Here is a 72,089-nt window from a genome sequence, read left to right as displayed (position 1 = left end):
GCAGCATCTGAGGAGCAGTAAAATCAATGTTTCGGGCAAAAGCCCTTCATCAGGAATACAGCAGAGAGCCTGAAGGGTGGAGAGATAAGTGAGGGGAGGGTGCGGGTGAGGAGAAAGTAGCATAGAGTACAATAGGTGAGCGGGGGAGGGGATGAAGGTGATAGGTCAGGGGGAGAGGGTGGAGTGGATGGATAGGTGGAAAAGGAGATAGGCAGGTAGGACAAGTCATGGGGACGGTGCTGAGCTGGAAGTTTGGAACTGGGGTGAGGTGGGGGAAGGAGAAATGAGGAAACTGTTGAAGTCCACATTGATGCCCTGGGGTTGAAGTGTTCCGAGGCGGAAGATGAGGCGTTCTTCCTCCAGGCATCGGGTGGTGAGGGAGTGGCAGTGAAGGAGGCCCAGGACCTCCATGTCCTCGGCAGAGTGGGAGGGGGAGTTGAAATGTTGGGCCACAGGGCAGTGTGGTTGATTGGTGCGGGTGTCCCAGAGATGTTCCCCAGAGATGTGCCCAGTCTCCCCAATGTAGAGGAGACCGCATCGGGAGCAACAGATACAATAAAGTATATTGGTAAATGACAATTTAGAAACCACAACACTGTGATGGCCGGGAATCGAACCCGGGTCAACTGCTTGGAAGGCAGCTATGCTCACCACAGATATATAACTGCAGGGCAAGAGCTGGGGAAAGGCAATTATGATGCAATTAGGTAAGATTTAGGACGCATAGGATGTGAAAGGAAACAGCAGGGGATGGGTCCTTGATAAGTATGTTCCTGTCAGGTAGGCAGGAAGTGGTTGAGCGAGGGAACCGTGGTTTACTAAAGAAGTTGAAGCTCTTGTCAAGAGGAAGGAGGAGGCTTATGAAAGATGAGAGGTGAAGCTCAGTTCGGATGCCTGGGTCTTATAAGTTAGCCATGAAGGACCTTGAGAGAGAGCTAAGAAGAGCCAGGAGGGGACATGAGAAATCTTTGGCAGATAGGCTCAAGGAAAACCCTAAACCTTTCTTATGCCATGTTGGAATAAAAGAATGACTAGAGTAAGATTAGGGCCTGTCAGGGACAATAGTGGGAAATTGCACATGGAGTTTGAAGAGATAAGATAGATGCTAAATGAAAATTTGTCAGCGTTGACACAGTAAAAAGACAATGTTGTTGAGGAGAATATTGAGATACAGACTATTAGACTAGACAGGATTGAGGTTCATAAGGAGGTGGTCAAAATAATTCTGGAAAGTGTGAAAATATGTAATTCCCTGGGCTGGTTGGGATTTATCCTAGGATTCTCTGGGAAGCTAGGAAGGAGATTGCAGAGTCTTTGGATTTCATCTTTATGTTGTTATTGTCTGTAGGAATAGTGCCAGAAGACTGGAGGATAGCAAATGTTGTCCCCTTGTTCAAGAAGTGGAGTAGAGACAACCCTGGCAATTACAGACCAGTGACTCTTACTTCAGTTGTGGGTGAAGTATTGGAAAGGATTATAAAATATAGGATTTATAATAATCTTGAAAGCAATATTTTTAATTAGGGATAGTCAACACGGTTTTGTAAATGATAGGTTGTGCCTCACAAATCTTATTGTGTTCTTTGAGGAAGTGACCAAACAGGTGGACGAGGGTAAAGCAGTTGATGTGGTGCATATGGATTTTAGTAAAGTGTTTGATAAGATTCCCCATGGTAGGCTATTGCAGAAGATATGGAGGCATGGGATTGAAGGCAATTTAACGGCTTGGATCAGAAATTGACTAGCTTAAAGATGACAGAGTAGTGGCTGATGGGAAATGTTCATCCTGGAATTCAGTTACCAGTGGTGTATTGCAAGGATCTGTTTTGTGGCCACTACTGTTTGTCATTCGTATAAATGACCTGATGAGTGCGTCGAAGGATGGGTTAGTAAATTTGCAGATGATACCTAGGTCAGTAGAGTTGTGGATAGTGGCAGAGGATGTTGCAGGTTACAGAGGGACATACATAAGCTGCAGAGCTGGGCTGAGAGGTGGAAAATGGAGTTTAATGTGGAAAAGTGTAAGGTGATTCACTTTGGAAGGGGTAACAGGAATGCAGAGTACTGGGCTAATGATAAAATTCTTGGAAGTGTGGATGAGCAGAGAAATCTTGTTATCTATGTGCATAGATCCTTGAAAGTTGCCACCCAGATTGTTAGGGCTGTTAAGAAGGCATAGTGTGTTAGCTTTTATTGGTAGAGGGATTGAATTTCAAAACCATGAGGTCATGTTACAGCTGTAGAAAACTCTGACACAGCTGCACTTAGGGTGTTGCGAACAATTGTGGTCACTGCATTGTCAGAAGAATGTGGAAGCACGTGCATAGGAGATTTACCAGGATGGTACCCGGTATGGAGGGAAGGTTTTAAGAGGAAAGGCTGAGGGACTTGAGGCTGCTTTTGTTAGAGAGAAGGAGGTTAAGAGGTGACAAAACGATCAGAGGATTAGGTAGGGTGGGCAGAGAGAGCTTTTTCCCTTGGATGGTGATGGCTAGCACGAGGGGACATTGCTTTAAACTGAGGGGTGATAGATACAGGACAGATGTCAGAGGTAGTTATGTTACTCAGAGTAGTAGGGGCGTGGAATACCCAGTCTGCAACAGCAGTAGTCTCCCAACGTTAAGGGCATTTAAATTGTCATTGGATAAATACATGGATGATAATGGAATAGTGTAGGTTAGATGGGCTTCAGATTGGTTTCACAGGTCAGCGCAACATAAAGGGCTGAAGAGCTTGTACTGCGCTGTATTGTTCTATGCAGCATCGATATCCATTTACGACTAAGCTAGACTCGCTGGTGCCTAAAAGTGTCCTATGATTCACTCCAATGTTCTTAAAACTTCACCACAGTATTTGGCTCTGAAAGAGATGGCAATTTTAAGGCTTCTTAAACAAAATATCCCAAACAGATGAATCATCAGATCAGACCAATTATCTGTTATTTTTTAAAAAAATACTTCAAAGGGAAACTTAATCGCCTAAGTGATCAGTGAAATAACTCCACAAAGGCCAGTATCCTGTCACCAAGTCATCCTTTATTTACATCTGCACAGCACATGACACTGATCAGCCAGCTCCTGTAGTGAGCAGAAACCAGACATTCCTGTTTAGTTCTGGATTAGTGGTGCTGGAAGAGCACAGCAGTTCAGGCAGCATCCGAGTACTCGGATGCTGCCTGAACTGCTGTGCTCTTCCAGCACCACTAATCCAGAATCTGGTTTCCAGCATCTGCAGTCATTGTTTTTACCTTGTTGATTTTATTCCTGTTTATTTCTGTCAGCCAGGACTCTGATTGGACCAGGTTAACAGCCCCACTCAGGGAACCCATATTGAGGTGCGCCTGGTTTACCTTCTTTCAATCACTACAATTAGAGTACAGTGAGAAAATTTAAGTATTTCAGCACACCATCTTAATAAAATAATTTGTGATATACCAGACATGGCTGCTATGGGTGTCGGGGGACAAGATATAAGACGAATGAAATGTATTATTGACTGCATTAACCCAGTTAGCATGGATGCAAACAATACGTCCATAAAATTATCATTTTATTTTTAAGTTTGTGTTATTGTGGAGATGGTGCAAGAATTTGGGAGATAAAACTGCAGTCTAAAGTTAGACAATGTTTTGCATAAGTTGTTTCATTTCTGATATCTCAGTGCTGTTTTAAGAACACTTATTTAAGACCGAGGGAAGAAATAAATTCAGTATGAAAATACAGTTAAATGGTGTTAAAGCCGGGAGGGAGGAGACTGCAAAAGGTTGAGAGGAAATTCTAGAGGGTGTAGATGAAGCAGCTGAAGGAATAATCACTAGTGCTAGAGCAGGAAATGAGTACATTGATGCCAGAGAATTGGAAAATACATGCAAAGGTATGTAAGCACAAGGAAGAGATCAAGAGGCCAGGGAGGAATCTGAACACACAGAGTTTATCTGACAGAGTGCAATAAGTCAGGAGCTTAAGGAAAGGCAAGCTTTGGTGCAGAGAAGGACATCAGGCCACATCATCGTGATTCAGGTGTGACCTATTGAAACAGAAGGACTGATGATGACAGTAGTTGAGAAATCAGACTTTGACGTCATGAATGAAAAACACCATAGAAGCAGGAACAATAATAACAAAATAACAGAGTTGGAGCAGAGTTGTTTTGGTGAGGTAATGGATGTGGGAAAGAAACTCAGTCTCAAATAGAGAACAGTGAATATCAAATGAAATGCTATGCTTTTATTTCTTTGGCCTAAGCTGGAATAACAGTGAGCAATGTTAATGGACTCTCAACATACTGACATGGAGCTGCAAGAATGGTTTTAATTTATCAACATTAAAGTGAAGGATATTCTGTTTACCTAAGTCTTAACATTCAACAGGAAGTTGGAGATGCAATCAGGATGGAGGTGGGAAAGCTGCCAAATATGAATGCAGTTGACACAATGTAATTTGATCTCAACTGCCTCATTAGGAGATTCTATTGTCATTTAAGACAATAAAAAAGTATTTTTTTTTTGTCTACCCATTTCAAGCTGCTTCCATTTGAATGGTGTCAACTGTGACTCAGCAGACAAAACCCTTACTGTTGAGTCAGAAAGTTGGTGGTTCAAGTCCCATTTAAGAACTCGAGAACAAAACTCACAGGTGACTCTGCAGAGCAGCTGCATTGGTGAAAGTGTTGTCTTTCATGTGGAAATGTTAAGCGCTCTCAGGTGGATGCAAAAGTTCCCTTGGCACTGAGGACCAGGCCAAAATTGACCCCTCAATCATTTATCAAGACAGGTTATCTGCTCATTATTATTTTACTACACTTCAGAGCTAGCTATGTGCAAATTTGCTAGAGTTTTTTTTTACAAACTGCAAAAGCACTAGACAGGCTGTAAAATACCTCGGCATGTCTTACAATTGAGAGATGCACCGATATTGTGTATGTTTCCTAAACAAATGTGCAATTTCAAATTAAGTTCCAACAGTATCCCAATAAGGTTTGGGAACCTATCTCTACAATGTTAAAGACACAGCATTGTTTAAGCATCCAGCACTTTGTACCACTACAGAGACTGACACCGTAGAAGTTCTCCCATCCTAAAATGGTGTGAAGAAATTTGTTATTGAACATGAGTGGTCACTAGAAAGTTAAATGCTCTTGTAAATTATTGATAGGGAATTTATGAAGCTTGGCATAATCCCTAAAGTTTTGTTTCATCAAATGGAAGCAGTTTCCAATTTCTTGAAATTGGTGGACAAAATAATATTACATTTGTTTTAAATGACTCCAACCCCTCAGAATGAGTCTAATGCAGGGAGGGAGTTTTACTCCACCTACCACAAGGTTCTGTTTCTCTTCTGGTTGTTTTCCTTGTAACAGAGAAGGCTGGGAGGTGGAGGGGTGTGTAAAGACAAGGAAATCCTGATTGAGGTGTACAAAATTATAAGGGGCACAAGATTGATAGGAATAAATGTCCCCCTCTTGGAAATGTGTCAATTACCAGCAGAGATAAATTTAAGGCAAGAGGTTTTGATAGGATTTAATAAGTTATTTTTTACCCAGAGGGAGGTATCAGGAACATTCTAAGACTGCTAAAGGCAGGAACCATCAGTACACTTAAGAACTATTTAGATAATACTCGATATAGCATAACATACAAGGCTATGGGTCAAATGCTGGGAAGTGGAGTCAGAATAAACAGACATTTGATACAAACATGGATATAATAGTCAAAGGTTCACTTTCCTTACTGTAACCTCTCCCACTCTTACCACCTAAAGATTTACAGATTAATTATTAACCTGTAGAAAGAAATCAGTTAACATTTCGGATCCAGTGACCCTTCTTCAGAACTCAACACTCTTGATTTCTCACCACAGATGCCACCAGACCTGCTGAGATATTCCAGCAATTTATTTTTATTTCAGATTCCAGCATCCATGGGTCTTTCAGTTTTTTGATAATCTGTTTACTCACCTCATGACACACCTTTCATAGCCACCACGTCCTGAGGTAGGACTTGAAGCTAAAGATTCTGGTCCAGATGTAGAAATGCTACCATCATCCAACAAGATAACCTCAGAGTCATAGACATGCACAGCACAGAAACAGACCCTTCGGTCCAACTCTTAAAATGTATTATACTGTTAGGTGTATAGGAGTTACATATTAGGTTAAGAAAATGCCTCCCTTTATTTGTTCAATTATCACAGCTCTCAAATTTGTATTCAGTTACCAAACAGCAAACGCATTGACCCTTCAACACTGGATGAATGCACTTACACAGCACAGTGAGATTCTCATGTTGTACCATACAAAGGACCACATCATTATACAGCTTGGGGTCTCCTAAAGGCACAAAGCAAACAGCCAAAACATTGTTTATTACAATGTGTCTGCATTGCTACTGGGCAAGCAGCCTTTCTCACATGAATGTGTGTCTGCCAGCAAATTATGTTCAACATTTGCTAATCTCTAAGAGATCGATCTCAGTGTTTAAGACTTGAGAGATGTAGGCTTCCATAAAATTTGTAGTCATAGTGCAACAATTTTAATTCTTATACACAAACAAAATTTAAATAATTTCGTTCAGCTGTTTCAATCATGTAGAATTTAGTAAAAGGCAAAAAGCACACATTACTGAGCAGTGTATCACTGCGCACAAAATGTGACAAAGAAAATTAATCATACGCCAAGACTTTGCAATCGACTCAAAGAAAATGTTTCTTTCAATAAACGTGTGTGTTTCCGGAGGTAGAAGGACTAGCAATTAGAATAGACAGATTTTAAGGTGCAAGTGAACATGAGTTCTTTATATGTACACATTGAGTTGTTGTGATATGGAATGCACTGGATGAAAGGATATTAAATGCAGATTCAATCCTACATTCAAAAGAAAACTGAATAAATATTTCAAGGGGAGAACACTCTGTCACATGGGATGCTTCAGGTTCAAGAAAAGCAGCTCCAGCCCCATTAAGGGGAAGCAAATGGTTGCCTTGCCAATATCTAGTGAATTAATGAAAAATAAATGCTGCTGCTTGTGGAAGGAACAAAGGAGTGGGATTGATTGAATAGCTTTACAAAAGAACCAGTATTGGTACAATATACTGAAGACCCAGCCAAAGAAAGAGAATTATAACTGGCTATGCCTAAGAGAAGACTTGGCACAGAAATCTACAGTGTACCAGGACCAAAGAAGATTACAGACTGGAGTGGACATGCCCAAGGCTGTTGAATGATTTGAAAATAAAGATCAATTTTAAATCAAGGTACTGTTTGTTCAGGAGTCAAAGTAAATCAGTGCACACAGGAGAAGTTGACAAGCAGGACGAATAATCAGATAGAGTCAAGAGATACACAGACAGTTTTAAATAATCCAACATTTGTAGAGGGTAGCATATGGAAGACTAATCAAGAGTTTATTGGAGTAACTATAGGAGATAGCAAAAGCAACCTATAACCAGCCTTCCTGAAAAAGTAACATTTATATAGCTGCCTCATGAGTATCTGACATCCCAAAATGCTTTACAGCTGAAGTACTTTTAGAAGTGTTGTAACTTAAGAAATGTAGCAGACAATTGTCACATTGCTCTGGATATAGGTTTGTTCGCTTAGTTGGAAGGTTCAATTTCAGATGTGTCGCCACCATACTAGGTAACAAAGGCTTCGTCCAGGACATGGGGGATAAAAACCTTGTTCTTCAAAATAGTTTTCTATATCTATGAGGGGTCAGATAAAACCTCAGCCCGTGATGTCTTCCAAAAGATAGACCTCTGACGAACTCTGTTCTTAGCAATGTACTGGAAAGACTGCATAGAGTGCTGTGCTCATCAATACTTTCAAGAACCAGACAAACAGTTTCACCACTTCATGCAGTATTATGTTAAAAGAACTGTGAAAATAACTACATGTTTAACTTGTAAATCCATTAGATTCCTCTGTGGGTGGTAATTAATTAGATGAAATGTAGAAACAAAAAAAAGCAACATGAAGTCAAGATATAGTCAGCAATTAAATAAAGCCATAATCTTGGAAACTGGATAAAATAAATTCAGCCTTTGGGCAAGAATGAAATAAAATGGGATCAGCAACACAACACCGAAATCTATGGGCTTCTGGCAGAAGTGTTCTAGAAAATATTCAGTTGGAGTTGGATGTACAATTCATTCAATGCAGACTTTTGACAATTAAAGCAGTCTTAAGAAACTTTAAATGTGAAGATGGGAAAAACAAAATCAGTCAAGCCTGCAAAATTTTTAATACAATGAATGAAGTGTAAGGATATGCTTCCGCATGAATAACCAGCTTTTATTCAATGTCAGACAAAATGAAAATGAAATACCTTGTGATACCTTATCAAATAACTTCTGAAAATCCAAATAGAGTCACGGGCTCCCTTATTACTCTCCCAGTTATTCTTTGAGCAAGTGACTAGTGCAAGGAAAATGTTGAATGACATAGTTGGATCAATAAAGACATCATACTAAAAGTAGCCACTTGCACATGTACATTGCCTTTCATGGCCAATGGATGTATCAAAATGTTTTACATCAAATAAAGTACTTTAAAGTAATAGTTATTCAGGAAATACAGCAGCCAATTTGCATGCAAATTCTTTCAAAAACCAATGTAGTGATAGATAGAGAGATAAGTATCACCCAGGACACAAAAGCAAACTTCCCTGCTGTTCTTCAAAACAATGCAGTGACAGCTCTTACACTCACCTAAGCAGGCAGATGGGGCTTTAGTTTTACCTCTCATGCAAAATATGCTACTTTGACAGTGATATACTCGGCACTGTACTGGAATGTTTACCTTGATTTTTGTGCTGAAACCACAGAGACTGACTCAGAAGACAGTTCTACCAATTGAGCCACAACATGCATGGAAAAGGTTCTCGAGTCCTTAAGACTGTGGAGGAACACTAAGGAATCTGATCCTTAGTTTCACAGAATAAAATGTAGACACTTCAAATATCGTGGGCCTGATGGATTCCATAAGTTCGGAGTGTTAAGAATTTGCATGCTACAGGACAAAACTTAAGAGGAGCATCATTTGCACAGGAATGTTCTGCTCAGATAAAAGAAGCCTCTACTGGAGATGTTCAAGATATATTAAAGAACAATGCACTAAGGACAGTATTAAAAATGAATGGTAAATTTAGCCACCTTTTAAACTTTACTTGGTTCTCTATTCATTCTTTGTGAATGGATTTGGCCAGAATATTGCCATGGACATTCACAAGTTCAATACAAAAAGACATACCTGAACAGTTATTTCTTACAAGTTTGATACTTTCTCAACCCCTCAAGATCCCTCCACATTTAAATTCTTTTAAAATAAGCTCAATTTTAATTACTTCATGGGCGTTTCTTCAAATCAAGAACTGAGTGGATAAGCATTCTTTAAAGCTGAAAATGTCAGCAAGTCGTGTTAGGAAATTGCTGTTTTTGATAATGCTGACATTTTTAGCCCAGGATCCCTTATTATTTTCAATCATTCTCTCAACCTGCCATACCACTTTCAATGATTTGAGCCCATATACTCCCAAGGTCTTTCTGCTCCTACAACTCCTTTAGTATCTGTCCTTTATTTTATATATTGCCTTATGTTGGGGTTCCTCCCAAAAGGTACTTTTCACTTTTCTCTGCCACATATGCCTATTTCACTAGCTTGTCTATGTCTTAGATCTATCATCGTCATCAACAGTTTGAAGTTGATGTCATCTGCAAATTTTGAAACTGTGCTCAAAACATCCAAGTCGAGCTCAAGAAAAACAATGGTTCTTGTACTGTCCCCAAGGAAATGTCAAAATATATCCCACTGCAGGGCAAAAATAAAAAAAACTTAATTGACTGTGAAGCATTTGAAATGTCCCATGGAGGCCACTACAAAAATGCAATCTTTCCTTGTCCTTTCAAATTTCTTGATATCTATAACCAATAAAAATCTATCAACCTCAGTATGGAAAGGTACTCAAAGGCAGTCCATGACAGCTCACTACATTCCTGCAGTGACATCAGCATAAGCAGATTAGTCTGGGGTGGCATGTGTGCCCATTCCTTGCAATTACCATCAAAATACATATCCATGGGGAATGGTGCAGGTGGGCATGAGACTTTCTGGAGCCAAGAGGCCATAAGCAGGGTTGCTGCTGCACTGGTTTCCTCCATCACTCACTCTAATGTGGGATTAGAGTGATTTAGGTCTTGAAGTCTTGAACTCCATTAATCACAATTTCATCAACAGCATTTCCTTCCATCATTCCATGGCATCAGATCATGAGTGTGCTCTTTCTCCCACCTAGAGTTGGCTTTGCATCAGACACAGCTATCAACAAATTAACAGCATTGAATGACAAGAAGTTTTCACATTTGACTGCTTTAGTTATTTGCATTACCTGAAACCAAGACCAGAAAACACACATGGTAAAGATCAAACCACAAGTGCTGGAAATCAAAATATTGAGAATGAAAACGCACTGTTTAAATGTCTACTAACTTTCACCTAGCATTTGTTCTGCTATAATATGACAGTTGCGTTCCTCTGCAACCTCGCTATAGAAAATTGTGCTGCAGAGGATTGCGAATAGAAAATGACTATACCCGTTCAGTAGAAAGCTTGTGTTATCCAAACAATGCCCACAATTCAATCAAGTTATAGCTTATTTGTGCTGACGAAACATGCATTATAGTAGAACCTATATTCTTTCTAGTACTAAAACTTTTAACAAGAAACAGGCAAAATGCTCAGTTTCAGCATTCTGCCACAACCTTAAATTTTTGATCACTCTCTGTTGTTTTAATATTATCTGTCCGTATTCAAATAATAGATTTGCAGACATACTGAAATGAGTGTCTGTTACCTACCTTAGCTATACACAGAGTGGTTCATGTGTGGAATGAACTGCCAGAGAAAGTGGTGGACGCAGATACAGTTGCAACATTTAAAAGCCATTTTGGTAAGTACATGAATAGGAATGCTTTAGCAGGATATGGGCCATAACCAGGCAAGTAGGACTAGTTAGTTTGGCAAGATGGGTGGCACGGACTAGCTGGACTGAAGGGTCTATGCACATGACAAAATTTGATTCAATAAAAATCTGGAATAACGTTAGCTTAATAATGACCACTGCAAATTGTTGTAAAAACTTAGCTGGTACACTAATACCCTTTTGGGAATGAAATTTACCATCCTTGTCTGGTCTACGTCTGATTCCCGACATGCTAAAATTCAAAAACAGAAACTTCCAGAAAAATTCAGGAGTGAAGAAGGGTCACTGGACCCAAAACACTGACTCTGCTTTCTCTCCACAGATGCTGCCAGATCTGAATTTCTCCAACAATTTCAGATTTCCAACATCTGCAGTTCTTTGTTGCACTAATGTGGTTGATTCTTAATTGCTCTCTGGGCAATTAGGATCAGCATTAAATGTTGACCTACAACACCTTCATCTCATAAATAATTGTTTCACAAAATTCAAACACATACCAGTCGAATTAAACATCCAGTCTCCCACAGTCACAGTTAAGACAACACGAAAACATGGGCAAGAACACAACACCAGTTAAAACATTAATGTTCAGCCTCTGTGGAGACAAATCCATTTTTTAAAAAAACTATACCCAGTGCAAACATCCACTAAATGCTGTAGATATTCAAGTTTAGGGGAGTTGTAAAAATATAAACATATCTGAATGTGACAGGAGTGCAATAAGACAGGAAACATGCAGTTATCATATTGTTTTTGTAATATTATCAAAATTCCTGCAAGTCATAGAGCTGTTTGATTAGGATAGCAATGCAGAGTATTACCATACAGCATTGGAAGGGCTAATGTAATTGTGCTGTAAGACTGAAATTTGAACCACATTAAAAGAGTGTACATCCCAAGTCACACGCATTACTGTGCGGAGACATTCTGGCACTGGAAAGACTGCCTGCATAATTTAAATAAGCTTTTATTTCTCTATACTTCATTATCCTCCAATGTACACAGAAGTGCTCTTCAATGTACATTTAAAATGTATTAAGGCAAAAAATGTACATATTCTGTCAGCTTATATCCTATTTAATGTTATAATGTAGCACTGGAAAAGCACAACAGGTCAGGTGGCATCCGAGAAGCAGGAAAATCGACGTTTCCGGCATAAGCCCTTCATCAGGAATCTTATGTCCGAAACATTGATTGTCCTGCTCCTAGAATGCTGCCTGACCTGCTGTGCTTTTCCAGCACCACACTCTCGACTCTGATCTCCAGCATCTGCTGTCCCCACTTTTTCCTCTTTAATATTATAATGAGCCACAAAAGATCAGAATCTGAAGTTTTATTCCATCATTTTCCACATGGTGCAGTGCAGGCACTATTTGCACAAATGCTCTGGTCCTGGGGGGTCAATGGTGTTTACGTTGCCACTATCACCCCCCAACCATGTCGGAAAATGCATATATGCAGACCAGGTGAACGAACCACTGGGCTTAGCTGCAGAACCCAATCTGCCAAAACTCAATGTCTAGTTTTATATAAGTATGACCACCTGAGCCAGGTAGCTACAACTTTCAGCACTTATGGAATGGAAGCACACTTGTTTCTTCAAGATCTAGGAAGATGATTGATAAAATGCTGACTGATTGTAAGTAGAATTAAAAGTATGCACTTTCACTCAAATGAGAACTTAAGAAAACAATAAGCGGCCCTTTTCTATAATCTCAAGATTTTTTTAAAAATCAGGAAATTTTTATTTTTATGATAAATACCAAGGCAAGAAACAATTGGAAGCCATCAGCCACTGAGAAATCTGTCTTTCCATCCACCCTACAATAAAAATCTCTTATATACTGGTAGGTTTGTATGCTAACAGTAATTACAGAACAATCCATTAAACTCCCACAATGCCCACAACTTAAGTTTGCAAATTGAATTCACATTTCCTCAAATTGTTCTTCTTGACTCATCTGAAAAAAATTGAAATCAAAAACTGAAAACTGTACACTTTTACTGCACGTAACCCAAGAATTGCCATGACATTATTGAACCAGACCTGAATCATTTTCATTTATCCTAACATTCACACGCATATATGCTAGAAACATGGATTATACAAAATTAAACATTGGCATTTCAATCAATTAAAAAAGTTGACAAAAATTTTAAAAATGACCAATTCAATGGCTTACAGTAAAAATCAGATCACATGCTGTCTAACCTGTTCATTAATGCATAGGAGTAGTGGACACCTGTAAAACAATTAGTCATTGTTTACTAGCTGGTGATTTTAAAGAACATTTCAACAGTTCTTCTGAGCAGGCACTTCCCAATTCTGAAATAGTTAATACTCTCCGGGTAACATCCAACGAGACCCTGGCGTTGCCAAAAAAGGAAGAAAAAAAGGTGCCTGGGTAAAAAAATAGGACTTATTTTTTAAAAAGTTGATTCTGCAAAAAAATTGTAATCAAAATCCTGTTTTGTTTAAAAAAAAGTCTGTGGAATGCAATGCTAGAGGGAACCAGAATAGCTCTCGATCCATGTTGGCCGGTTGAGGGAGTTACTCTACCTTTGGTAGATACACACAGACATATACTCACACACACACACACGTGAGAAAAGGATGGTTAATGCAAGAGTCTTTTTTTTTGCTGCTAAGAGAAATATCTCCGTCCTTTGCCAGAGCTGGGGGTCTGCAGGTTGCTGTACTGCTGGTGAATGTCAGAGACAAGGACTGGCTCCAGGTCAGCCCAGGGGTCCTGCAGCATAGAGGCTTTGTAGTACTGTTCCACCGGCGCCGGGGACCTGCCCCCGCCGCCGCTGAACGGGGTGGACGTCCTGGGCGAAGCCTGGTATTTGCGATGGTGCGGGCTGGGGGAGTGTGTCTGAGGCCCCGGAGACAGTGTGTGCTGCTGCGGATGGTGAAGGTAAGGGGGAGAGGAGTATCGGCCCCGGTGCCTGGGGCTGCTGCTTCCGCCGCTGAAACCCTGCTGCTGCTGCTGTCCGGGAGACGGGCTCTGGTAACGGTGTTGGAAAGACCCCGAGCCCGGGCCTTGCTGCTGCTGCTGCTGCGGCGATTTGTTATAAACCCCACGAGGGGGCTGCCAGCCACCGTAGGGCGGGGTGGCCGAGCTGCCCCAGGAGTACATGCTGCTGCCTCCGCCGCCTCCTCCGGACTGTCCCGTCCCGGGGAACGGGCCCACACCCGAGCCCGGGCCTGGGCCTGGGCCTGGCGGCGGGCTGCGGAACCCGGCCCGGGACGGTCGGAAATTCGGCCTGAACATTTCCCTCGGAGGGAGGGGAAGACTGCCGTCCCGCGTGTGTGTGTGTTTTTGTTTTTCTTTCCCTCCCGCGGCGCCTCCCCTGCAGGTACGGCTTCACTCCACGCCCGAGGCTGAGGCCTACTCCGCCTGGAACCTTCTCGAATCGTGCGCCACCGGCCGATCCCCCGCCGTCACTTCCGGCCGCTCCGAGGGAACGGGCGGCTTCGCGTGTCGTCACGTCCGGTCCGCGTCACAGCGGCTGGCCGCACAGTGGCTGCCATGGTAACCACTCTCATCCAGCTCCTTCATGGTCTCTTCAATCCTCTCTCTCTGTAACCCACGCTCACCCCCCCTCACCCCCCCAGGCTTGAGGGAGAGCACACAATGAGCTCGCTGCCAGCCTCAGCACAACCTCTTGTTTGCGAATCAATGATCATTCATCACTTGAAGCATGTGGGTGGAACAATACATGAACTGAACAGGCAAGTCAGGCTCACTGTTAGTGTGGTGGGGCATGGAGTTAACAGGGCTCTTACCCTTCCTTATCACGTCGATTACAATCCCTCCCCCCCAACAGTTCTCAAGAAGGGGGTCAACTTTGACTTCCCTCCCACAGGTACTGTCAGACCCACTGAGTTTCTCCAGCAACTTATGCTTTTGGCCCACAAGGTTCTGTCAGGTTGTAACACTTTTACTCAGTCATAGTCCCTGACATCATCTGTCTTCCCTGGCTCATTATCAGCAAAAAGGTAAAAACAAAATAATGCGGGGTGGCCGAGCTGCCCCAGGAGTACATGCTGGCTCCTTCTCCTCCTGACTGTCCTGTCCCGGGGAATAGACCCAGGCCCGTTCATAGGATTATAGAATCCCAACAGTGTGGAAACAGGCCCTTTGGCCTAACAAGTCCACACACACCCTCCGAAGAGTAACTAACCCAGACCCATTCCCCTACCCTATTATCCTATATTTACGCCTGACTAATGGACGTAACCTACACATCCCTGAACACCATAGCCAATTTAGTGTGGCCAATTCACCCAACCTGCACATCTTTGGATTGTGGGAGGAAAGGAGAAAGTGAGGACTGCAGATGCTGGAGATCAGAGTCGAAGAGTGTGGAGCTGGAAAAGCACAGCTGGTCAGGCAGCATCCGAGGTGCAGGAGAATTGACGTTTCAAGCGTAAGCCATTCATCCGGAATGAGGCTTGTGGCCCAAGGGGGCTGAGAGATAAATGGGAGAGGGTGAGACTGAGGAAAAGGTAGCTAGGAATGCAATAGGTAGATGAAGGTAGGGGTGAAGGTGATATGTCGGAGAGGAGGGTGGAGTGAATAGGTGGGAAGGAAAAGGGACAGGTTGGACAGTGTGAGTTGGAAGGTTGGATCTAGGATATGGTGGGGGAGATGGGAACTGAGGAAACTGGTGAAATCTACATTGATCCCATGTGGTTGGAGGATCACAAGGCAGAAGATGAGGCATTCTTCCTCCAGAGTTTGGCGGTGGAGGAGGCTGACAACTTGTATGTACTTAGCAGAGTGGGAGGGGGAGTTAAAGTATTCAACCACAGGACGGTAGGGTTGGTTAGTGCACGTGTCCCAAAGATGTTCTCTGAAACGTTCCACAAGTTGGTGTTCTGTCTCCCCAATGTAGAGGAGACCACTTAGCAACGGACACAGTAGATGATGTGTATGGAAGTACAGGTAAATCTCTGTTGGATGTGGAAGGATCCTTTGGGGTCTTGGACGGAGGTAAGGCAGGAGTTTTGGGCGTAGGTTTTGCACTTCTTGTGGTGGCAGTGGAAGGTGCTGCAAATGGAGGTTGGGTTGGTGGAGGGCATGGACCTAACAAAGGAGTCATGGAGGAAGCCCACGCAGATACAAGGAGAATATGCAAACTTCATATAGACAATCGCCCAAGGCTGGAATCGCACCCAGGTCCCTGGCGCTGTGAGGCAGTAGTGTTCACTACTGAGCCACTTTAATAGGGCTATTGTGTAAAACATGTGAATAAAGGTTGGTGTTGGCATTTAGCATAAGTTAATGAGTGGTTGAAAGTAAAGCAGAAATCACAAAGTGGTGGATTATGCCTTTGTGTAATAGAATGAATGTAGGAACAAAATTCAGGAGGGATTCAAACAGAGCTACCAGCTGATTGGATGGCATCTTCCATTATGGAGTCTAAGTATGGCAACAGTCGCGTTAAAGATCATCACTTCCCCTTGGGGTCAACATGAGCTTTCTTGCAAAATCACAGAATGTTGATGGCGAATCCTACCGGATGGGTGGGACACTACTTTGAATGTGGAAAGGTGTTCCAACGGTCATCTGGCAACCCTCAACTCAGTACAAGCCCCTGGAATGTCTCAGACTGAATAGAAACTGTCCTCAAAGTTCAGTGTTGCCTCATTACAGGGCCTTCTTCAAGCCTTCCTGGCAAGAGGTGTGATCCTTTTCCCAGGATTGGTTCTGCCATTATACCTGGGTGGCCTGTACTTATCCGAACACCCAGATGGGCTGCGGGCTCGTGTTCCAGCAGGTTCTGGGCAGGTGCAACAGCTTGAGTCTTACCAGATCATGGGGCTATTCTCAAAAGAGACAGATGACTGCTTTACTCTTTTCAGCAAACATTCCACCATACTTTCCTTGCATCCTTAATTTTCCTTGAACTAAGAGCCTTCCTAAAATCAAACACATTTCTGTTGTTCTGGAATCCTAAAGGGTGTTAATGAACCAGGTAGCTTTTATTACATCAATGGTTTCAATTCCAGAACTTATTCATTGAATTTAAATCCCAAAAATTGAAGTGTGGGATGTGAACTCATTAGGTTAGTTACGTGCATCTTGTAAATGATACATACTGCTGTCACTGTGCATTGGTGATGAAAGGCATAAATGTTGAAAATAGGGTATATATCAAGTAGGCTACTTTGTCCTGGATGGTGTCAAGCTTCTTGTGTGTTGGTGGAGCTGTATCCATTAAGGCGTGTGGAGTTATTACATTGTATTCCTGACACGTGCCTTGTAAGTGGTGGTCAAGCATTGAAGGGACAGCAGATGAGCTACTCGCTGCAGAATTCCTAGCCTCAGACATGCTGTTGTAGCCATGGTATTTAAAGCACTGATCGAGTTCAGTTTCTGCTCAGTCATAACCCCCAGGTTGATACTTGGGACAATTCAATAATGGTAATGCCATTAAAAGTCATGAGGAGATGACCTGCTCAAATTACACTGCCCTTTCAAGCTCCTTCCTCATCTCTAAATTTCTTCTCAGTTTAGTATCGATCTTCCTTTAAAACTCCTTGTTAGATCTCTCTAATCAGATATTGTCTCAACAAATGGCCATACTCCATATCACTGGTGATGATGCCTGTATCTGTATTTGTGATGTAGCATCCTTCCTCTGTCTGCTCCTTTAACATGGTCCACTATACCTTCAATGACTTATATCCACTTACCTTAATGTGATTGGTAGAATAACTTAACTGATGGTTCAGGAAGCCAGTAGACACAATAGACAGTTATTTTTAATTGTTCTCTTATTTCCATCCTCTTTCTTGCTCATATGTAGAGAGAACTAGATAGATCTTGATCTTTAGGATCATAGTAACAGGAGTAGGCCATTCAGCTTGTCAATCATGGCTGATCAATCACTGCTATGCCTTTAACCCACTCCATTCTCAAAATCCTACACAATTATTGGTAGTCAGAAACCTGTCAGTTTCACAGCTTGCTGTGGGGAGAACTCCAGAAGTGCACATTCCTCTGAGTAAAGATGTCTCCTCTCATCTCAGATCTAAGAGTCATCCCCTTAATTTTAAATTGTGCCCCCAGTTCTAGATTACTCAATTAGAAGAAACATCTTACCTGCATGTACCCTGTTTCACACTTTTAAATATTTTGTAGACTTAATGGGATCACCTCTCATTCTTCAAAACTCTAGAGAAACAGATCCAGTTTGCTTAATCTTTCTTCATTGGACAGTCTTGCCATCTCAGCAACGAGTATGGTGAATCTTTGTTGCAGTCCCTCAATGGCAATAACATTTTTCCTCAGAAAAGGACACCAAAACAATACATAATTTCAGGTACAGGTTAATGAAGTTCCTGTACAATTGAAGCAAGACTTCACTACTCCTGTACTTAAATTCTCTTGCAATAAAGTCTAGATTAGAGTGGTGCTGGAAAAGCACAGCAGGTCAGGCAGCATCCGAGGAGCAGGAAAATCGACGTTTTGGGCAAAAGTCCTTCATTAGGCCTGACCTGCTGTGCTTTTCCAGCACCACTCTAATCTAGACTCTGATCTCCAGCATCTGCGGTCCTCACTTTCGCCTCTTGCAATAAAGTCTCACATTCCATTAGCCTTCCGAACAACTTGCTGCACCTCCATGTTAGTCTCAATGACTTATCAACAAGGACACCTAGGTTCCTTTTTATGCCGATACTGTCCAACATCTTTACATTTAAGAAATATTCAGCATACATTCTTCTTACCAAAATGGATAATGTCACTTCTTTTCTCATCCAGTAATTGTTATACAAATCTATCAACAGATATGCTGTGGCAGTACCAATGCTAAGTCAAATGATATATTGTTATATCTAGACAACGTGATATAGGATGTCATGCATAATGTATTATTTGGCCAGGCAGAACTTACAAAGAGTATATTTGTATCTATTTGGTTTTGAAACCATATTGCCTCTTTGATGGATATGGGACAACTTTGTGGTTTACATCATACTATTCTATATGATTGCAACTCAAAGGTTTGCCACTTTTTGAGAAGGCATCTTCTTTTAAACGGAACAAACAATATCAATTATATGTGAAATAATGTCATTAAATAGTAAGTACAATGTCTTATTTAATATTTAATGATTTTGCTTTAACTTGAATGAAGTAAGACGATTAACTGCATGCTTCACTTCATTTGGCAGGTAAATAACCTGACAGAAACCTTACTTGGAAAATGGAATCTCAGGATGAAGACATGATCGAGTGTGAAAAAATAACATTTTCCGATGCTCTCCATAGAGACAATAAAGTGGCAAGTCCTACCCATTTTATGCATTCCTGGGAGTCTGAAAGGAAACTCATAGATGTTCTCATCAGACTTAGTGAGGAAACTTATGATGACGACCAAAAGCAAATGGATCAGACCATTGTTAGCAATGGATGGGATGATGCAGTAAGTGGTTAAACCTTTTATTTCAGCATTTTCTGTTAAATTTGTTTAGGTAGATTATATTTTCACTGTGAAAGTGCTAACATTAGTCTTGATTTCCTTTGATATACCATTTTTAATTTTTATGGGACATTGTACATGAATATGAGATCGAGTAGGTTGGGCCTATATATTTCAGAGTTTTAGAGCATGGTGCAATGTACACTTATATACTGCACTTATTTTGTATTCCTGAATTTTGAACAAATGGCACGTGAATTTTCAGTGTGCATGAAAGGGTTTTTGTGATTATTTTAGAAATTTCTTTAGCTATGATGATTTCTTTTAAAATAGGAGTCTGAGGGAGATTGTCATGGAAGGCTATTGGTAATTTGTTCATATTAGGAGAGTTTACTGATGAACAAAGGTAACAGTGTAGTATATTAAACTTTCAGATCAAAAATTCTGCAATTTTCTTTGGAGATAGGGGAAACACCCATAGCTCAGTTTTCAAAACAAAAATTCTTTAGTTTCAGTTTGGGGCAATTTGCTCACATCTTGGCTGAAGCTGGATGTGTAAAACAGTCACTTTTGAAAAAGGGAGGGACTTTCAGAACTGTTAAGAAAGACTTTACTCAGTATAAGGAGTTAATTTTGAATGTTATAGACCAGAGGTTTTTGTTTAAAACCCTGAGAGGCAATTTGAAGCTGAGGAAGTCTAATTCAGTTATATGGAGGCTCCAGGAAAAAGCTATTAGATTTTTAAGATGGGGAATTAAAGCCACCTTTAGATATGAAAGAGGGGGAAATTCTTCCTGAAATTAAAAACAAAGTGCTGGAGTAACTCAGCAGGTCTGGCAGTATCTGTGGAGAGAGAAACCCAGTTAACGTTCTGGGTCCTAAGACTCTTTTTCAGAACTCTAGTGCAGGTACAGTAAAAGAGTGTGTTTGGGATTAACAGGATGGTATTTCATCATGTGTTTGGAAATCTTTAAATTTGTGTTATGTGTAACTGGTTTGGTTTATTCAGTTTTATTTATTCTTGCATAATAAAATTCTTTTGTTTTTAAAGGCAAACCTGTGAAATTGCAAACCTGTGTTTCAGTGAATGACCATCTCATTAAAACCAAACAATCTGTCAATTCAGATTTCAGTCTGGGATCTGAATGGTCCAGTAGTAACATCTGCTGGAATCAAAATGGAAAGATAGTATGCAATTTCATTCAGAAATGTTAAATTCTTTTGATAAGATAGATGCAAAGTAACAATTTCGCCTGACTGGAACTTCTAGCATTTTGTCAAGATAAGGGGCCAATCATGTAGGACTGAGACAAGGAAAAATTGTGAATGTTTGGGATACTTTATCAGAGGAGTTGGTGGATACTCAGTCCATCTGTATATCCGAGGATAGGATCAATCAATTCTTGGGTATTGAAGGGAAAATGGAAATTGATGTGGAGGTTCAACCATATTGATCATATTGAATAGCATATAACCTCAATGGACCACATTGCCTACTGTTAGGTCTCATTACTTATTATTTTCTACTTACTTTATTAACTGATCTTGGACTGCTCTTCCACAGGCACTGGAAGTCTTTGGTCCCTTTAACTTTCAGTCCTTCAAACAATCAAATATAAATTATGGCTGGAAAAGACCAGATAATCATCAGTTGGATGCTGCCTGAACTGCTGTGCTCTTCCAGCACCACTAATCCAGTATTTGGTTTTCAGCATCTGCAATCATTGTTTTTACCCGGATAATCATCAGGCCTGTTGTAAATCAATCATTGTGTTGTAATAAGCTGTATAATGTAAACTGTAGTACATTTGAATTTCAATTAACTTTTGATAAACTCTGCTAGGTAAACATTGAAACATTGGCCACGTTGGTGGCAGAGATTAAACTTTATTCAGCCTAAGTAAAATTTGATAATTGCAGAATTCAGGTAGCTCCTGTTACAGATAAGTTATCAAATTCATTTCAAGCTCCCCATTCTCAGTATTACTAACTCAAAAGAAGGGGTAGGACATTTAAGACCACAGTGGAGAGGAATATCTTCACTCAGAGAAGCTGAATTAGTGGAACTCTACTCCAGAGGCTCAATCTTTGCATAGTTTCAAGTCTGAGATCGACAGATTTCAACCTATTAAAAACAAAGGGATACGGGGGATAGTACAAGCAAATGGCTTTGAAGTGGACGATCAACCACAATCTCATTAAATGATGGCGAGGGCTCAAAGGGTTAAATGGCTTACTCTTGCCTGTTTCTTACGTTCGTACATTCCAGTGCTGCTCAGTGAAAGCAAATCTATTTGGATTTCTGAAAAGCATTCGGAATAAGCATAAGACTATTTATAAGGATTGGAGGTAGTATATCAGCAAATAGATGACTGGTTAACGAAACAGAAGAAAGAGTTTGGGATCATGGTGTTAGGTTCTTTTCCCGAGGTTTCACACACGAGATGCAATTCTCACACGCCAACTTCTGCAAACAGTTAAAGTTTAATAAAGCTTGTACAAGCTAGGTGACCCCTCTGATACTCTTCGAGTTAGAAGACAGACCCCAAACAAAGAAAATACATCCCCTTTATACAGGTCAGTTGGAATGCTTACAGATCCTCTGGCCACTCTCCCATAGTCACATGCCACTCAAGACAAACCCCAGCCATTCCCTCACAGTCACGTTACCCCAGGTACAATGGTAGGATGAGATCATCCTCAGAGATGATGCAAATGTAAATGCCCTAATCCTGGGGAATCATTATGCAGATGATCTTCTGACTCAGTGATTCCCTGAGACAATGTAGGTTTGATGTACCTTGCTTCAGGGGATGGCTAGAAAGTATTTCTGAATGGAAGAGATTAAATGATAGTTATTTTGATAATAGTAGGGGGAGTACTAGCAAATGACTGTCTAAATGGAGTGGGAATCATTCGCATTCCTGCATAACTGTTGTCCCCACCCACTTCCAGAACAGTCAGTCAGTGCAGTTTAACTCTTTAATATTACATTAATATCCAGAGAGATGGTCCCATTTAATCTTTTAACATTACAATGGGAGCATTTTCAGAATAGCAATTTGTAATAGTAGAGTGCCACAGGAATCAGTTGTAAGGCCACAATCATTTAGAATATATATTAGTGAGTTGAATGATGGAAGTGAATACATAATTGTCAAGTTGCAGATTACACAAATACAGGTGGGAAGACAAATAGTGTGAATGACACAAGGGGGTAGGGCGGAGTCTGAAACTAGAGGGCATAGGTTTAAGGTCGAGGGGAAACATTGAAAAGGGACCTAACGGGTGACCTTTTAACAAAGAGGGTGGTGCGTGTATGGGATGAGCTGCCGGAAGAAATGGTGTAGGCTGGTACAATTACAACATTTAAAAGGCATCTGGATGGATATAAGAATACAAAGGGTTTAGAGGAATATTGGCCAAGTACTGGCAAATGAGACGAGACTAATTTATTTATGTGGTTGGCGCGGACGAATTGGACCAAAGAGTCTGTTTCCGTGCTGTGCAGCTTCATGACTCTATGACAGGTTACATGAATGGGCAAAAACGTGGCACGTGGAAAGACAAAGGATAGTGGGAAAGGGTTGATTTTTGGACTGGAGGCCTGTGACCAGCAGTGTGCCACAAGGATTGGTGCTGGGTCTACTGCTTTTAGTCATTTATATAAATGTTTTGAATGTGAATATAGGAGGCATGATTAGTAAGTTTGTAGACGACACTAAAATAGATGGTGCAGTGGATAGTGAAGAAGAGTACAATGGGACCAAATGGGCCAGTGGGCAGATGGAATTTAATTCAGATAAATGTGAGGTGTTGCTTTTTGATAAGGCAAACCCAGGCAGGACTTATATGGTTAGTAGTAGGGCTCTGGGACATGTTGCAGAACAAAGACAGGGTACAGGTGCATTGTTCCTTAAAAGTGGAGTCGCAAGTAGACAGGGTGGCGAATGGCTCCCTTCATTGGTCAGAACATTGAGTATAGGAATTGAGGCTGAATAGTCAGATATTCTTCCCTGGAGCGTCAAAGGCTGATGGATGACATTATAAAGGTTTAGAAGTTCATGAGGGACAATGGATAGGGTGAACAGCTAATGTTTTTTTACCTAGGATGGGGGCATCCAAATCTGGGCTTAAGGTGAGGGAGGAAAGATTTTAAAAGGGTCTGAAGGCTAATGTTTACATGCAGAGGGAGGTTCATGCATGGAATGAGGTGCCAGAGGAAGTGGTTGAGGTAGATACAGTTACAACATTCAAAAGGCGTTTGGATGGGTACATGAATAGGAAGAGTTCAGAAGGATATGGGCCAAATGCTGGCAAACGACACTAGGCCAGATTGGGATGCCTGGTCTGTGCAGACGAATTGGACTGAAGAGTCTGTTTCCATGCTTTGTGACTGTGACTCTACATTCAGCACAGCATCAGAGGAGCAGGAGAATTGCTGTTTCAGGCATCAACCTTTCTATATACAAAGAAGTTGTTTGCCTTTGTTGAAAAATTTAGGACCAGAGGCATAATCTCAGAGTAAGGGGCTGCCCATTTAAAATAAAGATGGATGATTATCTTTCTCTCAGACAATAGTTAACTGACAGAATTATTTACTGTTGGAGCCTGTTGGGTCATTGAGTACACTTAAGGATGAGAAGGATAGATGTTTCATCAGTAAGGGAATCAATTTATGGGTAAAAGGCAGGAAAGTAGAGTTGCTGATTTTCAGATCAGCCATGATCTCATTGAATGGCGGAGCACACTTGATGGTCCCAAATGATGGGTTTCTGCTGCTATGGCTTATTGTCCTCAATACTCCAGATGATGTCTAACCAAGGCACTGTCCAACAGAAGTACAATGTCCTTACTTTAGTGTTATTATTTCCATGTACCTGATTGTAAAGGTGCACCAGCTTTTAATGTATTACTGAAAGAAAGACATGCTGTTGAAGCTTTTCATCTTGAACTCATTAGGGTAGGTGCAAGAACACCAAATTTCAAAGCAAACAACAACTGACAGCATATTTTTCTCATGCCATGTAAATTATTCCCTTTGAAATTTTACATCTTACATTTGTCCTGACGAAAAGCTTCAAAAGCATTTTAATTTTTGCAGTGATATTCAAGTTCTGAATTTTCACTGTGATCTGTGAACATGAGCCAAAGCCACAATGGGAACACATCAAGATGGGAGGAATTAAAAGTGGTGTCTGTCAAAGTATTGACTTAAGTGCTTTGTAGTCACAAAGTGTAATAACTGAAGCAAATGGAGCTGGAGTCACTCAGCGTAATGAACAGATGATCAGGGAATTGTGAAAAATATGCCACTTTTTTAAAGGTATGGTTTAGCAGCAACAGCATTTTAAGTTCATTTTTCATACATAGTGTAATATTGGCACACATATACAGAAGTAGATTTTTAAGTATTACTCTCAGATCCCTCATGATGTTGCTCACAGCAAGTCAGATGTTATGCAAGATGTGCATGACACATTTACTGCAAAATGTATTATTGGGTACAAATGTTGATGTGCTTTCACTGTAAGCTGTTCACGTCATCAGGTGTAACAGCCAGACAAAAAAGAAACTCCAGTTGGCTGTTCAGGTCTAACCTGTTCCAAGCTAATGGAACAAAGAGCATTTTAAAAAGCTTGCTACTGTAAGTTGTAAAATTTGTCCATTTTTAACATACAACATTCTGGTGGAGGGGCCAGAGGGCTCAAGTTCACATGTAGCCTGTGTGGGAACATTATACATATTTTTGAAAACCTGGTTACAGTACAGAGGGGCAACCATTCAGCTCCCCATCAATGGAGTGTTCCTGCAAGAGAAACTCTGTTAGTCCCACTTCACTGTCCTTTACCCATTGCCCAGCAAAGTCTTTTCCTCTTCATTTGCTTATCCAATTCCCCATAATTGCAACATGTCCACAGCAAGAGTATAAACTGATACTTAATAAATTGCCTATGCTGCACTTAGCCAGTCAAGAGAGTCAGTCAGAAAAGGAACATAAATTTTACTGCAGTGACTGTCTCTCCAATTTCTCATAGTCATTCAACTGATGACAAAGCAGGACATAGGAACATGAACAGGCCTTTCAGCCCATTAAGCCTGTTTTGCCATTCAGTAAAATCACAGCTGCATAACCTTTTCTACGCTTGCTCAGTAAATGTCTACCAAAAAAAAATGTACTTCTGAATTTTTGTGAAACATTATGTTACATGATATGTATAAGAACAAAATCATGACATTTAATGTTGTCAAACAAATTTATATCATCTTATGAATATACAACATGGTTTTGACAGAGTAAGAGGGATTAGTTAGGAGCAAAGTGCAAGAGTACTTAGGATGAAAGCACAGTTTCAGTTCCATACTATAGCGTTAATGTTTCAAATGCAGTCAGTCTTAGGCAAGGTTTCTCTTGTAATGGCTACTGTGTGGCAGTACCATTCTACAATGCCACTTCACCATCAGCTTTGAAATGATTCATGTAAAAATGATATTACAAAAAAAATGTTCTGACTCCCAAGCGTTGTAAAATAGTGTGCAATGTGATCAACATCACAAGGCAGTGTTTTAACTTCACAGACAGTGCAATGGTAACTCAAAACTCAAGCTTTAATAAAAATGAAATAGCTCTCGTGATATTAAAATGCATATGTAAGTAGAATTCCTTTTGTTGCTCAACAGAATGTAATGCATGGGTCTACCACAGGCATACTTGTGATGCATATTTTGTAGAGATTTGGCTTAAGAACATAATTTTTAAACTTTATTCCCTCATTGAATTTGGGTGGTGTTGGATGGGCAAGCATGTGTTGCTCATCCCTCATTTCCTGTGAACTAAGCTTGTTGGTCATGTCAGAGAACAGTTATGAATCAGTTACTTTATAATGGATCTGGGATCACACAAAGGCAGTATGAACTAGATGGAATTTTGACACCAGGTGATAATTTGTGGTGGTTTTGTAGGTGATGAGGTTTGAACCCATATACCAAGAACAGAAGCCTGGTCCTCCAAATTACAAGCCCAGTGATATTCTCACTATGTGATAGTATTCACCTGTATTATAAATATTCCATTTATTAAAAAAAACCTCTATTTAACAAATATTGCAGAAAATATGTTGTTGTGGTCAGAGAAACTAGAGTCATAGAGATGCACAGCATGGAAACAGATCCTTTGGTCCAACTCGCCCATACTGACCGAATATCCTAAATTAATCTCATCCCATTACGAGCACTTGGCCTTCTAACCCTTCCTATTCATATACCCAACCAGATACCTTTTAAATGTTGTAACTATATCAGCCTCCACCACTTCCTCTGGCAGCTCATTCCACACACACACACCACTCTCTGCATGAATAAGTTGCCTCAGAGGTTCCTTTTAAAACCTTCCCCTCTCACCCTAAATCTATGCCCTCTAGCTCTGTACTCCTCCCATCCCAGGGAAAAGACCTTGTCTACTTACCTTATCCATGCAGCTCATTATTTTACAAACCTATGTAAGGTCACCACTTAGCTCCAGGGAAAACAGCCCCAGCCTATTCAGCCTCTCCGTATAGTTCAAACCCTCCAACCGCGGCAACATCCTAAATATTTTCTGAACAATTTCAAAGTTTCACAACATCCTTCCTGTCAGGAAGAGACCAGAATTGCACACAATATTCCAAAATTGGCCTAACCAATGTCCTGTACAGCCACAACATGACCTCCCAACTCCTAGACTCAATGCTCTAGCCAATAAAGTCCATATAGATCACATCTACCGCTCTACCCTCATCAATGCTCTTTGTTGTTACTTCAAAAAACTCAATCAGGTTTGTGAGACATGATTTCCCATGCACAAAGCCATGTTGACTATCCCTAATCAGTCCTTTCTTTTCCAAATACATGTACATCCTGTCCCTCAGGATTCCCTGCAACAACTTGCCCACCACTGAGGTCAGGCTCACCGGTCTATAGTTCCCTGGCTTGTCCTTACCACCTTTCTTAAACAGTGGCACCACATTTGCCAACCTCCAGTCTTCCAGCATCTCACCTATGACTATTGATGATACAAATATCTCAGTAAGAGGCCCAGCAAACACTTCTCTAGCTTCCCACAGAGTTCGAGGGTACACCTGATCAGGTCCTGGGGATTTATCCACTTTTACCCATTTCAAGACATCAAACACTTCCTCCTCTGTAATATGTACATTTTTCAAGATGTCACCATCTATTTCCCCACGTTCTAACTTCCATGTCCTTTTCCACAGTAAATAATGATGCAAAATACTCGTTTAGTATCTCCCCCATCTCCTGCGGCTCCACACAAAGGCCGCCTTGCTGATCTTTGAGGGGGCCCTATTCTCTCCCTAGTTACCCTTTTGTCCTTAATGTATTTGTAAAAACCCTTTGGATTCTCCTTAATTCTATTTGCCAAAGCTATTTCATGTCCTCTTTTTGCCCTCCTGATTTCTCTCAAGTGTACTCCTATTGCCTTTATACTCGAAGAGTTCACCCGATGTCTTCTGTCCAGATCTGACATCTGCTTCCTCTTCTTCTTGACAGAAACCTCATTTTCTCTAGCCATCCAGCATTCCGTACACCTATCAGCCTTGTCTTTTACCCTAACAGGAACATTGTTTCTGGCCTCTCATTATCTCATTTTTAAAGACTTCCCATTTTCCAGTTCCCTTGACCTGCAAACATCTGCCCTCCTCAAACAACATTTGAAAGTTCGTACTAATACCGTCCAATTTAGAACTTCAACTCTTAGATCCGGTCTATCCTTTTCCATTACTATTTTAAAACAAACAAAATTATGATTGCTGGCCCCAAAGTGCTCGCCCACTGACACCTCAGTCACTAGCCCTGCCTTATTTCCCAACAGTAGGTCAAGCTTTGCACCTTCTCTGGTAGGTACATCCACATACTGAATCTGAAAATTTTCTTGTACATGCTTAAATTCCTCTCCATCTAATCCCTTAACACTATGGCAGTCCCAATCTATGTTTGGAAATTAAAATCATTGGACCAGCCTCAGACTAATCTCTTTCCTCATTATCTCCTTGGGTCCCACTTCCCACCTTATGAGTTAAATCCTCCCGAGCAGCTCCAGAAAATCTCCCTGCCAGTATAGGCGCAATCCAACCTTATACCGGTCACTTCTACCACAGAAAAGATTTCAATAATCCAAAAATGTGAACCCTTCTCCCCTGCATCAGCTCCTCAGTCACACATTCATCTGCTCTATCCTCCTATTCCAACCTCACTACGTCGTAGGATGGGGAGTAATCCAGATATTACTACCCTCCAGGACATCCTTTTTAAATTCCTTCCTATATTCTCCCTTCAAAATCTCTTCCCTTCCTATGTCATTAGTTCCAACGTGTACAACCACCTCCTGCTGGTCCCTGTCCCCTTTGAGAATATTCTACACTCTGTCCAAGATATCCTCGATCCTGGCACCAGGGAGGTAAGACACCATTCTGATTTCTAGACTAATCCTATTTACCTGCACTTGATCCATAATTTACAGTGCATTTGCATTTTAAGGGTTCACTGCCATTGGTACAAAGAAAGTCAGAAATATTGGCATTTATAGCTTGTGTCAAATATTTCAATTTTACATAAAAACAGAAAATTGGAGCAGGAATAGGCCATTCAGTTCCCCAAGTGTGCTTCACCATCTTTTTTAAAATTCACTCGGGGATGTAGGCAACTGTGGCCATGCCTGCAGTTTTTGTCCATCCCTAATTGCCCAGGGTACAGTCAAGAGTTAACCACATTGCTGTGGGACTCACATGTGGACCACTTAAACCTATGCCACCAAGGACCTTTTCACATCTGGCAGATTTTCCTGCACATCCAAACACCTCACCTTCTGTGTTCATTTCTCTCAATGTGTTCTCCTCTACAGTGGGGAGGCAGGATGCCAACTCGCAGAATGTTTCAGGGAACATCTCTAGGACACATGCGCCAAACAACCCCACTGCCCTGTGACCGACCACTTCAACACTCCCTCCCACTCTGCCAAGGACAAACAAGTTCTGAGACTCCTCCACTGCCAAATCCTAGCTACCTGACGACTGGAGGAAGAACATCTCTTCTGGCTTAGCACCCCACTCTTGAACTGTCCAATCTGTCCATCTTCCTTCCCACCTATCCACTCTATCCTCCCCTCCGATCTATCACCATCACCCCAATCTGCATCCAGCTATCACCTTCCCAACTACCTTCTCTTCACCCTCACCCTCCTATTTAACTCTCAGCCCCCTTTCCCCATTCATGATGAAGGCCTTATGCCCAAAATGTCAATTCTCCTGCTCCTCGGATGCTATCTGACCTTCTGTGTTTTTCCAGCACCAGAGTTTTCAAGTTAAACCTATGCCCTCTAGGCTTTGCTTTTCACCTATGCTCTTCATTATTTTATAGACTTGACCTCTCGGCCTCTGACACTCCAGGGAAAAAAGTCCTTCCCTGTCCTCTTAACTCAAACCCTCCATACTCAACAACATCCTTGTAAGTTTTTTTCTGTGGAGGAGAAAGTGAGGACTGCAGATGCTGGAGATCAGAGCTGAAAATGTGTTGCTGGAAAAGCGCAGCAGGTCAGGCAGCATCCAAGGAACAGGGGAATCGACGTTTCGGGCATCAGCCCTTCTTCAGGAAGGGCTGACACCCGAAACGTCGATTCTCCTGCTCCTTGGATGCTGCCTGACCTGCTGCGCTTTTCCAGCAAGTTTTTTTCCGTACCCTGTGTAAATTAACAACATCCTTCCTACAGTAGGATGATTCCCGATTTATAATTCTAGTCAAGAGTCTTTTGATGACTATGATACCATTGCTGATTGTCAGAATTCTGCCTCATTAATATCCTTCATCCTTACCTGGTCTGGCCTTCATGTGACTCCAAACTTAAAGCAATGTGGGTAAGGATGACAATTTCCTTCCCTAAAAGGACATTAGCAAACTGGATGGGTTTTTTGAACAGTCAGCAATAGTCATCATTAGTGCCTTAATTCCAGATTCTTTATTGAATTCATATTCCACCCTGGCAGGATTTGAACCCAGCTCCTTAGAACATTAGTTGAGTTTCTGGATTAATTATCTAGTGATAATACCACTAGGGCATTGCTTCCTCTCCGATCACAGAAGATCATCGAAATGTCCTTTTCTTTCCTCCAAATCCTTTGATCCCTTTAACCCTAAAAACTATTTCCTTCTATGCAATGTTTTGACTTCAACTGCTTTTTGTGGGAGAAACTTCCATAGGCTTCTCTGGATGAAGACATTTTTCCTCATCTCACTCCTAAATAGCCTACCCATGTTCTTGGATCATGAGACCTGGTTCTACACTCCTCAATCATCAGCAACATTCTTCTGCATTTACCGTCTCGTCCTGTTCGAAGTTTATAAGTTCCTAGGAGATACCCCCTTCCCTCATTTTTCTAAACTTCAGTGAGTATAGTCCTAACAGATAGAGTCTCTCTTCAAAATGCAAGTGCATCTTTAGCTGTAATGGCACAGTGAGTGTAAAATGTTTATATAATTTATTCCTTTTATTATTTTTTGATAATTACACAGGGTTGTTCATTTTTCTACAATTATTGGCTAAGAACTTGTATATCTGAATTACACGATAAATTAGGATTAATTTTAAAAATGCCCATTTTTACAGATAGCGGTCTGAGTAATTGTTTTAATGTCTTAAGGCTATTTTTCAAATGGACTTTTTATTGAAGCTTTATCCCATTAAACTTGCATTTTGCTTCTGCTGCATTTAAAGTTATTGGCAAAAGAACCAGGAGGAGAGATTAGCTTTTTCCCCACTTATGGTCTGAAATTAGCTATGTGAAGAGGAGGGAATGGCTTGGTGGTATTGTCACTAGATTATAAGTACAGAAACTCGGCTTATGTTCTGGGTTCGAATACTGCCATGGCAGATAGTAGAATTCATCATCGAGTCACAGTCTTACAGAACAATAACAGATGAGTCGAACTCGTCCATGCTGATCAGGTATCCGAAATGTAACTAGTCCCTTTTGTCTGCATTTGGCCCATATCCTCTAAACCTTTCCTTTCGTGTATCTGTCAAAATGTCTCTTAAAATGTTGTGATTGTACCTGCATCTACCACTTCCACTGACAGCTTATTCCATACACGCACCACCTCTGAAAAAGTTGCCTTTCAGGTCCCTTTTAAATCTTTCTCCTGAACTTAAACCTATGCCAGAAGTTTTGGACTCTCCCACCCTAGGAAAAAGACCTCAGCTACTTACCACATCTATCCCTTTCACAATTTTATAAACTTCTATAAAGGCCACTCCTCAGCCTCTGACCCTCCAATGGAAAAAAATCCTAGTTCAAAATCGATCAGTTTTGTTTTCACTCAATGCATTTTCCTGTTTATAAAGTCTAGCTGGCTCAGGCTAAGGATCAAGGCTAATGCCCTGGTATGTGACATTATTCTGTTAATTAGTTGTCCTTATTGGTAAGTACATGAATAGGAATGGTTTGGAGTACATGAGCCAGAAGCAGGTATGTGGGACTAGTTTAGTTTGGGATTATGTTCGGCACTGACAGGTTGGACCAAAGGGTGTGTTTCCATGCTGTATGGTAAACAGCATGGAATGTTGTATGACATTAAACACTTGATTAGATTAAAGTGGAAAAAAAATTAAGTTCTGTGGTTTAATCAGAATTTCGTTTCAGAAGTAAGTTGGTAAGTTTGACATCAATTTCATTACATAGCTGCTTGGAATAACGGTTAGACAACCAGACATTCTTGTCTATGATATGAAATGAAATGAAATATGAAGAATAATATTTTTCTGAAGGCCAGTCATTTATCACTTCAGTGTAATTTTAAAAAAGGTTTCCTTGTTTTATAGGTGCATGGCTGGAGAAGGGATAACACCTACTTCCTTCATAAGAAGTCAAAGAAATCAAGAAAGGACGACAGGAATGGAAGCCACTGTGTGTTCTGTGCAGAAATGGTGCCCATCCCAGAAAGGAAAGCCTTTCAAAATATTGAGCATTTTAGCCTTTCGTCCAAATCACCAAGCAGTACAATAGTGTCCAATTTCACAGAGAGAAATACCAACTCCTCTACAGAACGAACATCTCCTGTTTCACAAACCAAGTTGCAGCTGTACGGCTCCACAGTTTCAGAAAGTCAAACTACTAAACGGACTCCAGAACTTCAAGTCCAAGACACCAAGAAAGAGACTGAAGTTAACTCACCTCAGGAAATAGAGTGTGAAATTATCAATACAGAACCTGACCAGACACCAGCAACAAAGCATTTCAGTGTGCTGCCGCCTGTAAAAATGGCCAGTGGTGATGAAACGTTTGTCTCAGGTTTCAAAACAGGGAGAACATTTTGTTTGGGCGTACAAAATGGCAACCGAGCTCTACAAACTGTGAGTGTAGTGTCGAAGCACAATAACTATAAAGACAGTTTGTGCATTAGGGCCCATGCTTATAATATGGCAATGTTACAGGTCAGCAAAATCCCAAAGGCTGAAAATTCTGCTCCTGTGCGATTTACAAGGATTCCCTTCCTGAGCACCATGAATCATTGGTGCTGGCAGTATTCTTTGATGCAAGGCCACCAGAACCTGGCCATCAACGGTGTTCCAGCCTCCAAAATAATGGAGTGCCACAGCATTAGAGTACAACCCTCCAAAATAACAAAACACCACACAAAGAACTATAAGCAAGTCAACTTCAGTAAATCTACTTATAGTCACGGTACTCCAATTAATATACATCCAAACAGAATAAAACAAAGGAATGTTGCAGAAAGAGATATTCTCCCAGTGATTCCACAGCCAGGACCACCACCGTTATCTGGAACTACCATACCAATCTCCATACTATCACATAAATTTTTATAGTCTTATCAAGATTTCTCCTCTTTGCCTTCCCCAATACTAGGGCTAGTGGTTTTCAGGATTGATCAGAGTGCCTCTCCTGCTACCTTGGCTGAGATAAACTACCTCGGTACAGACCATTCTGCAGATGCCACACCCAGATTGGAAGGTTTATTGTGATGTCACAGGGAACGGAAGTAGCGATCTAGAACTAACAATGTTATAATAATTCATTATGGTGATTAGAAAACAAAGATGTATTTGGGATAGCTATATTCACTTAGTGATAAATGCTTCTATAACTTAAGTAAAACGAATCTAGTATGGCAGAACCTTACATAATGTTATACAAGTGCACCTACAGGTCTCAAATTATAATATCCAAAATGCATTGTTTCGTGTCACATGATTTAATTTTTGCTTCGGATGAGAACTGTAATAGCAAACAAAATACTTCAACTAACTACTTACCTGGTATAAGATTCAATAACCAAAATAATTTCCCTTTCACTAAGGGAATTGACCACCTTGGATAGAAGTTACACCACTTCTCCAAAGTTCCTGCTAAATTACAGCATGAAAGTTTATTTGTCCTCTGAAATGAAACCGCTCATCTTTCACTTCCCCTACAACATGCTGAATCATCCCTGGATAATTTAATTAAGCCTTCTGTACCTAAGATCACCCAGCTCCATCGTGTGTGTGTGAAGTGAGTATCCATCATATTAGTGCACAATCCTGTTCTCACCGTATACACTTCAAATAAATCACTGAATAGCAAGTCAAGAACAGAGACCCAGGATAATTATTTCATTTGGAGGCCAGGCCCTAGCCTATTCCATTACAGTTGACCTACATTGTTGTCTTATGGAGATGGGTGTCTGATGAGAACATGCACAACTAGTTTGGCTAAAATGATAAAAATCACTGTAGGCATTTTTGACTCCTGTATAAACTTATTGAGAAAGGAGATTTGTTTTAAAACAACACAATAGGCAAATTTTAAAAGGTATTAACCGAACATTGGAGCCCAACAGAACAGAGGAGTGACTGTTTTATTCATTCCTGGCCATGGCCAGCATTTATTGCCCATCTAATTACCCACAGGGTAGTTAAAAACCAACATGTTGCTATAGGCCTGGAGTAACATGTAGACTAGATAAGTACAGATTTCCTTCCCCATGTTGCATGAACCAGAAGGGTTTATAACAATCGACAACAGCTTAATGGTTATCTTTGAACCCCGGTTCCCAGAACATTACCTGGGTGTCTCGATATATAGTCTAGCAATACCACCACTCAGCAGGTGCCTCTTCTGGCTTGCAATGTGAGGCTGGCTGACTTGTAACTTGAGAATTTCTATCCTCTTTTTAGAACTACTGTTGAGTTATCTGAAGTCAACACATACCAGCAGATTTTTTGCATACAACACATCTAAAACATACGAAGAAAATAATCAAGTCCTGTAGCAGTACATTGTCACAGCTGTTGATATAAACAATAACCACACTTGTTCTCTTCTAGAAAGATCATTCACCTTTGGATAAAAAACATGGAACACAGAACCATGGAATATTCAACATGAAACATTGGACTAAATTGAAAGAGTCAAAAGCAAGAAACTTACCCCTGGATGTTTTCTACGAGTCTTATTTTTCATAGTTATAAAATAATTATTTATTGTTCAATTTCTATTTCACTAACAGCCACTCATCAGCCCTTGTACATAAATTCGTTGCAAAATAAGAAACTATAGGGACTCCCTCTTGTATGGATAGGCATCTCTTTGTACTAATAAAAGAGTTTAAGACGACATACAACATCGCAACTCACAACTGGCACCCTACCATGTTGGATTGAGTCAGAGCAACATTTTATTTTTGAAGATTCCTTTCTTGAAGCTTGTTGTGAGAATTTGAAAGTTGAAGCAACACTTGCGCTTCGGCGGGGCGGTGTGGACTTGTTGGGCCGAAGGGCCTGTTACCACACTGAAAGTAATCTAATCTAAAAGTTGAAAGGATGAAATGGGCAGTGTATATGGGGATGGGGTGGAGTGAGAAAGTATAGTCCAAGTCAGGCACTCCTGGAAGATGTGGTTTTACATTAAAAGTTATGCACTTGGTTAATTAAGCATTTATAAAAAGTGTCAACTTATTTCAGAGAAAACCTCTCATTTGCCTCTAAGTTTTACCAGCAGTCACAATCCCATATACAATTCTCTGACAAGCATTTCAGGACCTCCAGACCCCACACTGCACCCTATTCAAAGATACATTATATTGATCCCACTCTTCCTCTGTTAGCTGACGTTCTAACTTGAGGGATCCAGAATACACAGGGGAGTGGTGAATTGTTATGAAAGCTTTGGCAAGATTCCATTTGATACAGTGTATTTAGTTCTGGACACTACATCAGGAGGGATATATCAGCCTTGAAGGTTGAAAATCCAGCTATTCTTGAGCTAAGTGGGTTTTAATTTGAGGGTAAGTTGAATAAACCAGGCTTGTATCCCCATTCTAGATGCAGATGAAGGGGTGTTTTAAAAGAGTTGTGTATAAGGATTGACAGGGTAGACAGCAAAACTGTTTTCTCAAGTAGGAGGGTCCAGAACAAAATAATTTGTTATCCTCAAAAAAAGAGTACACTACTAATGAGAAACTCCTGCCTGATACAGAAGATATTAGATGAAAAGAGAATTTTTCCAAGAATGATAAGCCTGTAGACTGGGCAAGTTTTAGTACTGGCCAGAAACTATGTTGAGGTAAAAAAAAAAAAAACAATCTCTAGTGTGGAAACAGGCCATTCGCCCCATTGAGTCCACACTGACCCTGCAAAGAACCATCCCACCCAGACCCATCCCTGTAACCCTGCATTCCCCAACGCTAATTCAATAGCCTCCACATACCTGGACACTGGGGTTCCAAATTAGGGATTGGAAGTCCTTATCTCTGAAGGAGGGAGGAATTGCATTCATGTAATACTTTGCATGATCAAACATCTTGATGCACTTTACATGCAATGAAGTTTCTTAAAAATTAGTGATATGAAATATTGGTGTCAAGGCCATCATACATTGCCAACTGCCCTATGTGCAATCAACAAGATGCCTGTGAATCTGGAGTAATATGTAAGCCAGGCTAGCATGGTAGCTTCCTTCCCCCATAGGTTTTTCCTGACAATCAAAACTAATTCATGGTCACCATTAGACTTTTAATTCCTGATTTTAAATCGAATTCAAATTTCACTATGTGGTACTGTCCCCAAAACAGTACCTGGGTCTCTGAAGTAATAAGAAGGTAAAGTCACTGCTGTCCTGGAGGACCATGGGGCTCTCTCCTTAGAAAGACACTGAAGGTCACAGTGTCTCAGGTGAGGGTCAAGGTTAAGAAAGTGTGCCCTTCACATTGAACGGACATCCTGCGCTATCGGAATCAGTTTGCATTACAAAACAGCTGTCCATCGAAAGCTAACTAACCGCCAGTTAATAGTTGAGTGATAATATCACTTTTCAAATTAAAACAAAGGTAAAGTTGCCATACTCTTTACCAAACTATACGGCTGCTGTCACGTTACAGAGAGATGGCTCGTGATGGTTTAACCAGAGACTCTTCACGCCTAAGGCGAGGGGAAGGGTCGAGGTTGAGAAACTGCTGAGGTTGAGAAACTGCTGAGGTAATGGACCCGAAGGGAGTAGTCATTGTTACAATGCAGAAAGCTTGGCAGGTGATTTGCACATAGCAAGCTCCTGCAAACAGCAGTATGATAATAACCAATTGATTTGTGATGTTGATTGAGGAATAAAGTAGTTCGAAAATTAAAAGATTTTGAAAATTTATAGTTACATTTCTTTAAACATATTTGCCTATCCATGCAATTAGATTTCCAAAGCCATTTCAAATAAAAAAAATTCTAATTTTTCAACACATTGTGGAAAAACTCAGGTGCCTCAAATTATTTGCAATTGACCTTGTTAAAAATCACACCAGATTATAGCCCAACAGGTTTATTTGGAAGCACTAGCTTTTGAGGTGCTGCGTGCTTATCAGGTGGTTGTCAACTACTTAGATCTCAAAAGCTAGTGTTTCCAAATAAACCTGTTGGATTATGACCCTGGTGTTGTGTGATTTTTAATTTTGTCCACGCCAGTCCAACTCAAGCACCTCCACAAGCATTTGACCTTGTGTGACATATACACAAAACCACAGTCCAATGTAACCGAAAAAGGGCAGGTTTACTTTTATTGTTTATTTGCATTTTAGAAAATCAAAGATTATCTTCATAACTGAATTCTAACAACAGTAACAACTGTGCAGTCGGTTGGATATCATTTTTATAATTTAAGTCTGCATTTTAAAAAAAATATGCTACTCATGTCAGAGAAAAAACAAGTCTTTATTTTGTATAATGCTGCATAATTTGACCGGCATCCATGTGCTTTTCACAGAACATCCACTAACATGATATATTGGGAAAATAACTTAATGTGCAAAATTCCAGTGAAGTGGAGTACAACAAAATACATCTGAAGTTAAGCATCAGCTTAAAAGAAACGGTCACTCACGACAAAATGCATATTTAACACAAAGAAAAAAAATCACTTTTGGCACAATATAGTTTACATGGATTGAAATGACAGATATTTACACAGTAAAATGGGACAAAATTTGATATGTAATGCCGAAGGAATAAAGTTACCATTAAAATGTATGCAAATAAACTTATCTAGTTAAATGGAGCAGCTACTTGTCCACTAAACATTTTAGTCACAAAATTTTTGTGAAGCAGCAAAAAGTCATGAATCTTGCAATTTTAGATGCAAATGTCCAACTACTGAAACAAAAAATAAATTACAACTCAAATTTTTCTAAAATCATCTCAGTAATCAAAAGCAAAAACTCATCAACCCATATACTACAGGGTAAGTTGCTTTTTGCTGGTGCCCTCCAAAGGGCACCAACTCCCACTCAAAAATATCAGAAACTTCCAGAGGTTTTGACCACGTTGCTATCCCTCCTATAACAGCTTAGGTATTTAATGTCTGAGCCTGCTTCACTCCTCAGGCCATTCCAAATCGACTGAGCAAGAAACGGGAATGTGAACAGTGGTTGATTTGCCCCCTTCCTGAGCCAGGAATACCAAAAACAGTGGTGTTACTTTTAGACTGAAAACTAAATCCAAAACAACTAATCTGAGACACAAGGCGGGAAAAAGGTACTGAGACACAACACAAAGGCACGTAAGGAAGTGAAACTCAAATTGAAGGAAAATTAAGAAATATAGTTTACCAGCTGACCAAAAATAAAAGTAACACTGCTACTTATTCTACCTCAAAAACTTAACCACTTTAGCATTTTCAGCCAAACAAACTGATTTCCTGAAGCAAACAATCTTAATGTACTCTACCCAAGAATATAGACAGTATTAAATGTATTGCATGTGCATACACTTTTTAAAAAAGTAATGAACTGCAAAAGGAGATTACCCACAAAAAAACTGTAGTTTATTTAACTAAAATAAAGTTTACTCCAATAAAAGACCAGTACAGAAAGCATGAAATATGAAGTACATCACCCAGGACAAGCTACACGTGACACATTACCTGACTTAGAAATAAAGCATTTTAAAAATGTGTCCACAAGGTCCACTGACACAGCAGGTTATGTCTACAACACTTTGGTTAAAGCAGGCAGAATACTCCTCTGTTAGAGTCCTGTAAGCCTACAGTGCAGTAATTAATCCAAATGGTCACTGTGTGCAGAAATGCTCATTTGCTATGAAAAGGATAATAACTTTGATCAATGGGAAAAACCTTTTGAATGTATTATTCATAAGTATGAAAATAAGATTAATTCAGTGTTAATGATTTCAAAGTGATTTCAAAATGCTAATGCATCTGTACACTATTTGCTACACTAAGATTTCAATCAGTCATTGGTCACTGCTATCAGTTGACCTGGGGGTGGGGTAAATAGTTTGTCTGGGGACAGCATTTTAAACTTTGTCATGCAAACATGAAATACCTATGGTTTCAGTTTAATCACAAACTGCTAGTGATGAAACCAACTTGAGCAATAAAGTACTGCCAAAAAGGCAGTTTGGTGCAGCATTAAAATCACACTGATTGGAGTATTATTTAGCCTTAATAAATTTACCACCAAATACTAAGTTTAGCTATCAATGTTAAGCATAGCGATATTAAACAGTTCATTCCAGAAGCCACAGATATTACAGTTTATTTATTTTTGAAACTACCAACAGCAAATGGCACATCTCATTCAATGCATGGAAGAATTAAAGTGGTATTATGAAAGTATTGCAACACATCAATTGCAAACCAATTTGTGAAACAACATTTGGTCGGAATTTTAAAAACAAATTGACACTAAGTTACTAACAGACAAATCTAGACATAGCATTGAAAAATAGCAGCATGAACACAAATACAGACAATATCATGAAAATGTAGTTGAGCTTTTGGTCTAATACTGTAGGAGTTACATATATTAAATGAATGAAATGTATATCCAAATACAGCTCTGGGAAGGTCTCAAGATATAGGAAACCAAAACTCTTTATAAAGATATATAACAAGTCAGTATTTTGTGTAATACAAAATTGTTCTATCACCACATCTCAAGGATGAAAGTGTATTAAAAACAGTTTCAGGTGATAAGCTACTGCTCCAAACTGAGACATGCATGTTGAAACAGAGTAATCAAAGACACTGCCCCGATTGGTTTTCACGATTCTTCTAACTGGGGAAATCAGGAGCACAAGTCCAACAGAGCCATTCGGTGTGAATGGGCTTTTTAATATTTTGGATCGTCTGGCAGACAGAAGACAGATAAAGTTATGCACTAAATGTAGCCTTAAAAAAGGAATTGTCCTTCTTTAATAGGTGCCTCATGGTTCCAAAGCACTACTGGAGACTGCAATCATGTTGTTATAAATAATTTTTGAACTTTTCTTTGCAAAAATTTCAGATGGGAAAATTCAATGGATGTAAATTTGTGCAAAGCTTCAATAAACAGGAGTTTGCACTTGCAAATTGGATCTTGATATCGAGGTGCTTACTAATTTGCATCTCTCCTCATTTGACAGAACCAATTCAGCATGTCCCTAGTACGTAATATAAATCAGTCCTATGGAATTAAAAAAAATGATTTACTAGTTTCTTAGAATCACCAATTCTGTAAAGCCCTCGAATCAAGTACTAACAATTCAGTACTTTATCTTCCAGTGCAGGAATTGATGCTGGTTTCCAGAAAGACTTCTGGTCACACAAGAACTCCAAACTTGCCAGCAGACTAGACTCCATTTTTCCACAATAACAATAAGTGGCCATTAGGAGTCTGGAATACAAAGATGTAGAAATCAAGGAAATGAAACAAAATTAAACATTTTTCCTGAGATTCAGGCAGAAAGTTTCAGCCACGATATGTAGCAAGTACTTTTCCCTGGAGAACTCATCTTCCAAAGGAGTCTCAAATTATTCAGTGATGGAGCAAGGATACAGCAGCATATGTTATTTGGATGAGGTCTAGATGGGAACCCATCACAATAAGGAGAATATTTTCATGATATACTTATTTCAAGCCTGGATTTGATATCCAAAAGTTAGCAACGATACAGGACCTCCATTACTTGAGTCACAGTCATTTACATGGAAGGAAGATTTTATGAAATTATGTCATAAGGTGATCAAGCTAAAAATCACATAATAGTTATAGACATCAATTTCAAGGCTGTGCCTATGAACTAATTCAGTGAAAGACAAACATGGATGATCGTGCACTCTCACTCAGGTAGGATTCTGATGGAGCAGTTCTTGATTAATTACAGCCTGCTTTAGCTAAGCTAATGGCAACATTATAAATTTGGGCCCTTAGATTCTTAAAAGCTAGACGAGAGCCCAAACGTAGTCCAACAACATTTGCAACTGCTTCATGCCAGCAATTTAATTAGGTTACAAGCAGCACTGTGAATGGTCATGTGCAACAGCAAAGCAATTTCTAAAGACCGAGGGTATGCCCAAAAAAAACTAACACACATGAATAATTAAAATTTGTAGCCACTGAAGGACTTAAAAGTGGTTACATGTGCAAATTCAGTAACTAATAAGAGTGGAATCACCAAAATTGGTCACTTCAGGATTGGGTAATTAGGTTTTTGGAAGGTCATGGAAGCTTTACACTGATCTGGTCAAATTAAATAATTGTAATCCAATTTACAGCAAAAGTAACAGGTTGCATGAACTGCATTATGCCATTAATCTAATGGGGGGAAAATGCACTCTTGCACAATGAAGATGCACTGTTTAATGATTTCACTGTATTGTGTGAAAAGTATTCAGCTACTCAATTAATCATGTGAATGAGTAATGAAGTCACAGATACCAATACAGTTACAATTTCAATGTGCAGTTTGTGCTATCAACATGGCTGAAGCATGATGATTAACCAACTGCCACTAGCAGAGGAACTCCTCTGCCCAAAAGATATCCAACAAACCATGTTTACAAAGTGCATATACTGACAATAACCAATACCAGATTTGGAAAGGGTTGTCAAACCTCAAAATTTAAGCTGGAGTTCATTTAACTCACAGGGACGTGAAAAGCAAGTATTTAAAATAAAGATCACTGAACATTTTCATTTATCACATTGGTGAAAACCTACTTTTAGATTGGACAGGAGATACAGAAACAGGAGGTGTTGAAACCTTTAAGAATGTATCCAGAGTTATTGGTTTTAGATGAAGAACTTTCTAGATAAGCTAGTGAGGGCCATGTGTGAATAAGTGCATCTTGAACAAAGCACGAGGGGATCTCTTTTGTCTATTTCTAACCATAAATAAGCCAACTATCATGGTGGAAGGTACAAAGGAGACTGAAAACTAACAAAAGAAAATCAGAAATGGCAAGGTATATCTAATTCCTCACTTGTAAACATGGAAAGACATGGCTTTATAAACATTCCAGAGTATAAACACTAGCAGTGCATTGAAGGAAAGTCTCAGGGGGAAAGCAAAAGTCTAACTGGATGGGGGTCATGGATTAGAAAAACTAAAGAATGCTGAATCACAGAACAGCATTTGTAAAGCCTAAACTTATTAATGCTTTTTAACCCAAGAAAAGGATATCCAGACACCCAAAGAGAAAGACTTCAGATCAGTTTAAAACTTCTCTGCCATTTTCCTCTCAGCCCCATACACAGCTGCCCAAAGAGGTGCACAGTAATGCAACACCACACTTCAACATGAAATGTTGCCACTTTCTAGGGCACCAATCCAGAGGTCAATGCTGCTTGATAGCTGTGCAATTCAGTCACTGTTTTTATCAGTATTTCGAAACAAGGAAAAGATTTCATCGCATGTTTGTGTTTCCACTGAGCTGAAATGTGATTCCATTGTGTTCCATGCCGTATCTGCCAACAGAAAGTCATCCATTACGGTCTGTGTTTCATTGCTAGTGAAGAATAGACTGCTGAGGTTTTCAAAGGTAGTCTGTGTTTCAGTGCAGTTTAACTGGACTTGGCTTTCAGAGGCACAATTCAAATTATTTCTATAACATACATTACCAGTCTGAATTTTGGTACCAGAGGACTCTGCACTTAAAGATAAACTGGACTGTTTCAAAATACTGTCCAGAGGCAGATGCGTACTGCTATCTATCAAGAAATTGAAGTCTGTCTGAGTCTGCGTATCAAACATTTCTAGCCCTAAATAAGTGGACTGTCCCCTGCCATTGTATGCTTGAGCAGGATGGTCTGAAAACAAGAAGTCAGTCTGAGTCTCGATATCCAGAGATTCCAAAGCAGACTCTGTTTGCAAAGTACCAAATTCATTCTCTTCTGTCTGTGTTTGTATGTTGCTTGCAGATAAAAATTCAATATCAAAGTCAATACCCGCGCTGTGTGCCTGGCTGCTTGTCATACTCTCAGAGGCATCGGATAAAAGACCACGATTTTCTAATGAATGATTGGCTATGCTTTCTGACAGGATATTTTCCAAGTCATTAAACAGGTTAATTGTCTGAGTTTGATTGTCAGTCATAGGATTCTGTTGAAGTAAAGTGGAGTTAATGTGAAATTCAACAGCTGATTTAGAGCTCTGTAAGAGATCATCATGAGATAACTTTTGGTTCATGCCTCCTGCATCCAGAGGGAAATTAGTTTGAGTCTGTGTACAAACACTATATGAGGAAACTAAAGAATGGTCAAAAATGTCTTCATGATTACTTGTGTTAATTAGTGCTTGAACTGCAGAGCTTTCATCATGAGCAGAATTCACCAAACTAGTTTGCGTTTTCCTTGAAACACCAAACAATGGAAAACAAGTCTGACCAAACGAATCTGTCTGAGCACTTATTGACGTAGTGATTTTCATGTCTGGTTCAAAAGTTTGCGTTTGGACACTTACGGGTAGCAAAACTTGAGCGCTGATACTCAGATCAGTCTGTGCACAAGCCGACACAGTATTCTCTGTAGAGTAGCATGTAGCTAGAGATTCTGGTGCTGTGTTCTGTGCAAGGTATGATACCTCTGTCTGAACATTTGTGGAGTTAAATTTGTTTTTACTGCCTATGTCTCCAAGTGAAGGAAAAGCTTGGTTATTGACAAAACCTGAATCCACGTTGATTTGCACTGCAGTACTGACTGGTTCAACCATCATGACGCTAGTCACCTTGGAGGTGGGGAGACCACCTTTAAAACTTAACCCTTTCACTTCCATAGACGGTGTCACAGTTTCCACTGAAGGAGGCAAAATATGCATTGTGCTTAGAATAGATCCTTGATCGTCAACAGCAACAACAATGGACTTGACTGAATTATCCACGGATGTGCCCGAAGATAAAATAACTGGTAAATGTGTTAAGTGCATTACAGGAAGTTTAACAAGTGCAACCCTGGGCTTTGGTAACAACAACTTCTGAATTTGTTTGGCAGGAGGCTGCTTAATGCAATCATCTCCGCAGGAGTTTTTGATGCAGGTTCTTTTGTTCATCTCTGTTGGATCTTGAACCACCTGGATTTCCTGCTTCACTTTTGCTACCTGGTTCAAGCAATTCTGATTTGGCCACTCATTTTTTCTCTTCTTACGTGGTGGATCCCTGTACGGTAAATAAGACAAATTTGGCCATTAGAACCCTTACCTCTTTCACAAGCATTGCACCCCCAGCACAAGGACATTCAAGTGGTCATAAGAATGACCAAGGTGACATGTTGACTATTTCATAGTGCACTATGGCTGAATCACACAAATTTTAAATTCCACCTCGATAAGGCACAGTATCCACAGCTTCACATTTTGATAAAGTGTTGCTAATGATGCAATCGAGAAAGTCAGATTTATTTTTGTACCTTTGCATTAAGCACAGAGAGCTCCACTAATTGTGAAAGGGTGCAAAATTACTCATTTTTAATTTGCCTACATTAATCTCTAGTCAGATGCTGGTTAACGCAAAACAAACAAACAATGCACTATTTTAGATACAAGATGTCTGAAGAATTCAGGGGAATAGCAATGAAATAAGATTATTATACATAATTATGATGAGGAATAACATGTCTTGGCATAAGCACATCTCAACAAGAAAAGAACCATATCATTTACGTGGTTAAGATTAGTGAGCCTTTCAGAGCTCATGGTCGATGGAGACCTAATGATCATTAATTTCAAACAGAATTTAAAGACCTACAGCTGTGTTTAACAAATCTAAAGAGCAAGTTACACGAAAATAATAAATAGAAGTAGGCCAGGCAGCCCTTTGAATCTACTCTGCTGTACTCCTCATCCCAATAGTAAACTGACCAATCCTTATTTCAAGACTGTAATCCCATGCTCTAGATACTGCAGCAGGAAAACTTTTTTTTAGCATCTTCCCTTCCCAGTCCTTTGTGCAACTGAAATCCATATTAGCACTGAAACAAATGTACTTTAGTAAAGCTGAAGACTGGCTTAATACCAAGAGCCAATCTGTACTTTTTAAGATTGAGCTCAAGTAAATTTGCTCAGAGATATTGTTACAACTCTGGAGTTGATGGGGCTTGAACCTGTGCTTCCTGGCTCAAAGGTTGGGACACTACTACTGCAAGAGGTCCCCCTTGAATTTTTAAAACCTGGAGTGTGCAAAGAATAATTAAAATTACTAGTTTGGTAATTAATGTGGTTTACCTCAAACCAAGTAGAAGCAGAGGAAACTAACAAGTCAGAAACCAGTGACCAAATGGAAACCAAGAACAACCATACAGGCAGCATGTGACTACCCATGATTTTTCTGCCTTCCAACGAGTAACTGATTGGCTTTCATTCAGTGTCTGGCCACAACGGCATGGCTGAAACTAGGTCTGCAGCTGCTCCACGAACATATGCTCGATGCCTTGGTTCTCCGACCTGCATCAGAGGATCCTTGAATTTGCCCAATGATTGTCATTTATAAAGTTGACTTTTTCCCTGTCTCTATGTTTCATAGCAGGAGAATTCTATGAACGCTGGCAACATATTCCAAAAATGCTGAACCTGGGGACGCATTGGCACAGCCAACATTTGCAGATTAAAGCAATTAGTATCACGCTTGTTCCCAGAAGGTTTAGATATATCACAGCAGAAGTGATGAACAGACACCAGCAGCTACAATTTATCTTAATTTTATGGCAGAGTGAAGGATACTGCAATGCAATTAAGATTCATACAGTTTCAACAGCTAAGGAGATGTTTAACCATTCAGAGTCAGTGTGTCATAGGAGGTGATATTCAGCCAAATAAGCTCAAACTAGCTCTCTTATAGAGCAACCTAATCAATCCCACCCACTCATACAACCCTGAGCCAACCAGATTAATTACCCACAAATGCCCAATTTCCTTTCAAATATTATTGTCCCTGCTTCCACCACCCTGTGGGCAGAAAGTAGCTCGAGTAAAAATGGTTTTGTTTTGCATCCTGCATCTCAAGGAATAAAGACATCAAAGACTGATCCAAGAGTGTTTACTGTGGAAAAGGACATGGAAGATATAGAATGTAGAGAAATAGATGATGACATCTTGAAAAATGTCCATATTACAGAACAGGAAGTGCTGGATGTCTTGAAACATGAAAGTGGATAAATCCCAGGACCTAAACCTCTGTCACAGGTGAGCTGTCAAAAGACTGGAAGATGGCTAACATGGTGCCACTATTTAAGAAAGGTGGTAAGGACAAGCCAGGGAATTATAGACCAGTGAGCCTGACATTGGTGGTTGGCAAGTTGTTAGAGGGAATCCTGATGTACATGCATTTGGGAAGGCAAGGATTGATTAGGGGTAGCCAACATGGCTTTGTGCGTGGGAAATCACGTCACAAACTTTATTGAGATTTTTGTACTAACAAAGAGGATTGATGAGGGCAGAGCGGTGGATGTGATCTATATGGACTTCAGTAAGGCATTCGACAAGGTTCCTCATGGGAGACTGGTTAGCAACATTAGATCTCATGGAATACAGGGAGAAGTAGCCATTTGGATACAGAACTAGCGCGAAGGTAGAAGACAGAGGGTGGTAGTAGAGGTTTTTTTTTAGACTGGAGGCCCATGATCAGTGGAGTGCCACAAGGATTGGTGCTGGGTCCACTACTTTTCATCATTTTTTTAAAATGATTTGGATGAAAACATAGGAAGCATAGTTAGCAAGTTTGCAGATGACACCAAAATGAAAGGTGTAGTGGACAGCAAAGAGAGTTACCTCAGATTACAACAGAATCTTGATCAGATGGGCCAGTGGGCTAAGGAGTGGCAGGTGGAGTTTAATTTAGATTAATGCCAGGTGGTGCATTTTAGGAAAGCAAGTCTTAGCAGGAATTATACACTTAATGGTAAGGTCCGAGGGAGTGTTGCTGAACAAAGAGACCTTGGAGTGCAGGTTCACAGCTCCTTGAAAGTAGAGTCACAGGTAGATAGGATAGTTTGGTATGCTCTCCTTTATTGGTCAGAGTATTGAGTACAGGGGTTGGGAGGTCATGTTGTGGCTGTACAGGACATTGGTTAGGCCACTGTTGGAATATTGCTTGCAATTCTGGTCTCCTTCCTATCAGAAAGATGTTGTGAAACTTAAAAGGGTTCAGAAAAGATTTACAAGGATGTTGCCAGGGTTGGAGGATTTGAGCTATATGGAGAAGCTGAACAGGCTGGGGCAGTTTACCTGGACCGTCAGAGGCTGAGGGGTGACATTTGAGACGTGCTTATACAGAGGTTTATAAAATCATGGGGGGCATGGATAGGAAAAATAAACAAAGTCTTTCCCCTGAGGTGGGGAAGTCCAGAACTACAGGGCACAGGTTTAGGGTGAGAAGGGAAAGATAAAAGGGACATAAGGGGTAACGTTTTCACGCAGAGGGTGGTACATGTATGGAATGAGCTGCCAGAGGAAGTGGTGGAGGTTAGTACAATTGCAACATTTAAAAGGCATCGGGCTACGTATACAAACAGGAAGGGTTTGGAGGGATAAGGGCCACGTGCTGGCTAGTGGGACTAAGTTAGGTTGGGATATCTGGTCGGCATGGACTAGTTGGACCGAAGGGTCTGTTTCCATGCTGTACATCTCTATGACTCTATGACTGATGGACTACTCCAGTAGACAGTATTGCTTGGGTGCTCAGTCAATTTACAATGGCAAAGTAGCCTTTTCAAATTTGACATGTCTATTTTGATTAAAAATTAATCATCATCATCAGGACCAATGCATTCCAGTAGATGGCAGAATATCTCAAGATAAATTACTAAAACAGCAGTGGAAGTACCTCCCAAGTACTTGTCAGCATAGATCACAAACCACAACATAAAAATAATTTAAAAAAAACAAACAAAACAAATTTGTAGGAATAAGATGAATTTCCAGGGGTAACAATAGGAGGCAAGAAACTTCTGGTAAGTTAACAACATAGCATTATTTACAAAAATTGTGTACATAAAGTAACATCTTGACATTTAGAATATGGATTGAACATATAAATTAGAGAAAAAATTAATATTTAGAAGAAGCTCATTAGAATAAAGTGAAGATTGAAATGAATGGTGTCACACAAACAAGTTAAGAAGTTGTCGGTGTAGAAGGGGTGACAATGGACTGCAGTGCCACACTTCCACCTTAAATCTGTTACGCATGAGCAATAAATGCTAGCCCAACCTGCGATGCCCACATCCTACAGATGACTAATCCTAATGCAAGATGGCAGAGTAGGACTCCTGAGCCAGAGCTCATTTGCTCTCCCCGTTTCCCTCTTTTTTAAAAACTACTTCTAACTTCCTGTTCTTAGGCGGCAGTGACGTCCGGGTGAAGTCAGCGTGGAGTCCCAGCCTCAAATTAAGCCGGTATGGAGTCATCTGTTCAATCTTCTCTGCTTGGAAGGACTGTAATTCTGAACTTTTCTTATTTCTTTATTCTAATTTATTTAGATTTTGTACATGGATACCTTTTGTACCTAAGATGGCACAGAGGTCTGTAATGCTGGACTTTTATTTCTTCATTGTTCTTATTTATTCCTAAGAATCTGTACCTAGGTATTTTTGTATGTGTGGTGACACAGTAAGGAGCCACTGTGTAACCTTTTTATTATACTCATGTGAGTACATGTGACAACAACTTACTTCTAAAGATTATAGATGTGATGTCAGAGTTAGAAAGATAGCCAGAAGTAATTTTGATGATGATGAAATGTGTTAGGAAAACTCAAGCTTGTGAAGAAAAACTTAAAATGCTTCATTCTATCCATTTTCTACATCCCTCATAAATCTGAGCAATAAAACGAAAACAAGAAATACAAGCCTTTGAAGTGTCGATGTCAAGACATCAGAGTCGAGTGTACCAATAATTTCACATATAGGCCAGAAAACAGTTGAAGACTTACTCAAAATTGCAAGACAAAATAAAAATGCTTTTTTTAAAGAAAATCATCTAGAGAGGAAAATGTATTTCAGCCACTTGATTGGAGCAGAAGAGCTGCAGGTCTCTTATGGAAGACAAAGTGGAAGGTAGCGAGAAAAAAAACCAAGGATTCCGTGGCGGGGGGGGGGGGGGGGGGCAGAAGGAGGAGGAGAAGGAGGAGAAGTTGGATAACAGATGTCATGGAGCAGTTACAGAACAACAACAGTGCATGCAGGAAGCTGGTGCAAGACAGACAAGCACAGCATATACCAAGACAGATCTGCCAGAAGTAGCTACAACCAAGTAGCTGTTCAACTGAAAACCAGTGTGGAATGGCATGTGCAGGGTGAACAGGATTAGAAGCACAATGGCATCTGGACAAATGTTTAGATGATCTCAAGTTTACAAGCAGTAGAATAAGATTCTAATCAGGAGATAGTCAGAACTAGAGCTAACAAAAAGCAGGGATGGGGTGTTCAGCAGTAAATGAGTAGAGGAATGGAGTCAGAAGTTTTATGCAAGTTGAAGTAGGTGATGTCAGTTATGGTGAAAATGTGGTTGAAATCTAATTTCTGAATCAAATATACTGTTAAGGTTGGCTATAGTCTGGTTCAGTTTCATAACTGGTAGGGAAAGAGATGCTGGCAACTAAGGAGCAGACAATGGCTTTGGTCTTCCCAACGTTTAAATGCAAGTTACGTTTGAGAGAAGAACATTTGAAATAGAAACTTAGGAAGCAGGAAAATAGAAACCGAGAAGCAGGAAAAATCAATGTTTCAGGCCGGAGCACTTCATCAGGAATCAGGAATTTGGGCTCCGGCCCGAAATGTTTATTCTCCTGCTCCTTGGATGCTGCCTGACCTGTGCTTTTCCAGCAACACACTCCCAATTCTGATCTCCAGCATCTGCAGACCTCACTGTCTGCTAGAAACTGACTCAGCCAAAATTATAAAACGGTTTACAAGCAGACAAGAGAAACACAGGATTCCCCACTTCCTGAAATGCAGATGTTTTTGTATTAGATTTCTCAAAAAGTAAGATTCTCCAATGTAAAATGTATAAAATGATGACCTTGTATTACTGATATTGTCACAGGCAGAAAGCAATGCTGAAGTCGAGGCCAGGGTTGTAAGGTCACTTTTTTTTTTAAAAGCTTTAATTTAAATTTGTTCAGTATAGTCATTTATGTTTGTCAATACTTCTGAACCTCTAACATCTTTAGGATTTACTTTTTTGTTCTATTGCTATCCTATCCAGGTAGGACTTGTGCAACAACTGACAGTAAATAGTTCCAACGGGGAAAAAAAAAAGTCAGAAGTTGTTTGGTTCTTCCTGAACTCTCCTGACAAACATACAGCTGTCCAAAGGGATTAAACATGTTTCCAGATCAGGTGTTTTTTGCACTAAAGTATTCTTGAACTAGTCTTCCTGCAGTCAGCTTTATTTTCAGATGTTCTTTTCAGGAGCCATATTGGAAAAGATTTTTTTTGAAAAGTAATAACAGAATTAATTCCTTAATTCAAAAACATCCATGTGCACCTAAGTTTAATGAAAGAAATTTATCCTTTAATCCAGAAACATTAACACATTAGGCCTTTGTGCCCAAGATGATCAAGAAGCTCCTTTAATCCAGTGCTCACATTTTATACTGTGACAAAGATGATTTGACCTATGGTTCAGCTACAGCTCTTTAAATCCTGCACAGCCAGAAGTACTGAAAAAGATTCATCCTCAAATCGGTGGTGCATTTCTTTCACACAGTAGTTGAGATTTCAAATTTTGTAGGGAAGTGAAGAATGGGCAGGAGGACCACGTACGAACTTATGAATCATTACATTACAGTGTGGAAACAGGCCCTTCGGCCCAACAAGTCCACACCGACCCAGCCAAGTGCAACCCACCCATACCCCTACATTTGCCCCTTACCTAACACTACGGGCAATCTAGCATGGCCAATTCACCTAACCTGCACATCTTTGGACTGTGGGAAGAAACCAGAGCACCCGGAGGAAACCCACACAGACATGGGGAGAACATGCAAACTCCACACAGTCAGTCGCCTGAGGTGGGAATTGAACCCGGGTCTCTGGCGCTGTGAGGCAGCAGTGCTAACCACCATGCCGCCCACATCAGGAGCAAATGTAAATTATTAAGCCTGTCTAACCTGCTCAACTATTCAATAAGTTTGTTTTGAATTCTACACTCCCATTTGCACTCAATAAACTTTGATTCTCTTGCTTAACAGAAGTCTGCTGTGCTGTGTATCACAGTCAGTATGCCAGGATAGCTTTAAATAAAAACAAGCTCATTTCACTTGTTCCTAATTAACTTATGGGACCTGGATGTCACTAGCGAGAACAGCATTTATTGCCGTTCCCCAACTGTTCAGAGGGCAGTTAACAGTCAACTATAATGATGTGGGTCTTATTCACATGTAGGCCAGACTGGCCAAGGACAGCAGATTTCCTTCCCAAATAATATTAGTGAACCATATGGATTTTCTGACAATTGTTATATGGCCACCATTAGACCAGCTTTTGATTTTAATTTCAGATTTTTACTGAATTCAAATTTCACTATCTGCCAATGGTGCATCTGATCCAAAATCTCCAGAGCTTTAGCCTGGGACTCTGGATTGCTGTTCAGTGATATTTACCAAAGTCTCCACCTCCCCTAACTACATTATAGAATGTGACTTGAGGATATTAAGATCTCACACTTCATATTACTTCAAATCACTTGTCAAGCATTACCCTACAAGAGAGCAACAGGTTCCAGTAGAGTAAGAGCTTAAAGTTAGCCCTTAGTTTTAACTGTGCTTGAGGAATGCGAATTTGCTACACAAGGATGTAATACATGTAATATATCCACTTGGATCTTTAAATGTTACCATATCCATGCTCAGTTTTTACGTTACAAGAGATCTCTTAAGCATTATCTTTCAGGTACAACACCCTGTTGGAGACAAAAGTGGAGGTCTCTACCTCCATCTTAAAAATATTAAAATGATTCCACCTCCACTGTCTTACAGGTGGAGTGGGGTCCTTTCCACATCCACCTTAATGCTGTTCAGAATGTTATAATATGTCGATCACGTTACTCATCATTCTAAACCCCAGTGGAAACAATTCCAACTTGTCCAATATTTCATCACGAGACAACCTGCTTAATCCTGTATCAATTTATTAAACATCCTGTGAACAACTTCCAATACATTTACATTCATGCTTACATAAGGAGCCTATACAAATGAAGCATAACATTCTTAGTTTTAAGTTAATTTCAAATATCAAAGGAAAATATCCCATTGGCCTTAATCAGTTGTAGTACTTTCATGTTAACCTTTAGTGACTCATACACGAGGACACCCAAATCCCTCTACACCTTGGAATTTTGCACATATTCTCCATTTAGGTAATACTCCAGTTTTTTGAATTTTCCTCCACTTTCCTCCATTCACCAGGTGTTTGCCTACCAACTCAATGCATCTACATTGGTCTACAATTTCCTTGTGCCTTGTCACAACATACAAATTTAAAAAGCAAAGTATCATCTGCAAAGTTAGCTATCTTGCCTTTCATCCCCTCATCCAAGTTACTGAAAGAAAAAACAAGGCCTCCATTGCAGCACAGACCCCTGTGGGAACTCCATTCTTCACATTCTGCTAATCAGACCAAAACCCAAACACATTCTGTTTTCTGCCAGCCAATCCTCTATCCATGCTAATTTGCTTCCTCCTACACCATAAGAGCATACTGTGTACAATAACTCCTATGGCACATTGCCTTCTGGAAATTAAATACAATACAATACAGGTTTCCCTTTATCTAGAGCATATGCTACCCCTTCAAAGAACTCCAATAAACTGATTAGACATGATTTCACTTTCACAAAGCCATACCAACTCCTTCCAACAAGCAAAAGTGAGGACTGCAGATGCTGGAGATTAGAGTCCAGATTAGAGTGGTGCTGGAAAAGCACAGCATCCGATGAAGGGCTTTTGCTCAAAATGTCGATTCTCCTGCTCCTCGGATGCTGCCTGACCTGCTGTGCTTTTCCAGCACCACTCAACTCCTTCGAATGATCTTCAGTTTTTAGTCTCCAACAATAGCCTCAATTAATTTTGACAATTTACCCAAACCTGCCTACAGTTTTCTGCCTTTCTCCTTTCTTGAATAGAGGAATCATATCGGTTACTTTCCAGTCTGAGGAACATTTCCAGGATCTAAAAAAATTTTGCAGAAAATTAACAATTCATCTATTACTTGATTGTGGTAAATTTAGGGGTAAGATGTTACAGTGAGCACGAGTAACGCCATCTCTTTTGTGCATCGGTTTGCATATCATCTCTCCATACAGGCTTTTTCTTTTAAAAAAAGTGAAAGTGAGGACAGCTGATGCTGGAGAGTCGAAAAGTGATGCGCTGGAAAAGTTTGAAAAAGCATCTGAGGAGCAGGAGAATCAACGTTTCAGGCATAAGCCCTTCATGAGGAAGCTTATGGCCAAAACGTTGACTCTCCTGCTTTTCAGATGCTGCCTGACCTGCTGTGCTTTTCCAGCACTACACTTTGACTTAAGAAAGGGTGCCCAGCTGAGTATAGAGGAATGACAATGTTACACAAGTTTGAAACAAAAACAAAACTGCAGATACTGGAATCCAAAGTAAACAGGCAGAAAGCCAGACAGCATCAGGTGCAGAAGTCGATGTTTTGGATGCAACCCTTCTTCAGGACCAGGACCTGAAGGGTTACACCCGAAATGTCGATTTCTGCACCTCCTAATGCTGCCTCGCTTGCTGTATTCTTGCAGCCTTCTGCCTGTCTACATAAGTTTGAAACCACCTTTGTATGGTGTTAACTGAAAATAGAAATATATTTTCTACATTTTACGTTGAGCTGCTCCCAAATATTTAAGAGGTTGGAAGTATTGTAAGAGCACAACATTAGCACGTATAGGTTGAATGGAACTACAGTCCACTTGTATGTTCAAGTGGCATCTAGCAATTAACACTTTTCAACTCCACAGCTTGCTCAAAATGTCAATACTTTAGATGAGTTGGTGCTCAGAAGACAGTGTAAACGCCAGACAAGGCTCCTTCCTGTTAAAGACTTGTTAATAGTCAAAATGGTTTTGACGTGATGTGTATTATTTAAAAACAATAGCTTGAATAATTTGCACGACAGCAGATCTGGTGACATGCCACATGAAAACCCTTTAAATGATCACTCAGCCTACCTGGAGGATGTTTAGTAGATCATTTACTCACCGGTGCTCAGCAGGGATTTCATGTCCAGTTCTGTAAATGTGAGACAGCAGTGCTGGTCTGCTGGCGTAAGGACACCCACAAGTGCACTGAAAGATCCTCCCACAATCCTCAGCATGTCGTTTCAAGTCCCATTCTGTGCCATACGAGTTACTACATTTGTCACACTTATGTTTCTTTTCAGCATGAATTTTCATAAAGTGCTAGGAAACAAGAAAATGACAAAAAGCATCTTAAATTAGAATATGGAAAGTGAATGGGTAATCTTGACTGAGTAAAACACTCATCCATATCTTTGTTACATCCAGACATGCCTGGTTGACTGATTTTCCACCCTATTTCACCTTTGAAAAATTCTGCTGCCACATCCTACAATGCACTAAATCTTAATCAGACTGCACCCCATGCTCAATTCTATACCAGCAATGGAATATTAAAAGTTTCACTCTTGTTTGAAAAAGAAAATCCCTCCACGGTCTCAACACTCCCAATCTCCATAACATAGCCTCCTACAATCCTGTGAGAACTCAGATCTCCTCAAATTCCAGTCTCTTGAGATTACACCTCGAATACCCTGAACAGTTTCAGTCCTCTGGCTACAGAAACAGTTCAGAGAAGGTTCACTAAGTTGATCACAATTATGGAGGAACTGTTTTATGAGGACAGCTTTCGCTGGTTGGGTTTGTACTCATTATGGATACACCAGATCTAAAAGTTGAAGTTCTAAATTGGAGAAAAGCCAATTTTGACAGTATTAGGCAAGAAATTTCAAAAGCTGAATGGAGGCAAATGTTCACAGGTAAAGGGATGGCTGGAAAACGGGAAGCCTTCAGAAATGAGATAACAAGAGTCCAGAGAAAGTATATTCCTGTTAGGGTGAAAGAAAAGGCTGATAGGTATAGGGAGTGCTGGATGACTAAAGAAATTGAGGGTTTAGTTAAGAAAAAGAAGGATGCATATGGCAGGTATAGACAGGATAGATTGAGTGAATCCTTCGAAGAGGATAAAGGCAGTAGGAGTATACTTAAAAGGAAAATCCGGAGGGCGAAAAGGGGACATGAGATAGCTTTGGCAAATAGAGTTAAGGAGAATCCAAAGGGTTTTTACAAATATGTAAGGACAAAAGTGTAACCAGTGAGAGAATAGGGCCCCTCAAAGATCAGCAGGGCAGCCTTTGTGTGGAGCTGCAGAAAATGGGGAAATAAACCAAATGAGTATTTTTCAACAGTATTTACTGTGGAAAAGGATATGGAAGATATAGACTGTGGGGAAATAGATGGTGACACCTTGCAAAATGTCCATATTAGAGAGGAGTATGTGCTGGAAGTCATGAAATGCATAAAAGTGGATAAATCCCCAGAACCTGATCAGATGTACCCGAGAACTCTGTCGGAAGCTAAGGAAGTGATTGCTGGACCTCTTATTGAGATATTTGTATCATCGATAGTCACAGGGACAGGATGTATATGTATTTGGAAAAGAAAGGACTGATTAGGTATAGTCAACAAGGCTTTGTGCGTGGGAAATCATGTCTCACAAACTTGACTGAGTTTTTTGAAGAAGTAGCCAAGAGGGCAGAGCAGTAGATGCGATCTATATGGACTTCAGTAAGACATTCAACAAAGTTCTGCATGGGAGACTGGTGAGCAAGGTTAGATCTCACGGAATACAGGAAGAACTAGCCATTTGGATACAGAACTGGCTCAAAGGTAGAAGAGAGTGGTGGTGGAGGGTTGTATTTCAGACTGGAGGCCTGTGACCAATGGAGTGCAACAAGGCTCAGTGCTGGGTCCACAACTTTTCATCATTTATATAAATAATTTGGTTGTCAGCATAAGAGATATAGTAAGTAAGTTTGCAGATGACACCAGAATTGGAGGTGCAGTGGACAGTGAAGAAGGTTACCTCAGATTACCATGGGATCTTGACCAGATGGGCCAATGGGCTGAGAAGTGGCAGATGGAGTTAATTTAGATAAATGCGAGGTGCTGCATTTTGGGAAGGCAAATCTTAGCAGGACTTAATGGTAAGGTCCTCCTGAGTGTTGCTGAACAAAGAGACCTTGAAGTGCAGGTTCATAACTCCTTGAAAGTAGAGTCGCAGGAATATAGGATAGTGAAGGCGACGTTTGGTATGCTTTCCTTTATTGGTCAGAGTATTGAGTACAGGAGTTGAGAGGTCATGTTGCAGCTGTATAGGACATTGGTTAGGCCACTGTTGGAATATCACGTGTAATTCTGGTCTCCTTCCTATCGGAAGGATGTTGTGAAACTTGAAAGGGCTCAGAAAAGATTTACAAGGATGTTGCCAGAGTTAGAGGATTTGAGCTATAGGGAGAGGCTGAACAGGCTGGGGCTGTTTCCCCTGGTGCGGAGGACGTTGAGGAGTGACCTTACAGAGGTTTACAAAATTATGAGGGGCGTTGATAGGATAAATAGACAAAGTCTTTTCCCTGGTGTGGGGGAGTCCAAAACTAGAGGGCATAGGTTTAGAGTGAGAGGGGAAAGATATAGAAAGAGACCTACGGGGCAACTATTTCACACAGAGGGTGGTACGTGTATGGAATGAGCTGCCAGAAGTGGTGGAGGCTGGTAGAATATCAACCTTTAAAAGGCATTTAGATGGGTATATGAATAAGGAGGGTTTGGAGTGATATGGGCCAGGTGCTGGCAGGTGGGACTAGATTGGGTTAGGATATCTGGTCGGCATGGACAAGTTGGACTAAAGGGTCTGTTTCCATGCTGCATCCAACTGATCATAAACCCATATCCAAAACAGACAACTGTCAGCTGAAACTGCATCCAAGAGCATAAACATACTCTGGCAAGCTTAAAGCCAGTTAGGTCATTCCTTGAAGTATAGTCACTGTTGCAACGTAGGAAAGATATGAAAGAGCCAATTTACATACAACTCCTCCCAGAATCAGTAAGGCTACAATGACTAGAAATACCATTTTATTTGTTTGAAGGATAAACATTGGCCCAGAGAAAACACGTCTACTCACCAATTGATCAATCAGACAACCATATTAAAAGTGGTTGCCTGTCCACTGTGAACCATGCATCATGTGACACGAACAATTGGGATTGCAGGCCAGTAGCACTTACCTGCTTAACAAGGGCAAACTGGGTAAACGGTCTGTTCGGTCCTCTTGGACAACCTTCAATGGGGCAGCAATACAGTTTCTGAACAGATGACTTCAGATCCTTCTTAATTGTTGGATTAATGCTGCAGTCCTGGAATTGAAGTAAATACCAATAAATCAAACAAGCTTTTTCTCTATATGGTTGCATCCAGGGTCACTGACCAGTGTTCTTCCTCAGCCCTGCAACATTTATGACACCTCACAAACAAAGATATTCTTAATAATATTTTAAAAATGCTTCCAATAAATCATCTTTTCTAGATCAGAATGCAGACTAAATGCAAACTTCAATCAATCAATTTAAAATGTATTTTGTTCATACAAAATAGAATTGTTTTGGGTAACTACATTCAGTTATTATTAAAGCATGACTAGAAATTCCCAAAGGCACTAAAATGACCACTTAGCTCAAAAGGCAATTAGGGATGGCCATAAGGCCTTGTCTGCAACAACCATACCCCATAAAAACAAGCAGCTCCTGAAACCCATCTCCACAACCCACTATAAATGACATTTCAAGAGTCCTTTTATGGCACAGTGATAGTGTCACTACCCCTGAACTAAGAGGCCTACGTTCAAATTCCACCTGCTCCAGAGGTGTTCCATAATCTGAATAGATTGATGAGAACAATAGGTTAAATTAAAAAGTCATTCCAGTTTGATACAAAACTACTGTATTATCAAACTCAAGATTTCCCAAACTTTCATTGCTTCTCTATTTAAATTTACAATGTTTTGGTGCACAAAATAAAATTGGACTTTAATTTTAAAACAAAGATGTTTAAAACAAAGTAATGCCATAATTGTTCAATTCTACTATAATTAGTAATATTATAGCAACTTTAACAGCTTTTAATACTATAAAGAGCACATTCAGAATGCCACCTTTGGAACAGATTGCTTTCAGGCTGCTAAATTGAAACTAAATTAATTTGCACAGGGACAGTCCATTAAATGCTTGAATTTATGAATGCAAGCTTTTAACTAAATATAAATTTTTCATTCTTCCTAGAAGCTACATTTCAGTTATTTGAAACACATTAAACAAACAATCTTGCAATATGCTCTTGAAACTAAATAGGCTGATGGTCTTTCATAAAGCAGTTCCCAGAAATGACCGTTTTTAAGTCTCTTAATGGGGGAAATATTAGGCTTTTGAATTGCTATTGAGTTCACATTTCAAGTACTGCAGTAGTCAACCATCAGAAATGATAAACTAATATACACTCAATTGGATATTACTCACTCAACAAGCCTTTATTTTAAAAAGCTAAGGAATCACCTTCCTATGCAGTCAGAGCTATTTTCCTCCACCCCTTTTTCAGTTGAAATGACAAATGCTCAAATGAGCAAAGATTCAGCACCTTCATCACTGCAGGGGAGACCAGACAGTGGAAAATAATACCATGTGCATTTATATTAAGTGCTACAGTCAAAGTAAATAACAGCAATTCCTCATTTTGAGATGTCCAGTTTTATCACTGTGAACAACATTCCAATAAGTGTCGCAACTAGAACCCCCTTTCAGCTTCAAATAACTAACATCAGCAACTCATTTTTTAAACCTGTGATTACCACATATTTTAGCACACGTCAGAGATCACAGAATACAGACTGGTGGGAATTTTAAATGATTATTTTCCTCTGCTCAGCACAAACACACAAAAACTGCTACAATCCTATTACTGCAGCAATACCAATTAGACAATTCAAATGCTTCCTGATCTAATTTGTAGATTCATAACATGCAGGGTTTTTCTTTGCAAATGACAACAGCTTATAACATGCAGTGATACTCTTCAGCTTATTTCTTACATACCAGCAATGGTTAGTAGCTAAGCAACACTCATTTCTTCCTTTCTAATTTTCTTCACAAATATTTACCCACCCCTTTCAAAAATGCTATCGCTAATTCCATTTCTAACACTATTTATGGAAAGTTACTTCACATCCAAATTAAATATAACGAAAACACAGAACTTCCCTCTTGGTTTGGACATTCTAAACCAATGCTCTCTTTATCAATTTGACAACTTGGAGAAATAATTTATACTTCATTTACCAAATGAAAAGCCTTAATGTGGATACTGACCATTGGCCCTTTTAATCTGAAATCACAAACGTAACATTCAACATATCAAGGCTGTGCTGGATCTCCAAAAGAGCAATTTTCTAGAGTTCCAATGCAACACCCTCTCATACGGCAAAAACAATGCACAAATGAACAAAATGGTATTTGTTATCTGAAAATGTTCACCACTTAAAAACAGATATGTCATTCAGCCCAGCTATTCTGCATTGTGCAGATCCGAAGAGCCAGAATTCTTTGCAGTACTCATCTCACATTATACACACATTTCCACTTTTTCTTTCTCTCTCTCTCCCTCTCCCTCACACACTTTTGGGTTACCTATCGTCTCATTAGTGCAGATTAAACAGAGAGACTAAAAATGCAACACAACATAAGAGTTTGCATGTATTAAAATAACTGAAATACATACATAAATGAGGTGGGTTCAGGCTGATTCAGGGAAATGGTGCAAAATGGGGTGAAGGGTTGGTTGGGTGGGGGGAGGAGAGGAGGAGAAGAGGAGAAGGAAGATCCTGGGGATGGGGTGGGGGAAGAAGAGAGAGTGTGGGCGCGGGGGAAGGTGCAGTGAGACAAGATTCTGGGATGGGGGGGGGTGGAGAGGGGGGGGGAAGACCACAGGGGTGGGGTGGGAGAGCATGGGGGCAGGGTTCGGTGCCTCAGTGTGGGGTCGGGAGTGCAGGTTGTGGGAGTGGGGGGGGTCAGGCAGTGGGATTTGGGGTTGGGTGTATGGGGGGGGGGGGGGGGGCAGGGTGTATGGGGGGGGCAGGGGGTGTGGTTTGGGGTTTGCAGAGTGGGGGGGTCAGGGTTTGGGGTGTGGGGGTCGGGTGGAGAGGGGTGGAGTTTGGGGATGGGGGGGTCAGGCAGTGGGGTTTGGATGTAGGATTTTGGGGGGGGGGGGTTTGGAGGAGTGGATTGGGATGGGGGGGTGTGGGGTCAGGGAGTGGGATGGGGGGGGATCAGAGGGTGGCGTTTGGGGGAGTGCAGGTCAGGGAGAGTCAGGGGGTGGGGTCAGAGTGTGCACTCGGGAGGGGGGGATGGGGAGGGATGGGCTTGGGGATCAGGGTTTGTGGTCATGTGGAGTGGATTTGGGAGAGTGGGGGAGGGTGCGGTTGCTGTGCTGGAGCGAGACAGTGGTTGAGCACCTACCTGCACCCTGTGTGATTTGACCAGGTGCATGCTGAGGGCCGGCGGGTTCGGCAGGATTTTGCCGCAGCCCTTCACCGTGCACAGGATATTGGTCCGCACCTCCCGGCTCAGCTCACTGACTGACGGCCAAATCATCTGGCAACTCGAGGGCTGGCCGCCAACGGCGGCAATAACCACTTGAGCAGAAGGAGGTGGTGGCGTTAGTTTCCCCGGTGGAGGTAGAGGCGGCTGCCCATTCTCTCGCCCTCCCACCACACGCGCCGCCATCTTGCCGGTCCCACAACCGCTCCGCCTCCGTCAATCAAACCACTTCCCGCCTCCCTGCCCTTACCATTGGTCCCCTGTCACACAAACCCCGCCCATCTAAATTAGCACCATTCCCTATTGGTCAATGGACACATCAATTATGTCTATCAGATCCGCCTTCTGTGACCCTACACACATGTCACATTTCTGTATTATTCTCAGATTCATTCCCATTTACTGAATAAGTATTTATTTAAATGTTAATGTTGACTTAAATATTATTCATTCAAACTCTGTTTATATGTATTCATAACTTTGATTTGGATGAACCATATTTTCTCCAAAGTATATTATTCCAAAGAAAGTACTGCTTTGAAATCATTGCCTTGGTGTAAATCCCATCTCTGTCCATAGAATCCAATCACTGCAGGAGAGTGACAATGTCGCCCCGAGATGCAGAACTCTATGCTCTGTGGTTTGCACCCCAGAAGGCAAATATCGACTGCACCTGGAGGACTGTCAACCAGGTGAAAGACGTTCTTGATCTTTCAGGACAAAGAATTGACCCTGACCATATGTCACAGACTGGCACATTCCAATATCCAGGCCTACGTGCTGTGGTATGCACTAAGGGTCAGGGCTGCTGCTGCCAAGGCACTGGGGGTAAAGGGCCTGTAAGGTCCTTCTACTTCAGTTTAATTGGGGTCTGATCAGTTATTGGACCCTCCCAGTGCCTCAAATGGATGTAAATATAGTCAAAAAGTGGAGCGCTGGTAAAACACAGCCGGTCAGGCAGCATCCAAGGAGCAGGAGAGTCAACGTTTTGAGCATAAGCTCTTCATTATTCCTGATGAAGAGCTTATGCTTGAAATGTTGACTCTCCTATTCCTCAGATGCTGCCCAACTGGCTGTGCGTTTCCAGCACCACACTTTTTGACTCTGATCTCCAGCATTTGCAGTCTCCACTTTCTCCTGCATATAAATGTAATCTTGTTCAAGTAAGAGATGCCTTTGGTTTGTTTGGTCAGAGTCAAACTCCAAATTAGTTTGTTTCCTTGATATGCCACTATATAGAACCAAACTGCCTGTATGACTATGTTTACATAAGATAGTTTTTGTGAATAAAATATATTTTTGAAAAAAAACATCAATGCAGATATGCACAAAGGCCCACAAATACACAAAACATCATAAGAGGTCCACAGTGCAGCTGAGGACCTTCAGCCCATTGAGTCAGCACAAGTCAAAAATAACTAACTCTTGGTGCTCTGGTTTCCTACCACAATCCAAAGATGTGCAAGTTAGGTGAATTGGCCGTGCTAAATTGTTCAAAGTATGCAGGGCTGTATAGGGTAGGTACATTAGTCAGGGATAAATGTAGTTTAATAGGTTTGGGGAATGGGTCTGGGTAGGTTATTCTTCGTTGGGCTGAAGAGCCTGTTTCCACACTGGAGGGATTCTATGATATCCCATTTTCCAGCACTTGTTCCATAACTTGTCATTGCAAGCTTATATTTAAATACCTCGCCAATGTTGAGGGTTTCTGACTCTTATCATTCCCACCACCCTCAGGGAGAAAAATCCTTTCCTTACATCCTCTCTAAGCCTCCCGCCTCTTGCCTTAAATATATATGCTCCCTGATTTCCACCACCAAGGGGAAAAGTTTCCGACTGTCAATTCCATCTACGTCCTTCATATTTTCATATAGCAGGAGCATTGTATTCCATTCTGGTATCCACATTATAGCAAAGGTGTGATTACAGTGGAGAGGATATAGAGGAGATTTGTCAAAATGGTGCCTGGGCTAGAGAATTTCAGTTATGAAAAGACTTGATATAGAATGGAGTTGCTTTCCTTGAAGCAGAGGAGACTAAGACAGCAGGGGGATATGATTAAAACATATACACACTGGCTTGAAATGCATCCAGGAGAGCTTTTTAAGAGTTCCACTCCCTCTAAACCTTGTACAGTTGAAAATCACACAACACCAGGTTATAGTCCAACAGATTTAATTGGAAGCACTTTAATTTGAAGCAAAAAAACCATTGGGACTGGGACTACACATCTACCCTGGGACAGGCTAAGCAAAGACATGCCAGAGAATTCCTACAGGCCTGGCACTCCAACCACAACGCCATAAACAAACACATAGATCTAGATACCATCCATCAACCCCTCAGAAAACGAACAGGAAGTGACATCACCACAAACCCCTGGAACCCCATCCAGGACAAACATATAAATAGAAAGCAGGAGACAACAGCTTTGCTTCACTTGGAGGTCGCCACTGATGATGTTACCTAGCCAGGTAATGAAACGTCTGGATATCGAAGCTACAGCTCAGCGAGCAAACCTACACCCTAAAGATGAGATCTTTTGAGTATTCTCCCATATGTTCTCCCATGTTTCAGAAGAGATCTCCACTCCTAGCTCTTGCTCCCAGACCTCACATAACCAGTTAATGTCCTGTTAGGCCCTGCTACCCAGCAGGCAATAGAGGGCAGTAACCGAAAGGGTGGTTGTGGAACATAGCAACAACCTCTCTGCATCGGGCTTATAGGGTTTAGTGAGAAGCATAGTCTTCTTCTGGATGAAATCCCTAACCTGAAAAAAAATAGAAAAGATCTCTGCTGGGTAACCCGTATTTGCAGCTCAGTTGCTCAAAAGACATCATAACCTCCCCCTCAAACAAGTCTCAATCTAGAAACTCCCCTCACTGCCCATAGTTTGAACCCAGAGTCCATCATCCCTGGCATGCCAACTATAGGTGTAAGTGGCGAAGTCTTGGATAAACAACCCTCACTCTGATGCATCGCCCTCCATGCCTTGACTGTACTAATGACAATGGGGTTCCGGCAGTGGTCCATAACTGTCCTCATCTTGTCCATGAACAACAGGTTAATAAGAGGGCACTTTGCTTGGGAGGCCTCAATATTCAGCCATATTGAGTTTGGATCGTTACCTGCCCAATCGCAGACAAAGGACAGTAGGGAACTCAATTGATACCTTCTGATGTCTGGGAAATCAACTCCTCCCCCTCCTTGAGGCAACTGCAATTTAGTAAGTTTGATGCCAGACAAAGGAACCAACATGTCTGGTCTTCTTTCATAATATGGGGCAACACCCTTTCCAATCTCAGTGCTAGGATCTTAGAGAAATGGGCCTGTATGAGGCACAATCGTCAGGAAACTTCCCCTTCTTAAGAATTAAGGAAATATTAGTTTCTCTCAAAGATGGTGGTAGGCATTCATGCATATATGAGTGATTGTACATCTCCAACATCGGCCCTGACAGAATCCCTATAAACTCCTTATAAAACTCACCCGGAAGACCCATCAGGTCCAGGCACTTTCCCACTCTGCAGTTGCCTAGCTGCATCCTGTATTTCCTGAACTGTCAAGGGGGCATTAAGGAGAGGCCTGTTCCAAGGTTACCCCTGGGAGGTCCAGGTTCTTAGAAAAGGTCTCTATTTTAGCCCTCCTGTCTTTGCAACCTTCAGACCGATACAATTTAGAGTAAAAGCTATGAAAAGCCTCATTACTTTTTTAGCATCATATGTAAGGACCCCAGCGCTGCAGTAATGGATTGGGGAGCACGCTTTTTCCTAGTTAGGTATGCTAAATACGTCCCTGGCTTATCCCCATATTTGAAGAGCCTTTGTCTAGCAAAAGCAAGCTCTTTCTTTGCGTTTTGTGTCAATATTGAATTCAAGGCAGCCCGGAGGGCCGTGTTCTGCTGTAGCTTAGTCACAGAAGGCCGCGTAAAATGTGTCTCAAGTAGACGCTGCTGTTACTCCTTCTGTCGTTTCCGACTAGCCGAACAGGAAATAGCCAATCCCCTAGCAATGGCCTTAGCAGCCTCCCACAGCATAGATGGGCTACTAGCCATGCCTGAGTTGATAGTCAAGAATTCCTGAAACTCCTTCAAAAAGCATTCCACAAATTTGGAATCCTTAAAAGGAGAAAAGGGTCCAAATGCCAGTGCTGCAAACCTAGCCCTTCACTTTTGGCCTTAACCTCCAAATATACTGCCGCGTGATTAGAGGTAGCTATACTCCTAATTTTACAACCCATAATCGAATCCAGAAGGGCTGAGGGACCCAGAAAGAGGTCAATCTTCATGTGATATTTATGTAGGTTTGAAAAAAAGGTGAAGTCCCTGTGGTAGGGTGAAGCCATCTCCAAATATCCACCAGCCCCAACTCCTCGCATAAGTCAACCACCTGCTTGGCCTGCGAAGAAATTGCTGGGGGCCCACAAGGCAACTTGTCCACTGTCGGATCCAAAAGACAATTAAAATCCACCCCTATAATAATGTGCCATGTTCCAAAAGCACTCAACTTAGAGAAAGCACTATTCAAAAATTTGAGGGGATGCGCTAGAGGGCAGTAGACATTTAAAATGCCATATTCCTCCCCATGTATCAAGGCTTTAAACATCACAAACAGTCTCTGCTCCTCTTTCACCTGCTCTAATAATGTACAGCCACTCCCCTACTTTTAGTAGTAAAGGATGAAAAGAATACCCGGTCATAACCCCCCTGTTGTAATTTCAGGTGTTCTCCATTATTAAGATGGGTTTCCTGCAACAAAGCGAATATCAACCCTTTCTCTCAAGGCTAAAAAGCACTTTTTTCCTTATAATAGGTGAATGACTTCCCTTAATGTTCCAGGTGCACCATTTAATAAGACATTTAGCCATATCCCCTTTCAGAGATCATTAAACCCCTCGGAGGGAGAACCCTGCTTACAAAGCGCTGAGCATAAGTAAATAAAGACTCAGAATCAAAAAACTATACATACAAAGACAATTCTATCATAACTATAAACAACTATTACTACCAAAACCTACAAAGAAAACCAACTATAAAACCTTGAATGGAAGACTCTTGCCCCCGCCCATAGGGGGCACTCACTCTACTCATTCCCTCCTTCACAGCTCCTTCAAACCCAGACTGTGCCCCAGCCTAAGGCCAGAAAAAAAAACAAGGAGATGATCCTTAAATCAACAGAAAATGACAAAAGTCAGGATGAGCACTCCACCCATCCCTGGCTTCATGTCACCCCTACTTGAGACTAAAAGAGAAACAGAACAAACAAAAAAAGGAAGAGACAACAAAGAACATTCACAAAAATTCCCATCAGAAAATCCAGTTATTAAAAAAAAGGAACAACTTATTCCAAGGTCTTTTCCCCTTTCCGAAAAGGAAATTATTAGGGAGAAAGAAAGGAATAAAAAAGAGAAAACATGGGGAAAGATAGAAAAGAGAACAAACATTAACCGTAGTCTTCAAGCCAATATGTCTATTTTAAAGTGTCCACAAAGTTTTTAGCTTTATCTGCTGAGTCAAATGTATAAACTGAGTCCTTGTGACTGAAATGAAGCACTGCCGGGGTATCTCATGGAGTACTGGATGCCCAGGTTCCTCAGCCTCTTTTTAACTTCATCGAAGGACTTCCTCTTTTGAATTACAGCTGCACAGCAATCCTGAAAAAACATGATTTTTGACCCCTTGTACAGCAGTGCCTGCAGATCTTTTCCCAGGGATCTAGAAGCTTCTATGACTTTTTGCTTGACCTTATGAGTGGAAGTGCACTAGGACCGAGCAGGGATGCTGCACCAGCCCTGACCTGTGTACTGTAACCCGATAAATCCTTTCAATCTGAAGTCTGCCGGACTCTATGTGAAGGCCCAAAAACGTCGGCAGCCAGTTTTCAAAGAAACTGACTGGCTGCTCACCTTCAGGGAGCCCAACAATTCGGAAATTTATCCTCCGACCTCGATTTTTGAGGTTGCCGATATGGTTTCGCAAGGCCAGCACCTGGATCTGACTGGATGAGGACTCCATCACAGCTTCCGAGGCCTTAGTTCAACCCTGCACCTCCTCCAGATGCTCCCGGAGGCCCTGGATCTCCTGCTCATGCTTCTGCAGCATGGATGGAATAGGTTGGACTTGGGCACGAATCTCCCCATAGATCTCCTCAATCACAGTCCCAATGTTAAAGGTAAGTCTCTCCATTGCTGCAGCCAATTCCAGTGAGTCTGTCAGGTACCTGGGGGGTTCAGGAGAGGCTGCTGCTGCTGCAGTCTCTGGTGTGGTAGGTGCTACAAGGGAGTGTCCTCCCTGTTGCTGTTTGTTTGCTCCTTTTCCCTTTGGCATCCTTCCCACTCCCAAATATTAACAAATATGTGATCTGTAAGGTTTTAAACTAATAATTCCAACCACATAAGTTGGCCAGGGATAGCAAAAAACACCAGTATGCCTTGGCTGTTAGGCAGAGCTGTCCACAGCAGTTCTACAGAATCGCCACCATCTTGCCGAGTCCCCAGTCCAACAGGTTTATGTGGAAGCAACAACTTTCAGAGTGCTGCTCCTTAGTCAGATAATTGTGGAGCAGGATTGTAAGACACAGAATTTATAGCAATAGATCATAGTGTCATGCATGCAAGCAATTGAAACAATATATTGGACAAACCTTAATTGCTGTTACTAGGAGTAAAAAGTTCAAGGTGAGAGGGGAAAAGTTTAAGGGAAATATGCATGGAAAGTTCTTTATGCAGAGGGTGGTGGGTGCCTGTAACACGCAGAGGTAGTACAGGCAGGCACGATAGCATCATTTAAGACTTATCTGGACAGATACATGAATGGGCAGGGAGCAGAGGGATACAGACCCTTAGATGGGTTTAGATAGAGAATCTGGATTGGCGCAAGTTTGGAGGGCCAAAGTGCCTACTCCTATGCTGTCACTTTCTTTGTTCTTGTGTTAAATGTTACAGTTCCTGTTGACTAAGGAGCCCAGTCTGGCAAGCAAATCTGGGAATCTTATTAAGGGGTTCAAGTTCTCAGGAGGAGGGTTTTGTGGTAATGAGTAGGAGAGGCACTGATCTTTACCAGGGGATATCTAAGCACCCACTGACTCACAAAATACGCCCATCCCAACTCCCTTGCCTGACACTGGCCCATACCGCAAAGTTGCCAGGGTTCCTGAAAGGCATAGATACTCACCACCAAACAACAGTTTAATACTCACCAATGATTGATCATTTAAGTGCTCCAGTAGGGGGGAGAAGGCAAATCACTCTGCTCTTTTACCAAAACCAAGAAAATTTCAGAGAGGACTAGGGCAAGCAGATTCACTTGCTGGATTTATTGTGCTCACCACCCCCAACCTTTTAACCGACCAGCAGAAAAATACAATTCAGCCCAGACTCTGAAGAGACCCCTATTGCTGACAACTGTTTGATACAGATGAAGTTGAATTTTATTAATAAAGTTTGCTCCAGCTGTGAAGAACTTTGAATAAATAATTTATTGACATTACTTTCCTATTTAGTTTCATTTTGCATCCATTAAAAATATTTACTTCATCACTCCCCACCCAACAACTCAATGTCACAATGTGATAAGGACAAACCACAAACTAACTCACTAGCCACACTACCTTACAGTAAAACAAAGTCAGAACTAACAGCCAGACTTCTCAGACCACTCTGACCAATGTCAGTCCATAAACTGACAGCCATGCTCAGACAACAACTCACCATAACATATGGCCCTATACCCTGATATGCAAGACAAATGTAATTTATAGAATTCCATGCAAAGACTGCACAAAACACTATATAGGGCAAACAGGCAGACAACTAGCAATCCGAATCCACAAACACAAACTAGCCACCTGTCTCTAGTAGCCATACACACAGATGGCAAGGACCACAAATTTGAGTAGGATGGCATAATGATCGTAGGATAAGCTAAACATAGGACAGCAGAGAATTTCTCAAAGCATAGCACTCAATCATGGACATTGTAGTGGCCGGTATATTGGTTCTTGGTTAATGAACAACTGGGACTGGTTCCTGCAAGCAGCAGGAATGGAACCAAATAAATTCAAGACACAGTCCAGCAGTGTTTCATAGGAGGCTCCAAAGCCCTGAAGACGTCACTTAGTCAGGGAACGAAACATCTGCAAATCAACTTCCCAGCTCATTAAACACACCCCCAACCACGACAATTGTATGCAATTCATGCAAAAGCCACAAAATCTAACTAGAATATAGGACCGAAGTATGTCATTCATTCTGTGTTTGTGCCCTACATATTCATCTCTCCACCAATCATTAGAGCCAATTAGCATAACCTATCATTTCTTCATTGACTCTTCTAGCCCTAAAGGGAATGCCCTCAAATACACTGGAATGTGGTAGTCAATCACTGGTTCTATCTTCTAAACATCAAATGATTAAGCTTGCATTGAAATTTCACCAAACTCTGCATATCGTCCACCAAATTTACTTAAATCATGTATTACAATCAACTTTAATTAGCATCTTGGGTGTAAAAGATTTTGCATTAATTAGAGGGATTTGAAAACTTAATTTGCAATGTTGCTTTTTAATGGAAGAGAATCTCACATTTCCAATCCAGTTTTGAATTTGCCTATGTTCTGGCTGTTAACCAGTAAGTGATCTTTTTACCCAGTAAGTGACCTAGCCCAAGCAACTGAATTGAAGCTAGACTTCTGTACCTGAAGTTACAACGCCCCTTTTAAAATCAGAGGGATCATTTAAAGCCTGGTTCCAATCCATTGTCCCTGCCAACATCCAAGTATTTTTTCATACTTAAAATGTCTTTTCTCTTTATGGTACTGAGATATACCATCTGTCACAACAAATTTGGTTTAAGCATTAAATGTGTGGTAAAAACTTCAGCCGTATTGATAATAAAGTCAATTTCTTGCAGATATAGCAAGTTTGGATTATGCTATAAAAATACAGACCATACATTCTTAGATAAGTTGCATGTAAATCACTAGAGATGTTCAATACACCAGTTTACCACCCATCATATTCAATGGCAGTTATTATTAGCAACAAATGCTCAGCTTGCCAGTAAGACTGCACATTCTATAAATTCGCAGAAAAGATTAGAAGTACTTGATCTTTAAACATTAAAACAAAGCAAAGTTCCAAGTAACTACAAAAATTTATTGCATTTACATATATAAAACTATTTAAACAACTTTACACTGTGCAAATGAATGTCAATAGTTTTCAAACAATACTTTAAAGAGCCCAGTGAAGGTTAGATTCGTAACAAGACTGGATCAATTCATCCCCACCAACTGTCAGCTGTACTGAAATATCTTTTGGATTGCATGTAGAAAAGCTTTAATTATGGGCTGCTGTAATATTTGTCCAATTAGATCTTCATAATGAGCTTATCAAAAATTACATTTATAAAGTAATTGAGACACACAGACCTTTAAAGTTGGATACAAGTCCCTAATCTGTGCAGAGCTGTAATTTGAGTTAAAATAATATAATTAGCTTCCATTCCCAATAATCTGATAAAGAAAACTGGTGAAGAGTTTGCACTACTGATATTCATGTCCTGCAGAAAGCAATGTGTGGACTGTCTGGCTCAGCTGTTATACTTCAAAACTGAATAGCTCAACGTTCACTGTTGATTCAAACAAACATACGTGGAGCTCAAATGAATGGATGCAGAACAAGTGTTCATAAACTTCAACTATTGTTCCATGTTAACCTGGGCTCAAGAAATGTAAGAGCTCAGCACATCATTTCAGTTGGAGGGGTCTCTTTACAGAACTCATCTGGAAAGCTACAAACTCGAATGCCGCTCATTGCTTGTGCAGATGCAGAAGCTTGTGAATTGAATTAGTCTTTGTGCTGTAATGAGGTATTTTTAAATAGAGAAAAGATTGACCCAATGCAAGATCTCAGACAACCAAGTGGAAATGATAACCTACATGGGGTAAGTACAAGTGAATATGAATTAAACAAAAGCACTTGCGTTTCCTCACCAAGACATTTTAAGCAAAGCCTGGGTTAAAAATGGAAGTGGAGGTGGACCAGTTTATCATCTCACTCTTGACACTCTCCAAAATGAAACTTTATTGACATGTTTTCCTTAGAAAAGGAAGGAGAATAGTCTTTCTGGTAGCATAATGTTGATTGTACCTCTAGCTGGAGATATAGTCTTGATAGATCAAGCTGCTAAATTCTAATTATTTCCCTGGCAAAAAAGTGAATTATTATTTGCATAAAATGCAACTCGGCAGATGAGAATGCAATTTGTCTTACCTTAAGTTAATTCTAAATGATACCTAAAACAGCGATTTAACCAAATGCTCACCTAACATTCTGACTCAAACTTGATACATGGTTAGAAAATCATTTATGGGAAACTGGCTAAGTGGATTTTGTTTCAAAAGATCTACAACCAAATGTTGCAAGAGTATATTCAGCATGTTCTCAAACCTAGTGGCTTCTCCATTCTTTCTAGTTGCAGATTTGAAAGAGATTTATTAAACATTAGATTACAATCCACTTAGATATAAGAATCTGACAGTATGCAAGTGGAAGACCCACATTGAACCATTTTCTCATTTAATCCACTAACCTGGTCTTAAATTAAAGGTCAAATTCACCTAAATGAAGCTTTGATTCACTCTCCCGAAATTTAGAGTGCAACACTGTCCAGTTAGGCTGTTGGAATATTAATCATCACTTGAAATTTCCAAATGTTGTAGTACATAAGGTATGTGTAAGGTAGAAATTAGTCAGTCAGTCATACTCTTACAGATAGAGTAAGCAACCTTTTGGTAATCATGAAGACAAACAGTAGAAGCAGCAAAATAAAAACAGTTTCAGTTGGAAGAGGGCTAGAAGACAGGGAACTGAAGAACATTTTGAAAAAAAAACAGAAGTACAACTATAACAGTTGCAAAGAAGTAATTATCTAAATATCTAAATTAAAACACCTCTTGCATTTCTTTCTTTAAAAAATGCAAGCCCAGATGGCATAGAAACATTTGTTTGAAACTAGTATCTGAAAAGGAAATTTTCATGGGGTAACGTACAAACTTTTTCAAACTGTAAAGGCACAACCGTATAACATCTTACAAACCAAGACTGCACAGCATAGCGGCACTTTAGTCTGTAGGCACCTCCCACATAATAACATATTTAAAACCAGTTGTAACAATTTTAAAGCAAGAACATGAACCTGGAATA

At 40.6% G+C, this 72,089-nt stretch overlaps 4 protein-coding genes across 9 annotated transcripts in view; 1 reads left to right on the top strand and 3 right to left on the bottom strand.

Moving 5' to 3' along the window:
* Nucleotides 1-12,696: 12,696 nt before the first annotated feature.
* Nucleotides 12,697-14,250, bottom strand: mplkip (M-phase specific PLK1 interacting protein). The gene has a single exon (XM_072595884.1). The coding sequence runs from the start codon at nt 14,248-14,250 to the stop codon at nt 13,621-13,623; it is 630 nt and encodes a 209-aa protein (XP_072451985.1). The 3' UTR covers nt 12,697-13,620.
* Nucleotides 14,251-14,465: 215 nt separating this feature from the next.
* Nucleotides 14,466-36,738, top strand: c26h16orf46 (chromosome 26 C16orf46 homolog). 4 transcript variants are annotated; one of them, XM_072595882.1, is made up of 4 exons: nt 14,576-14,711; nt 19,164-19,414; nt 32,280-32,810; nt 34,792-36,738. In XM_072595882.1, the coding sequence occupies exons 2-4, from the start codon at nt 19,196-19,198 to the stop codon at nt 34,846-34,848; spliced, it is 807 nt and encodes a 268-aa protein (XP_072451983.1). In that variant the 5' UTR covers nt 14,576-14,711; nt 19,164-19,195; the 3' UTR covers nt 34,849-36,738. The 4 variants fall into 4 exon arrangements, with proteins under 4 accessions (XP_072451982.1, XP_072451983.1, XP_072451984.1 ...); XM_072595883.1 differs by having other exon boundaries at nt 33,779-36,738; XM_072595881.1 differs by lacking the exon at nt 14,576-14,711 and adding an exon at nt 14,466-14,511 and having other exon boundaries at nt 32,280-36,738.
* An 874-nt stretch (nt 36,739-37,612) lies between these two features.
* atmin (ATM interactor) lies at nt 37,613-61,087 on the bottom strand. The gene is made up of 4 exons (XM_072595877.1): nt 60,804-61,087; nt 57,528-57,656; nt 54,424-54,623; nt 37,613-44,373 (listed from the first exon to the last, which is right to left on the bottom strand). Exons 1-4 carry the CDS (start codon nt 61,068-61,070, stop codon nt 42,585-42,587), a joined length of 2,385 nt encoding a protein of 794 aa, XP_072451978.1. The 5' UTR covers nt 61,071-61,087; the 3' UTR covers nt 37,613-42,584.
* Nucleotides 61,088-70,016: 8,929 nt separating this feature from the next.
* The window catches only part of cenpn (centromere protein N), an 18,533-nt gene continuing 16,460 nt past the window's right edge, over nt 70,017-72,089 (bottom strand). For all 3 annotated transcript variants that reach the window (XM_072595874.1, XM_072595875.1, XM_072595876.1), the window contains exon 11: nt 70,017-72,089. This exon is cut by the window's right edge and continues 636 nt beyond it. The gene's annotated coding sequence lies outside the window, so the exon portion shown is untranslated.

The sequence above is a fragment of the Chiloscyllium punctatum genome, chromosome 26, assembly GCF_047496795.1.
Source record: "Chiloscyllium punctatum isolate Juve2018m chromosome 26, sChiPun1.3, whole genome shotgun sequence".
Classification (NCBI taxonomy): domain Eukaryota; kingdom Metazoa; phylum Chordata; class Chondrichthyes; order Orectolobiformes; family Hemiscylliidae; genus Chiloscyllium; species Chiloscyllium punctatum.
The sequence above is the reverse complement of the archived record's forward strand: the minus strand, read 5'-3'. Positions and strand labels throughout refer to the sequence as shown.

What these genes read in the sequence shown, in the direction of transcription:
- mplkip (XM_072595884.1), bottom strand. Translation starts at nt 14,250, where the DNA reads ATGTTCAGGCCGAATTTCCGACCGTCCCGGGCCGGGTTCCGCAGCCCG.
- c26h16orf46 (XM_072595881.1), top strand. Translation starts at nt 19,196, where the DNA reads ATGGAATCTCAGGATGAAGACATGATCGAGTGTGAAAAAATAACATTT. An exon ending in GCAATGGATGGGATGATGCA is followed by an intron (nt 19,415 to 32,279) that starts GTAAGTGGTTAA and finishes CTTGTTTTATAG; the next exon opens with GTGCATGGCTGGAGAAGGGA.
- atmin (XM_072595877.1), bottom strand. Translation starts at nt 61,070, where the DNA reads ATGGCGGCGCGTGTGGTGGGAGGGCGAGAGAATGGGCAGCCGCCTCTA. An exon ending in AGTTTGCCCTTGTTAAGCAG is followed by an intron (nt 54,624 to 57,527) that starts GTAAGTGCTACT and finishes CTTGTTTCCTAG; the next exon opens with CACTTTATGAAAATTCATGC. An exon ending in GAAATCCCTGCTGAGCACCG is followed by an intron (nt 44,374 to 54,423) that starts GTGAGTAAATGA and finishes TTTACCGTACAG; the next exon opens with GGATCCACCACGTAAGAAGA.